The 72,089-nt window shown below is 40.3% G+C and overlaps 2 protein-coding genes across 3 annotated transcripts; both read right to left on the reverse strand.

Annotated features, from left to right (window-relative positions):
• Positions 1–36,239: 36,239 nt before the first annotated feature.
• Positions 36,240–39,737, reverse strand: pou4f1 (POU class 4 homeobox 1). Its single transcript, XM_017479153.3, has 2 exons — positions 39,152–39,737; positions 36,240–38,784 (listed from the first exon to the last, which is right to left on the reverse strand). The coding sequence occupies exons 1-2, from the start codon at positions 39,272–39,274 to the stop codon at positions 37,741–37,743; spliced, it is 1,167 nt and encodes a 388-aa protein (XP_017334642.1). The 5' UTR covers positions 39,275–39,737; the 3' UTR covers positions 36,240–37,740.
• An 8,007-nt stretch (positions 39,738–47,744) lies between these two features.
• obi1 (ORC ubiquitin ligase 1) lies at positions 47,745–59,564 on the reverse strand. Of its 2 annotated transcripts, XM_017479151.3 has the most exons (6): positions 59,383–59,564; positions 57,352–57,487; positions 55,409–55,500; positions 54,195–54,413; positions 52,590–52,678; positions 47,745–49,745 (listed from the first exon to the last, which is right to left on the reverse strand). In XM_017479151.3, the coding sequence occupies exons 1-6, from the start codon at positions 59,452–59,454 to the stop codon at positions 48,839–48,841; spliced, it is 1,515 nt and encodes a 504-aa protein (XP_017334640.1). In that variant the 5' UTR covers positions 59,455–59,564; the 3' UTR covers positions 47,745–48,838. The 2 variants fall into 2 exon arrangements, with proteins under 2 accessions (XP_017334640.1, XP_017334641.1); XM_017479152.3 differs by lacking the exon at positions 55,409–55,500.
• Between the last annotated feature and the right edge of the window lie 12,525 nt (positions 59,565–72,089).

Genomic DNA, 72,089 nt, shown 5'->3' on the forward strand with positions numbered 1-72,089 from the left:
GTTTGGCCTGTGTCGGTTTGGATTAACTGGGTTTGGCCTGTGTTGGTTTGTATTGAGTGGGTTTGGCCTGTGTCGGTTCGATTGAGTGGGTTTGGCCTGTGTTAGTTTAGATTGAGAGGGTTTGGCCTGTGTTGGTTTGGATTGAGTGGGTTTGGCCTGTGTTTCTTTATATTGAGAGGGTTTGGCCTGTGTCGGTTCGGATTGAGTGGGTTTGGCCTGTGTTGGTTTGGATTGAGTGGGTTTGGCCTGTGTTGGTTTGGATTGAGTGGGTTTGGCCTGTGTTAGTTTGGCTTGAGAGAGTTTGGCCTGTGTGGGTTCGGCTGAGAGGGTTTGGCCTGTGTTAGTTTGGCCTGTGTTGGTTTGCACAGAGTTGGGTTGGCTTGAGAGATGTTCGATTGAGAGGGTTTGGCCTGTGTAGGTTTGGATTGAGTGGGTTTGGCCTCTGTCGGTTTGGATTGAGAGGGTTTGGCCTGTTTTGGTTTGGATTAAGTGAGTTGGGCCTGTGTCAGTTTGGATTGAGTGGGTTTGGCCTCTGTCGGTTTGGATTGAGAGGGTTTGGCCTCTGTTGTTTGGATTGAGTGGGTTTGGCCTGTGTCGGGTTTGGATTGAGAGGGTTTGGCCTGTGTTAGTTTGGATTGAGTGGGTTTGGCCTGTGTTAGTTTGGATTGAGTGAGTCTGGGCTGTGTCAGGTTGGATTGAGTGAGTCTGGCCTGTGTCGGTTTGGACTGAGAGAGTTTGGATTGAGTAAATTTGAGCAGATTTGGTTTGAGCTAGATTAGGCACCTTTAGCTTGGTTGTTGTGGATCTGATGGATAGCTTCCCTGTCAATCATCTCTGTTCTCCTGTCACAATCACAATCAGACCTGCCTACTGATCCAAAGCTTCATCTACACCCAGCTCACACTCATACATGCAGTTTCTCTCAACCTACTCACAGACATAGAATATATTTCAGTGTGCATGCACACAAACATAGAAACAGAACAGCATGCACAACAGTGAGAGTTCTGTTTGACTTTTTGCCAGGAGATTTTGCCAGGAGGATGAAACAAAAATCTTTTTTACAGGTTCACAGCCTTCTCCAGCTCAACCAGCAGTAATGTGTGTGTGTGTGTGTGTGTGTGTGTGTGTGTGTGTGTGTGTGTGTGTGTGTGTGTGTGTGTGAGTGAGAGAGAGAGAGAGCTCAATGAGAGCGTCCAACCTGTCAGAATGGAAGGCCTAAAGGATTGACAAGTGCTTGTTATGTTGCCTCTTCTTTCACAGACCCTGGTTTTCTGCTCGATGGAGCTGATTTCCACTGTGTTATGGGGCTCTGAGAGCATCCCAGTCACACTGGATTTCTTTTCTCCTGCCCAAATCAATGCATGGTTTAAACAAGCAAACAAAAACAAAACATTACAGTCTTTCAGTCCCTGTTGTTTCACTATCCCTGATGATGTGTCCGAGTCTGAGCTCACTGTGGAATCGGGGAATCGATTGTGGAATTAGTTCTTGGGAGCAGAAAAATAAAGCAGGCAGCAAATCTAGTCCTTCATAACTATTTCTGTATTTTTTCTATTTATCTATTATTTATCCATATGAGGAGATTTTGTGCAGTGTTCCTGTTCAAAACATTCCCATGCAGCAACAGAGAGAACAAGTATACACAGGAAACGATAGGTGTCAATACTCAACAATGCTTTTGTTTGTGTATGTTTGCTTGATTCTATCTCGTGCGATTTGTCTGTTTACGTTAAATTATCATATCACATCACTTGATATCAAGATACCAATATGTTTTTATGAGGCGTGGCATGTGTCATGATGGTTATACTGCAAAAAAAAAAAAAAAAGACATCTTAGCAAGTGAAAAAATCTTGCGTAAAGGTGAATGTCCATGATTATTTATTACATTATGAAACAAACTCATTTTTAATGATGTTCATGTTAACATGTACATGCTGAAAACGATTCTTAAGCCTAATTTTAGTTATTTTTGCTAATTCTAAGATTGAAATTGTCTTGTTCAGACAGTTGGCAGATAATTTTGGCTAATTTCAAGCATTTATTAATAGCATAATGGAATAATAATAATAATAATAATAATAATAATAATAATAATCATCTACCAATAGAACAATAAAAAAGAAATATTCAAAGCTTGAAATAAAAAAAGTCTACAAACAGACTAAATAATCTTATATTTGTTTTATAAATTCGACTATGTTCAAGATATTTTCATTTGATATCATTTTTGCATCTTAGATACAAGAGCCCCATGTTAAAAAAATAAATTATTTTATTTCTTTTTTTTTAATATTTAATATGTAAGGAATAAAGCATTGGGGGTGGAGTTATATTAAAATAATCAGCAGTGAAGCGGTGGGGTGTGGCTCAACATGAAGGGAGCTACGGTTAGGATTGTCCTAGAACAGCACTTCCTGGTGTGTTTTATTCCTCGTATACCACAGCAATTTCCCAAGTGTTCATTTTTTTTAAAATTTATTAATGGGCAAAATGTTGTATCCTACTTTTTAAATAAACATCACCACTTCAGTGATTACAACGATTACAGGTTGGGCCGAGATTACTCCTAATCCGATTTGTAATTGGCAAGATTGTCCGATAACAGATCCTTTGGAGTGGTTTAAAACATGTATAGTGTGTGTGTGTGTGTGCGTGTGTGTGAGTGAGTGTGAGTTGAGTGTGTGAGGAGCGTAAAGGACTTCTCCTATCGAGAACAAAGTGTGTGTGATGAACAGAAACCCCCTTAAGTCCTCCTCTGCTCTACTTAATCCCTCTATTAGAGACTCTTTCATCACACACACTTCAGGAGTGTCAGGCTGACAGAGGCCTTCTTAAACCACTGCACCACACACACACACACACACACACACTCACCTATTCTCTCTCAGTCACTCAGCCTCCTTCGCAATCTCTCTCCTCACACACACACACACACATTCTAATGTCTCGTTCTGTCCTTCATTCTCTATCCATTTGTTTCCTTCGTTACTATCACACACTCCCGTTCTCTCCCCATTCTCTCTTCCCTCTATCTCTCTCACACACATACACGCCATCTTTTCTTTTTTTCCTCCTAGTTCTCGTTCCATGTCTCTCTCTCTCTCTCTCTCACACACACACACACTGAGATGGCTGTCTCCTTTGCTCTGCAGCAGCAGTGTGTGATGCGTCTGTGCGCTGTAGTGTACATGCTTGAGTTCAGTGTGAGTGTCAGTGCTGTGCTCCACCAGTTCGTAGAGAGAGATAGAGAGATATAGAGCCAAATGAAAATCCCAAAGTGTGTCGGTGTAGAAACAGCTCCCATAAAACACACATCACACATCATGTCATAAGTGGATAAATATGATTTATTTTTATTTTTTTTTACATGTTTTGAATTGACACATGGCTCATCTTTACGTGTTACAGTTCACACATTTACTCGTGATGTGCATTTGGTTTATTTACAGGTGATTATTTTTTTTTTTTTTTTTTGCACACGATTCATTTATTTTCACAGATCCGTTTTGCACATGAAGGCCACGTGGTTTCATTTCTCAGATGTGATTTTCTCTGATGAAAAAGCAAGGAAGGGAGGAAGGAAGGAAAAATAGATAGAAAAATACATAGAACTTTACATAGAAAGGAAGAAAGAAAGAAAGAAAGATTTTTTAAATAAAAGCAAAAGAATGAAAGAAAGGAATAGAACAAGATAAGAAAAGCAATAGACAGATAAAGATCGCGAAACCTAAATAACTAAAACCCGATGAAAGGAAGAATGAAAGAAAGAACAAATCCATAAAAAGCTTCTTTAGAAAGCCAAAAAGATTTCTTCTGTGGCATGTAAAAAGTGTGTGAGTTTAATTAGGATTCTGTAATAAACTGAGATGAGAATTTTGACAGCTGCAAGATGAGGTGACCTTCTGTACACAGGTAACAGTTCCTGAATCCGTAAACATTTCTGAATCTGTAACATTTACTGAATCTGTAACACTTCCTGAAGCTTCAACACTTCCTCAATCTGTATCACTTCCTGAATCCGTAACATTTCCTGAATCTGTAAAACTTACTGAAGCTGTATCACTTCCTGAAGCCGTATCACTTCCTGAATCTGTAACACTTCCTGAATCTGTAACACTTCCTGAAGCCGTATCACTTCCTGAATATCTAACACTTCTCAAATTTGTAACACTTCCTGAATCTGTATCACTTCCTGAATCTGTAACACTTCCTGAAGCTGTATCACTTCCTGAATTTGTAACACTTCCTGAAGCTGTATCACTTCCTGAATCTGTAACATTTTCTGAAGCTGTATCACTTCCTGAATCTGTATCACTTCCTGAATCTGTAAAACTTACTGAATCTGTAACACTTCCTGAATCTGTAAAACTTCCTGAAGCTGTATCACTTCCTAAATCTCTAACACTTCTACAATTTGTAACACTTCCTGAATTTGTAACATTTCCTGAAGCTGTAACACTTCCTGAATGAGTGACATTTCTTGAATCTGTGACACTTCCTGAAGCCGTAACACTTCCTCAATCTGAAACACTTCCTCAATTAGTAACACTTCCTGAAGCCGTATCACTTCCTGAATATCTAACACTTCTCAAATTTGTAACACTTCCTGAATCTGTATCACTTCCTGAATCTGTAACACTTCCTGAAGCTGTATCACTTCCTAAATGTCTAACACTTCCTGAATCTGTAACACTTCCTGAATCAGTGATATTTCTTGAATCTGTGACACTTCCTGAAGCCGTAACACTTCCTCAATCTGTAACACTTCCTCAATCTGTAACACTTCCTCAATTTGTAACACTTCCTGAATTTGTAACACTTCCTAAAGCCGTAACACTTCCTGAATTTGTAACACTTCCTGAATTTGTAACACTTCCTAAAGCTGTAACACTTCCTCAATCTGTAACACTTCCTGAATTTGTAACACTTCCTAAAGCTGTAACACTTCCTCAATCAGTGACACTTTTTTGTTATGAGCATTTTGACTGCTACAAGATGAGGTACCTTTTTGTACACAGCTAACTTTTCCTGAATCTGTAACCTTTCCTGATGCCATAACTCTTCCTCAATCGGTAACACTTCCTGAAGCTGGGGTCACAGGACAAGTACTGACTGGAAAAGTTTTGAGTTTTTTCACTCATACCTAGCCAAAAAATATGACTCTTTTTATGAAGCTGTGAGAGAGACAGCCACGTCCACCCTGGTCCTCCACAACCCTCCAAATTTTCAAACCCTCCAGATTTCTTCTCACTCCATGGCTCAGAGGGCAAGAAAGCCCCATAATCGGGAGGGAGAATTAGCAAAGTGTTAAATACGCCTGGCTGATATGTCATTACCCATAAACTTGACCTGCGCTGACCTTTTCTCTTCTCCCTGTGGGACCGGAGAGCTTGTGCTCGAGTGGTTTCATGAAAAACTCATCATCTGTTCATCACACAGATCAAACAGCGCAGCCGGCTGCAATTATCGGAGCGGCTAGATCGGACGAGCCTCGGACGGACCAGGCGTCCGAAGATAATAATCTGGAGATTAGAAAAGAAAACTTATGAATGACACACCCCCCTCAATTCCAGTTCACCGGTTTGATCTGGAAAGCTGAAGTGATGTTGTAATTTTATTTGTAATTGCTCATGACTTCTTTGGCCGAGGCAGCAAATCCATTTCTAGCTCGGAGCATTCATGGAAGAAAAAGTGTGTGTGTGTGTGTGGGGGGGTGCAAATCAAGAAAAAATAAATCAGTTTCCTGAATGAGTGTTGTGATTAATTTGTTTTTTTTTTTTTTCCTTTTCCTGCCGTTATCAAAAGAACCGGTATTCAATCAGATTTCTTCTGTTCCGCTCCCGGCGATCTAACAGCACTGTTCATAAATCGTAGAAGTACAAAGAGTTTTTCCTCACAGAGATGTATTTGCATTGCTGATATCTTCTCCTTCAGATTCCGATTGAATGGTGCGTCCCGTAATTAAACGGAACGCGATGAAGACACGACGCGGTCCCTCTTATAGAAACAGCGTATTGAAGTCAACAAGTGAACTGTTCTGTGGGTCAAACCAATTTCCTTTGCTTTTCCTCTCTTTACCAATAAAATATCAGTGAGAGAAGTTACAGAGCTCCGGGAAGTTCTCCCTGTGCTCCATTCTAGACGTCCAGGTCTCACTGGGGAGTTTAACTGAAACTGAGGCATTGTGTCCAGGACGCTCTGTACGGCCATAAGTAACGGATGAAACGCTTGGTGTCATGCGGTTATAGGAAAACAATCAATGGCAGGGTGGTGTGATGCGACATGATGCGACGATGCTAAGAGTTACCGTCACCGTACCAAAGTAGATTATTTTCCAATAAGTTTATCCTGAAGTATTTTATTCCTCTTAAACCGCAGCACGTCGTCAACGGTGACTTTTTTTTTCCCATTTATTTATTACATTTTGTGGAACTCGTTATCACTTCCTATACTTATTCTTGTCACTTATTCCTCGTCAGCACTTGCTATATTATTAGCACAATGCTTAAGCAGCTATAACGTCATAACAGTTGTTCCCTCGTCGACTTTCACCGTTTTCTCTCTCTCTCTCTCTTTGGAAATAAACAATAGAATGAATGAATGAATAAATAAATAAATAAATAAATAAATAAAAACTAGCTTGTCATTTTATCAAGAAACTACAAAGCACAAATTACTCCGTCGTGGAGATGTTCCGTGACGGAAAACTTCACCGCGACTGTTACAAAGCGCTCACGCTGGAGACTCCTTCCATCATACACGTTAAAGAAATGTCTCCTTACAGAAAAATTCATATTCAAATTCATGTATATGTCTGACCGAGCAGATTTAATAGTTGTGAGATGACTTTCACTACCCGAGGATGGATCCCAAACTGGCATCAGCTATTAGTTCTGCTGCTGAATGCAAACAGAATGCTGGTTACTGAATAATACACCCCCGGCTATGGCTAACTATCAAGCAGCTGGTAAATGATTAACATGATGATATGCAGTAAGGTTGCGTTTTGCGATTTCGCGCTAGATCGATTTAACCAAGGAATGATTTCTGACAATGTACAAAGAAGAAATGTGTGGTGGCCTGGGGAAAACTCATCGCACTGTAAAAGTTTGAACTTTAATCCTATAAATACTGGACTTTCCTGAACTGGAATCTCTCTCTCTCTGTCTCTCTCTCTCTGTGTCTCTTTTGCATCTACAGCTAGTATTTGAATGTCTAGTTACCTCCGAAAGTGAAAAAGGTCTATTCATTCTAACAAACTGAATTGATTAAGCTTATGTCCGTTTTGGGGCGAGGGAGGGGGTAGGGGGGTTGCATGGTGGCTTTGTGGTTAGGACATTTGCCTGACATCTCTGGGATTGGGGGCTTGATTCCCGCCTCCGCCCTGCTTGCACCGAGCTTGCACGTTCTCCTCGTGCTTTGGGGGTTTCCTCCAGGCACTCCGGTTTCCTCCCGCAGTCCAAAGACATGTGCTGTAGGTTGATTGGCATCTCTAAATTGTGTGTGAATGTGTGTGTGATTGTGCCCTGTGATGGTTTGGGACCCTGTCCACGGTGTCCAATTTCCATGGGATGGGTTCCATGCTCCCCGTGACCCTCAGTAGGTTAATGGATGGATGGATGGATGGATGGATGGATGGATGGATGGATGTACGTTTTGGCTTTGGCACATACTGTAGCTGTCCAACAAATTGATCAAAGAGTGACATTCTCTATAAGAAGAAACCACACTTAGCTAGCAATGTTTTAGACATTTTTATACAGACTGTCTGTTTAACCACCTTGTTTGTTCAATTTTTCATGTCATTTTTGCTGAAATATATTTACGCTTTCTTAAAATTGACGCGTCAAACGATGTTAGAACTAGAAACGCTCCCTCCAGTCCCTCGTTTTTGTTCTAGATGTATCATCTTCTTCAGCTGCCAGAATTCAACCACAGTGGCATCTGACCTTTTTTTTTTATCTCAGACGCCGTACAAGACAAGACACTTTATAAGCAACTACTTGTCCTGCATGATTGTCAGAACTTTCTTTGCTTACCCTGAGAATTATTCATGCCCTACACTTCAGCCAAAACAAAAAGGCCAGCCATCTTTAAACTAGAACGACTTCTATCTTTATCTATCCAGAAAAGAAAAGAAAAAAAAAATGGCTGCCTACCTAGGGAACTGCCTTCCAGTTGGAGCGTAGAGATTGCTTAATGACTCTGTCTACATCATTACAAAAACACTCACACTCAACCAGGTAACACTGACATGGATCCCGCCGAGAGTGGGGATTAAAAAATACAAGAGGAGAAGGGTGGATGATTTATTATCAAGCACAAATGCGACTCTAAAATGATTATAGCCGGCAGGCCGTGCATCACTCAGGTGGACGGAGGCGAAATAAATAGCCGCCGTGAGACGTTTAATACAGCACTGAATAGAATAACAGTTCTGAATGTCCACAAAGTGGACCGGAATGAGATTAGGATGTCCCCGATGGGCCTGAATGAAAAGCGTAATGGATTGTGGAACTGCTCGGACACGATAACACTTCTCAGACCCGCGGACGCCAATCGATGGAGGACAAATATTACATATTACCTCAACTTACAGATAGTTACTTTATAAAGGATCCTATTTTCGCCATTTTTGTGCTTGAAGATGGAAGAAGTGTTCAGTTTCGGTTATAAAAATAAGCGATCGATATTTCTCTGGACGGCTCCTGTAATCCACACCAAACTGCTGGGTGTTATAGCCCAATACGGAGGTTCCCTACCGGCCAGGGCCAGATGGACCATGGGAAATCTCTGGAGGCCCAGACATGTATAATACAGCCGGGCTACAATAGAGGCAATAAAAACGACTCCCGAGGGAGAGTGAGTTAGAGTTTCGACTCCACAGACCTAGCTATGTCTGTACTGACGGACGTCAGAGAGGAAGTTTGCGTCCTAGCGCTGAATGTGACTTAGCAATGCTTTAATAGAGCAGCGCAGTTATTTTTAAAATCTGTATTCTCCTCATCTCAGTGCCATGAACGAGCCCCATAAGGTCTGAATTTCAGATAAATGATTTATGATTTCTGTTAGATACATTTCTAAAAAGTTGGTCCATGTCATAGAGCCAGAAGGTTCACACTTTTTTTATGGCATGATGACAATGAAGAGCAGTATTAAATATTATAAACTATCCTTATGGTTACATAACTATATTATTATAGTTGTAAAAATTTTTATTATGTAGTTATTACAGTTGTGTGACTAATTTACATTTAAATGCCCTTTATTTTACATTGAATTTTTTTTTTAAATCATAATTTATTAATGAATTATATTAATTACATTTATTGATCGGCAGATGTTTTTATTCAACTTGTAATTGATGTTAAAAGACGATAACTGACTGGAATGAAATGGATATGAAATGATGGCTTTCACGGTAAGCTTATCTCTTAATTTCGATGGAAAGTGTTTCAAATGTATTTCAAAATTTGTTGGAGATGCATTTCAAACAGTGTGACTGGTTTGGGTTCAGTGGGATGAGAATTTATTTGTTTGTTTCTTTGTTTGTTTGTTTGTTTGTTTGTTGAATGCATTTTTGAGAACCACCAAATTTAGAAAAAGAAACCAGTTCACAGCAGAATTGTGGTGCTTTGAATCGTCCATTTGATGAACTTGCAAAAGGGTAAGGTGAGTGTGTTTCTTTCTGTCTGTCTTTTGAGACACACACTCGCACACACACACACACACACACACACACACAGAATACACACTTGGCCGGCATCACTATTGTCACCCTGGTTTGATTCCATGGAGGTCGTTAAAGGGTGAGAGGGAGGGATCTGATAATGTGTGAATAATGTTAGGGGCGTGTGTGTGTGTGTGTGTGGGTGTGTGTGTGTGTGTGTGTGTGTGTGTGTGTGAGTGAGAGAGAGAGAAGGACTGGGGCGGTGGAGTGTCTGCTGGCAGCCCTCATCAATATTTTATTTGCCACTCAGACAAATGAAACACGAGCCACCCGGAACAAGGGGACCTTGTGACACTTCAAAGTGAAACCCCCTACAGGCGGCTGCGCTATTGAAGCGCCGGGCCTCATTAACCCTTAAACAGGCCTGGCATGAGGCACCTAATTACCCCAGCACCAGCTAACTGCCCCCTCACACACACCCCGACCCACACCCCTCCCATTCCGCCCTCATCTGGGGCGGTAAGACATTTCCGGGCTCTTCTGAGTGTGAGGCTTAATTGAAAAACCAGATCGCACCTCTTTGCTGTAATTAACCGCCGTGTGACGCCCCTCATTAATATCATTATGAACCTATGGATGGGGGGGCCAATGGGGCAACATGTAAGAGAAGGTAGTGTGTATAAGAATTGCGATGGCGGATTTTAATTACAGAGTCCCGAGTACAATTTGTGCAAACTTGCAATTTGTGCAGACTTGTCCTGTGCTTTGTTAACGGCTCAGCGAGTTAATTATGGAAATGAACTCCGCCCCCCCCCAAGCAGCCTGGCAGCTCATTAATGGGATTAAAAGTGCAGAAGATAGATTTCTGGTTTCAGTGCACCCTCATCTATTTCCCCTTACTTGAATCCTCATTTTTTCCCCCCTCTTTTACCTATCACTGCTTCCTGTTTATTGACCCACCCTCCCTGGTTTTCCCTTTATCTACTTCCTGTTTATTTTCGGAGCCCGTGATTTTATGTGCAAGCATGCAAATACTTTGGAACTTCATCATTTTCTAACAAAAAAAAAAAAACAGCACAACTGACCCAGGAGTTCAGAATCACATCCGACGAAGCATCAAGGTGCGTTCAATGGACTCAACCAGTTGCCGTCAGACGTCACATAATTAGTTGACTGGAGTTGACCTGTGCATAATTAAAGACGTTCATTCAATATACATAAATACACATGTTCGAGGAAGGCCCCGGAGTTTGTTAGAGAACACACCTGAACAAACAGCATCAAGAAGACCAAGGTGCTATCAAAGCGATTCCGGGACAAAGTGCCCGAAAAGTATCATTTTGGTTATAAACAATATCCCAAGCTATGAACATTCCAATGAGCAGCATTAAATCCATGATTAAAAATAGAAAGAATATAGCACAGGTATGACTAGAGGAGGCCTTTCTCAAAATTTCAAAGAGAAGCAAAAATGACATGGTTGTAACTCTTAGCAGCATGATGCTACCGCCACCATGCTTCACTGTACTGATGGTACGGATGGGGGTTATGCAAACATTTAAGAATTGTGCAAGATGATTGTTTCAACCACTTGAATATTATGGGCTATTCTGTGTAGATTAATGACATATAATCCCAATTAAATCCATTTCAGTTTTTATTTTCATTTTTATTTTAAGAGGGTGAATACTTATGCAAGGTGCTGTAGATACACACTGATAGACTGTAGTAACTAATAAAGTGGCAACTCACTAACCAACTTTTGGGCAATAATATCATATTTAATAACAAAATTAGATATATTTTTCACGTTATTATTCACCATTCTGGACTGTCCAGGGAAGTTAAGCTAAATGGACAAGCCTAAAAGATTTTTTTTTGTTTTTTTTCCCTCCATATATTCACAGTCTTGTTGCTGTGTTTGAGTCGATTTGCTGTCCAGTCCTACCTCTGGGAAATTTGTACAACCAAGCTTGCCAGTTTATTAGGTATACCAAACTTGTAATATTTTAATCGGCTAACTAAGGAACGGCTGAACTGACAAGTGTATCAATGGATGACACTCTTCCACTCAAAATGTCTCACAAACAAAGCAAGATCAAAACAAACACGGAGGACGACAGACAAACATGGTCATCTGTATTTCACACATCACATCAAGATAGCCGTTTTCACCCAAGACATTCAGCATGCCGTACCATCCCCTACCCTGGGCAGCCGTGGATCAGGTGGTAGAGCGGGTTGTCCACTAATCGTTGGATTCCCGGCCCATGTGACTCCACATGCCGAAGTGTCCTTGGGCAAGACACTGAACCCCAAGTTGCTCCCGATGGTAAGCTAGCGCCTTGCATGGCAGCTCTGCTACCATTGGTGTGTGAGTGTGTGTGAATGAGACATGAGACACTTTGGAAAAAGCGCTATATAAGTGCAGACCATTTACCCCACACTACAGGATTTTAAGTCGTAAATATTGAGCCTGTTTTAATATTTTAAGAATGGATTTTATAAACCACCATTATAAAATCGGGACACCATTTGCAAACATAAAGGCGGGGGGGGCATAGTGGTGTAGCGGTTAGTATATTGGCCTTGCAACTTTGGAGTTTGGGATTCAAATCCCACCTCTGCCCCTCAGTGGAAGTTTTCTACAGGGCAGTGGTTAAGACCCAAATCCCAACATTACCAAGCTCCATTAAGCAGTCTCTCAATTAACCCTCAACTGCTCAAATGTATAAACGAATATTAGCAAAATCAGTGCCAAAATCAGCCCAGTTATCCTGTAATGATCCAGGCGTTAACAAACTCTAACTATAACCTTCAGTCAATGAGGAAAGAATGTAATAAGGACCGATAGTGCATTTCCAGCATATGTGTGCAATACTCTCCGTACAGTGATGACTGTAAAGGCCGGAGTCCAAAGTGAGCCTCGCAGAGCAAATTAGAAAAACAATCTCCAATGCGGATTCATTTTTTCCCACATTAATATTTGATCGAGCGAGATTACAGCGGCCGCTCGTTTGCATTCAAATAGAGGCGCGATGCTTTGTTCCTTTCCACGAGCTTTATTAACCGAGACACCGCACGGGCTAACAACACGCGACACCGACATCTGCATCGATTTTCAAACCTTCAGTTCGTCCTCTATTAATACGGGGATACCATTTCAGCCCGTCTGAGACCACTGAGAGGAACGAAATGTCGTATTTCTTCATGAGCGTTCCTCATTAATTAGTTCATTAGTATGGGCGTAAAACAATGTTTTTACTGGTTGAAAGCTGTCATGTTTGAAACCTTTTCGTGTGAGGACACTTTTTGCGCTCCAAAGATTTTTGAAATGAAACTATACAAAATTGAAGAGATTTTACATTCATGTAATCATTTTTCACACAGTGAAACTATAGATCTGGCTCAGTGGTGAAACACACACCGTGTTTAAGTGTATCTGATCTGTACAGGATGGGTTTAATCATCTTCTGTTCATGATGTACACACACACACACTCTAATCTCCTGGAATGACTACACTGGCGGTGTGTAATGAGGTTACGAGTCCGAGTGGGTCGCACCTTCATCCCGCTCTGATGATCTGTTTAAACAGAGTTTATTCGAAGAGCCGTGACAAGGACGAACCAATTTCGCACACCATTTTCTGTGCAAATTTGTCCAGTCACGTCCGCGATATTGAGTGTGATCCTTACAGGTCAAGGTTAAACGTTTTCACCTTCAACAATCATCACCAAAATCCTGATAATCTCATCTGATTGAGGTTGAACGGACGGTTCATTAAATTCAACTACAGCACCGTCGAGTCCGGAACGCGGCGCTAACAACCAGCTTCAACAATTATCAAAGCCTCATAGCACAGCGCTGCTGAATGCTCCATTCTGATTGGTCAGTAGGTGTTGATTCATTCACCATAACAGCAGTTCATAACTGCAACGTTTATATCAACGAGCCTGTTTTAATACATTATCAGGTCTATAGTTCCAGCTTACTTATGGACGTGTATGGTGGACGGTCGACTTAAATTATTTATTTATTTATTTTTAAACACGAGAGTAAATGTTGATATGTTGAAGTTTTATCGGAAATTTTTATTTAACTTTTATTTTTGGAAGGAGCCTCCAGTGTCGATGCTTTGGAGGGAAAGATGTCGCTTTGTAAGTTTTTTCGTGAGAAAACAACGTCCAAAGTTTGTAGCTAGTATAGCATAAGTCATAACAGGAACTACCTTGTTTCACTGACGTTCGACGACGTCAGGCTTAACTATAAACGGCTCGAATATACAGTACGACATGTCGTTCTTTCACGAATGAAAGCACTTCATCACATGATGATATTTTTTAAATAAAATAGCCGCTTCGGACGCTTCACACCATCTCGGCGTGGATTAATTTCCTATAACGACACATGCCCAAGTGTTTCGTTCCTGTTTTATTTAATAAACGTAATTGTATAACAGGCTAAAACCCAAGGCTGTGTAGAATTACACAAATAATTATGTATAAGGCTCTGCATTATCATCATTACTTTTAATTTATTCAACAGTTCTGTGTGTTTTGGGTGGTTTTCATGCCAAACCAATAAATCAGATATAATAACCAGTGTTAACCAGTGAAAGAGGTAATTAAGCAATTAATTAGAGTCTATAATCTTGAGGAATTGTCTTAATATTTAATTATGCAATGCCGCATTAATTAGGTCATTACACAAATAGGCAGGATGGTAATTCATTGTTTATAAGGGTTCTCCAGTGCAGCTAATCATTTAAACTCAACAAATCAACCACTGGTTATTCCCATGAATATGACTGGAGCTTAGGTTTGTTTTAGCTTTAGCCTGGCATTCAGTTCCTTGTGTTTTACCTCCCGAAATATATTTGCATAATGATGTTACTTCGCATACAACGAGCTAATTTGTTGCTACACAAAATGGCTTCCTGTTCTTTCTCGCCAAGGACTGGGTGGGGAAAAAAAAAGTTTAGACTGAATCTCTATTAAAATCTGAAACCATTCTTAAGACCTTTTTACTATAGAGTTAAATATTTTGAATGTGTCATTCAAAGGTAAAACAAATAATAATATAATGAAACACCACACAAACATGTTTTCAGTTATTTCTTTATTTCAGTAATTTATTTCAGTTACACTAAAACCCCGAACAGTGAAATTTTGACTTTGTTCCGTTACTTTGGTCAAAACATCCATGTTTGTGCATTTATACTTCAGCAGATAGCAGATACTGACAGCAACAACTTAGAAAACAATAAGCATTGCTGTTGCTATAGCTACCGGTGGCCCACGTGGGTACTGGTATAGACGAGCAGGTAAAGAACCCGTGAAATTAGACAGAACCATACAGGTAGAACATTGCTCGGCCAATCAGGTGGTGTGGGCCGGATACACTGGGATATAATTGTTATTTAAACACATTTAATATCCCATAATGCACCTGGCAGCTGGAGACTTAGTGTAAGTAAGGCGTAGAAAGGCGTGTGTGTGTGTGTGTGTTTGTGTTGGAGTGTGTATTAGTGAAGGAAGGCGTATGCTTATGTGAAGCACATGTGTGTGATCAGAGAAGACCCATATGTTCATTAACCACGATCATGGCCAGACACACACACTCAGGAAATGCGTAGCTGCAGGGTGAATGGGGGCAGGACACTCAGCTTTACCCTATGTATCTTTCTGCTCTCTCTCTCTCTCTGTCTCTCTCTCTCTCTCTCTCTCTCTCTCTCGCTCTCTCTCTCTCTCTCTCTCTCTCTCTCTCTCTCTCTTTCCCCCCTTTCCATAGCCTGCAGCTCTCTCCATCAGCACATTGATTTCCATGTAAGTCTAATTACTGCTCATAATCTATTCATTCTATTCATGCACAGACACACACGCACACACACACACACACACACACACACACACACACACACCTACAAACACACGCATACACACATACACATATACAAGCAGGCATGTATGTCCACACATACACTCACACTCATACTCCTACATAATAAACTCACAGATCATTCGTTTTATATCAGGGTTGAATTTTCACACGAGGGGTTTTAGCTTTAACGTTATGCTTTGGAGGTATTTTGGTTATGAAGTATCAGGAAGTGTGTATGTGTGTGTTTATGATCCACTGCTTTGCGATGCATCAAGAGAGATTTAGATTATGATGTACTGTACTGGGAGGGGTTTGGTTATGATGTACTGTACTGGGAGGGGTTTGGTTATGATGTAATGTACTGGGAGGGGTTTGGTTAGGATGTAATGTACTGGGAGGGGTTTGGTTATGATGTAATGTACTGGGAGGAGTTTTGATTATGATGTAATGTACTGGGAGGGGTTTAGTTATGATGTAATGTACTGGGAGGGGTTTGGTTATGATGTAATATACTGGGAGGGGTTTTGATTATTATGTAATGTACTGGGAGGGGTTTGGTTAGGATGTATTGTACTGGGAGGGGTTTTGATTATGATGTAGGGTACTGGGAGGGGTTTGGTTATGATGTAATGTACTGGGAGGGGTTTGGTTATGATGTAATGTACTGGGAGGGGTTTTGGTTAGGATGTAATGTACTGGGAGGGGTTTGGTTATGATGTAATGTACTGGGAGGGGTTTGGTTAGGATGTAATGTACTGGGAGGGGTTTGGTTAGGATGTAATGTACTGGGAGGGGTTTAGTTATGATGTAATGTACTGGGAGGGGTTTAGTTATGATGTAATGTACTGGGAGGGGTTTAGTTATGATGTAATGTACTGGGAGGGGTTTAGTTATGATGTAATGTACTGGGAGGAGTTTTAATTATGATGTAATGTACTGGGAGGGCTTTGGTTATGATGTAATGTACTGGGTGGGGTTTAGTTATGATGTAATATACTGGGAGGGTTTAGTTATGATGTAATGTACTGGGAGGAGTTTTGATTATGATGTAATGTACTGGGAGGGGTTTAGTTATGATGTAATGTACTGGGAGGGGTTTAGTTATGATGTAATGTACTGTGAGGAGTTTTGATTATGATGTAATGTACTGGGAGGGGTTTGGTTAGGATGTATTGTACTGGGAGGGGTTTTGATTATGATGTAGGGTACTGGGAGGGGTTTGGTTATGATGTAATGTACTGGGAGGAGTTTGGTTATGATGTAATGTACTGGGAGGGTTTTGGTTATGATGTAATGTACTGGGAGGGGTTTGGTTAGGATGTACTGTACTGGGAGGAGTTTGGTTATGATGTAATGTACTGGGAGGGGTTTGGTTATGATGTAATGTACTGGGAGGGGTTTGGTTATGATGTAATGTACTGGGAGGAGTTTGGTTATGATGTAATGTACTGGGAGGAGTTTTGGTTATGATGTAATGTACTGGGAGGAGTTTGGTTATGATGTAATGTACTGGGAGGGGTTTAGTTATGATGTAATGTACTGTGAGGAGTTTTGATTATGATGTAATGTACTGGGAGGGGTTTGGTTAGGATGTAATGTACTGGGAGGAGTTTGGTTATGATGTAATGTACTGGGAGGGGTTTAGTTATGATGTAATGTACTGTGAGGAGTTTTGATTATGATGTAATGTACTGGGAGGGGTTTGGTTAGGATGTAATGTACTGGGAGGAGTTTGGTTATGATGTAATGTACTGGGAGGGGTTTGGTTAGGATGTATTGTACTGGGAGGGGTTTTGATTATTATGTAGGGTACTGGGAGGGGTTTGGTTATGATGTAATGTACTGGGAGGAGTTTGGTTATGATGTAATGTACTGGGAGGGGTTTTGGTTAGGATGTAATGTACTGGGAGGGGTTTGGTTATGATGTAATGTACTGTGAGGAGTTTTGATTATGATGTAATGTACTGGGAGGAGTTTGGTTATGATGTAATGTACTGGGAGGGGTTTGGTTATGATGTACTGTACTGGGAGGAGTTTGGTTATGATGTAATGTACTGGGAGGAGTTTGGTTATGATGTAATGTACTGGTAGGGGTTTGGTTATGATGTAATGTACTGGTAGGGGTTTGGTTATGATGTACTGTACTGGGAGGAGTTTGGTTATGATGTAATGTACTGGGAGGAGTTTGGTTATGACGTAATATTTTGGGAGGGATGTTGAGAGTCAAAGCTTGCGTTGGAGCAATGGATGTATTTCCTCTTTTATAATTTCATACCATCCAGAGTGGTTTGAGTGCTGTTTGGATGTATGTATGTCTTTAGCATTCCCACCCACCCTACCACTTAATCATACACACATACACACACACAGATGTAGATCTGTCATATATGACCTTGTCTTCCTGTCTGTCCTTTATTCAAATCAAACCATTATTCTCATTTCTCTGTTTACTTTTCTCTCTTTGGCTTTCCCTGTGTTTTTATGTCTTCCTCTGTGTGAGTGTGTGAGTGTGTGTGTGTGTGTGTGTGTGTGTGTGTGTGTGTGTGTATGTGCGTATGTGTGCGTGTGCATGTGTATGGCTTATTGAATGGTTGCAGTTGTGGAATCATGTTCCGGGTTGTTGTTGCGTTGAAAATTGGATGATATGGAGTACACACACACACACACTCACTCTCACACACACACACACACACACACACACACACACACCCTGGATCACATAGCCTGGTTAATGTATTATTTAGCAGTCATTCACACTGCTGCTATTGATCACCTGCGTTCAGCACCTGTAGGAGCAAGTGGCTTACAGCTACAACTATTCCATATACTTTATGCTTTTTAAACATGTTCCTTTATGTCTTTTTGGAACTTCAAAGGAATACTATTAGAGATACTACTCATAGTTATTAAATTGTCAGTCTGCGTGTTGTGTACTGAAAGGAAAAGACACTGAAAAGTGATATACCATGTCAGACGATGTCAGTGCTAAATAAGAAAGAAATGTATAGCACTGTATTGTTTACTATAGTGCTTTTAACAATGATTAATACTACTTGGTACGACTGGAATGGGACATATGCAAGCAAAAACATCAAATCTCATGATTTCCTGACACACAATATGTACAGAATATTGATATTTATGCCACAGTGCTGGAACAACTTTCTAACAACATACACGGTGGATGTCCCATCATCTAAAACCAATAATCAATGGATTAAATATTATAAGACCTTTTTAAATGAGGGGACATTTAGGTAACATTTATGGGGAAATAGTGTCAGTCCTTGTGTGACAGTCAGAGGTAGAGCTGAATCTTTAGGTTTTCAGACACAGGAAAGTCTTCAGGACATTGCAGTTGATGGTTTTAAAGCAGTGTTTTGTTTTGTTTTTGTCTTATTAACTTCAAGAGAGAGATAAAAGCCAGGTGGTGAGGGAATTTCCGTTTATAGCGGCGATAATGTAAGTAAGAACAGGAGCAAAAAAGGTCTGTGGACATTTCACAACACTCAATAGTTGGGATGTTGCTATGGCATTAGAGGAATAAAACACTACCGGACACGCTGTTATAGGTAAATAATCAACTTCTGGATGGTAACAGTAACTCTGCATCATATCTATTTAATTACATTTATGCATAAACAACAGAGGAACGAGTTCATAATGTAATAGACATGGTCAAGAAAGAAAGACTATCAAAGCTTTATTTGTCTGTGCTCTAGAATTAAAGCTGACACGACTCGATTTGGTGACACCAAGCAGCGAAAGAAGGATGGATGTATAGAGAGACGGACAGACAGACTGCTGATTGGTCAGCTGAAGTAACGACCAGTTGAACTTCAACATTCCTGTCATTCCATCTGTGTATTTTAATAGAAGAAGGTTTCTCAGCATGGACACACACCACAACTTTTTATTTTTTATTTTATTTTTTTTTTACACTAAAACATCATGTCAAAGAGTGCGTAAATAGAAGAGTACAGAAGTGTGCGATTTGAGAGACAGATTAGGATTCATCGTGCGTCAGACCTCCGATTCCTGGAGTTCACCTTTAATGAGCTTTAATCATCTTCTCTCTCCGTGTCAGCATGACACTCGACACCGGGGGCTCAGAGGCAACGAACTGGGGAGATAGAAAAAGCAAAGAGCAACTCTTATATCCATTTTTTTAATCATCGCACTCACTTCAAAAAAGCTAGTAATAACTTAGTAATAGAGTAGCAGGATTTTATAAATAGATCGAGAGTAGAAAGAGAGCACTGTCTGAATTGGTTCTAATGTATAATTAAAACATTACACTTTGGGTCCTCTCTTCTACTCGAGTACTACTACTTCTACTCGGAAGACAGACATTCCGCTTCAGTACGGACTTACGACTGTTTTTGTCCGTTTTTACAGATAACAGCATGTCATCCGGAGTCGGAAACAACGTGTGCAGTTTATACAATACTAACTCGGTACTATAAGAGTGAGTAATATGAAAAAATATGGAAAACATAATCATAGTCGACGTAATTCACAGTGTGTAGGTAAGGGATAATCCACGTCTAGGTGTGCTTTAGACGATTTTAATGCACGACGTGGAGGAAAAGTACTACCCGGGGTGCATTTGAATCGCGTAACGCAGACCTGACCGTGGATTAGCACGCTTATCCCGTGGTCAGTTGCTAGCACTGACGAGTTAAAACCGTCATTGATGTTTGCAGTGCAAAATTTGACTGAAAGGATAAAAATAACGGTTAACTTTCATTAGTTATTTTATTTACAGGTCGTTAGATCTAGACTTCTATTCATCCATCCATCCATCTTCTATACCGCTTTATCCTTTTCAGGGTCACTGGGAACCTGGAGCCGATCCCAGGGAGCATGGGGCACAAGGTGGGGTACACCCTGGACAGGGTACCAATCCATCGCAGGGCACACAATCATACACATTCATACACTACGAACACTTTGGACACGCCAATCAGCCTACCATGCATGTCTTTGGACTGGGGGAGGAAACCGGAGTACCCGGAGGAAACCCCCGCAGCACGGAGAGAACATGCAAACTCCACACACACAGGGCCACGGTGGGAATCGAACCCCCGACCCTGGAGGTGTGAGGCAAACGTGCTAACCACTAATCTAGACTTCTACTCACCTTAAATTATACACAGAGATAAGTGCGATAAGATTACATTTATTTGAATGGATTAGGATAAATATTTGTGAGAGAGAGAGAGAGAGAGAGAGAGAGAGAGAGAGATTGTGTGGGTGAATTACCTGCGTCTGTGCCGCATCTCTACTAATAATAACACTGTGAGTTTAATCACTGTATGTAACTATGGTTACAGTTGTTTATAGGTAGCGGATTAATTTAGAACGGTGATTAAACTGATTGGAACGACCTGTGCTTTACACAGTTTGAACGCACACCTTCCAGCCAATTAGAATTGAGTATTCAGACAGACCGTGGTGAAATATTTATACAACGGCACTGTATCAAATCTGCTTCTTTTTTTTTTTTTTCTTTGTAAAAGCAGTTCTGAAAGTAGTTCCGGCTGTAATTCAAATCACTTGTTAATTTTAATGCTGTTTGTTATCGTTTCTATAGTAACAACTCATTCACACACAGAGACCTGTATGGCGTATTCTACATAGTAATCCATGATTAATAATAAGCGGAATTTTTTATTATTATTATTTTAAATGTTCTGTTATTTAACAAAGAAAATCTTTGGTGTAGTGAAGCTTTCTCTAATGAGTTATTTTGACATTCATGGACGCGGTCTGTAGGGGAGTTTACACTTCCTGGTCCGTCTGTTTATAGCTGTTGTAGAGTAAGTGATAATAGGAACTTGTCACAACATTAAATATGACTATAAAGAGATAAATAGTATGGTAGGTCTTTGTTTAATGAATTAACAAGGGTAATCATTGAAAATTGCGGTGGTATAAGAGGAACTGAACACTTCAGGGTGTGCTGTTATGGGAAAACACTCAACTTCAGGGTGGTAAGTTAAAACTTTGCTAAGAAAAGTGGCAATAATTCACATTCAGTTAATTGGACAGTGTGGCAGCCTCGTTATTTCAATTATTATTTCAATTAATTATTATAATACCCCATTGTTTCAGTGAGGTAACCATAGCGACAGTAGTAATGACAGCAGATTATACTCACATGCTATCGTAAATAGAAAAAAGACACGTGCCTCGTATTGTCTCATATTTAAAATTATGTGAGGACGGTTGATTGTTGTGTGCCGTGGGAAAGACCTTTCAATCTCTTTGCATGAAACCTGCAATTAATTAATTATCACAAAGTCAATATCATATCATCATATCATCATAACTTCACACGCCTAGCACGTCTTAGGTTTGTGGAAGCGTTCGTTTAAAGTTGGGCACTAGATATCAGAAGGATGTGGGTTCAAATCTCAGGACTGCCAGTGAATTTAGTGCAGAGTGATGTAAGGAGCAGTGCTAGGAGGTCTAAAGGGTCAGACAGACAGAAATCCTATTGCACCTGTTAGTTCACACACACACACACACACACACGCCCGCACGCGCACATACAAACAAGCTGTCAGAGTGTTGGTCTGATGAGAGAGGGAGGAAATGACCAAGAATGAAGTTGAGTGGAGAGTTTCACCCTGTTGCAAAGGTTGCGTGTGTGTGTGTGTGTGAGAGAGAGAGAGAGATAGAGAGAGAGAGGTGGACAGAGAGTGAGCTGTGGAAAGATGTACATAGAGAAAGATCCTGTAATTGAATCTTGTAGATGTTATTACACTCTTGATCCAGGACACACACACACAAAGGAGTCAGAGTAAGTCACATGATCATGTGTTATGAAGTCATCAATGTAATTCCATGCTTTTGCTGATGAGATTTATTTTCACAAATGTCACATCGTCTGTGAGAGCCCTTTGATTATTTCTTCATCTCTCTCAAAAGAAACTCTAGAAAGATCACAAAGGCAGGTGGTCCCTAGACTGTGTGTTCTTATTTCCGTGTGTTCTTATTATGTCTCTAGTTTACAAGTGTTCACTAGTTTACAGGTGTTCATTACTTTGCCAGGGTTCATTAGTTTACAGGTGTTCATTAGTTTACAGGTGTCCATTAGTTTACAGGTGTTCATTAGTTTACAGGTGTCCATTAGTTTACAGGTGTTCATTAGTTTACAGGTGTCCATTAGTTTACAGGTGTTCATTAGTTTACAGGTGTTCATTAGTTTACAGGGGTTCCCCAGTTTACAAGGGTTCGTTAATTTGCCAGGGTTCATTAGTTTACAGGTCTTCCCTAGTTTACAGGTGTTCATAGGTTTACAAGTGTCCATTAGTTTACAGGTGTTCACTAGTTTACAGGTGTTCATTAGTTTACAAGTGTCCATTAGTTTACAGGTGTTCACTAGTTTACAGGTGTTCATAGGTTTACAAGTGTCCATTAGTTTACAAGTGTTCACTAGTTTACAGATGTTCATTAGTTTACAAGTGTCCATTAGTTTACAGGTGTTCATTAGTTTACAAGTGTTCACTAGTTTACAATTGTTCATTAGTTTACAGGGGTTCCCCAGTTTCCGAGTGTTCATTAGTTTGCAAGGGTTCCCTGGTTTCCAAGTGTTCATTAGTTTACAGGTGTTCATAGGTTTCCAAGTGTTCACTAGTTTACAGGTGTTCATAGGTTTACAAGTGTTCACTAGTTTACAGGTGTTCGATAGTTTGCAAGTGTTCATTAGTTTACAGGTGTTCATAGGTTTACAGGTGTTCCCTAGTTTACAAGTGTTCACTAGTTTACAGGTGTTCATAGGTTTAAAAGTGTCCATTAGTTTACAGGTGTTCATTAGTTTACAGGGGTTCCCCAGTTTACAGGTGTTCCTTAGTTTACAGGTGTTCCTTAGTTTACAGGTGTTCAGTAGTTTACAGTGGATTCCTAGTTTACAAGTGTTCACTAATTTACAGATGCTCCCTAGTTTATAGGTGTTCCCTAATTTATAGGTGTTCCTTAGTTTACAAGTGTTCACTAATTTACAGATGATCCCTAGTTTACAGGTGTTCCCTAATTTATAGGTGTTCCTTAGTTTACAAGTGTTCACTAATTTACAGATGCTCCCTAGTTTACAGGTGTTCCCTAATTTATAGGTGTTCCTTAGTTTACAAGTGTTCACTAATTTACAGATGATCCCTAGTTTACAGGTGTTTCTTAGTTTACAAGTGTTCACTAATTTACAGATGATCTTTCGTTTACAGGTGTTCACTAGTTTACAGTGTCCCTATTGTACATGTTCTCGAGTATACAAGTGTCCCCTACTTTACAGGTGTTCCCTGGTTTGCAGGTGTTCTCTAGTTTATTTGAAATGTTCAGTGGTTTAGAGATGTTCCTTAGTTTACAGGTGTTCTCTAGTTTACATAGTTTACAGGTATTCAAAAATATTCGGTGTCTCTATTTTGCAGGTGTTCCCTGGTTGACAACTGTTCACTATTCCTCAGTGTCCATATTTTACAAATGTTCTCTAGTTTACAGGTCGTCCTTAGTTTACAAATATTTACTAGTATTCAGTGTCACTATTTTGCAAGTGTTGACTAGTTTACAAGTATTCCCTCATTTACAGATGTTCATTGATTTACAGTGTCCCTGTTTTACGTGTCCCCTAGTGTTCGTTGTCCATATTTCACAAGTGGGCCCTAGTCTACAGGTGTTCATTGGTTTTCAGTGTTCTTAGTTAACAAGTTTTCACTAGATTCAGTGTCCATAGTATCCTTAGTTTAGGGAACACTAGTAAAATATGGACACTGAATGCTAGGGTTTCCTAGTTACGTTGTTTCCTAGTTACATTGTTTCCTGGTTTTCAATAACCATAATTTACTTGTCCTTCAATTCCAGGTGTTTCCTAGTTGTTGATGTCTTACCTTGCAACATATGTACTTGATCGTCATTAAGATTCTTTGGATAGTTAAAGATTCATTGCCTCCAAAGGGCCTTCTACATGGAGCCTTTTCTGAAAAACCCTGAGTTACAGGGTTCTGTTTGAAACCTCTAATGTTTCCCCCACACGAAGAACATCTGAAGAACCTTTAAGGGCGATGCGAGGTGCGAGATGTGAAGGATGTGAGATGATGTATTTAGCAGGATGTGTTTGGAGCCTGAAGTTGCTTCATTAGTGCAAATGTTATTACCAGGTTTTCACACAGTATCAGGGTTTTACACTCATTGACGCTGGGTAAAGGACGAAGTGACCATAAATGTGTATCCATGACTAAACCCATAAACCCATGTCCTGATATAAAACCCCCTCTCTCTCTCTCTCTCTCTCTCTCTCTCTCTCTCTCTCTCTCTCTCTCTGTACCTGTCTGTCTCTCAGGCAGTAGATGAGTTGAGCTAACCCATCTGACCACACTGTTTCCTGTCTCCGCTGCACCACACGCCTCATGAAATATTTAATGTGCTCCACACTGACCTCTCTTTCTCTCTCCTCTCTCCCTCCCTCACTCTAGTCTTCCTTCTCCCTTTTCCACTCATCCATTCCTGTCAAGTTCACTCCACTTCTTTTCCTCTGTGTTTTGCTTCTCTCTCTCTCTCTCTCTCTCTCTCTCTCTCTCTCTCTCTCTCTCTCTCATTTTTCATTGATTCATGTCCACCCCATTCATTCTCATTTTTCCATTCACATCAAGTCCACTATGATGTCCTTTCTTCATCACTCCTGTTTTCCTGATTCACCCCTCATCTACTCTCTACTTCCATCCATCCATCCGTCCATCCGTCTATCCATCCTGTTTTAATTCCTCCACCTCATAATTTATCTCCTCTGTTTTCCTGTGAAGTTCAGTCCACTCCTCTTTCTTCTATCATTACTGCTTTCCTCTGTTCTCTCTCTCTCTCTCTCTCTCTCTCTCTCTCTCTCTCTCGTTTCATTCCATCATTTTTTTCTCAACATCCTCCACTTCACTTCCACATTTCTCCTTTCTACATTCTTCCTCCTCTATTTTTCTTCTCCTCGCCCATGCCGTTATACCTCCTCTGTCTTTCCTCTCCTCCCCCTCTGTTTTTTTGCGTGAGGCTCTGAATTGGAGCGGATCTGCGCCGCTGTCCTGTTTAATCAACACTGATGAATATTTGATGGTGTGGTGAGAGCAGGCCAGCCTTTCTCATTATCACACACTGAGAGAGAGAGAGAGGCAGATGCAGAAAGATGGGGGTATACACACTTTTGCTAGCTACACTTGCATACGTACACATATGTACACTAGGGGTGAGTGATATGACAAAAATCTATAAAATGATAGACACGAAACACGATTTCACAATATTATATTTATCAGTATAATTAGTTTTGCTTAAAACTGCAGCACTGTTCTATGAAAAGTGCTCTGCTGTTTACAGTGACATCATCATGTGGGAGGAGCTAAGTTTCTTCTGATTACCTAGAAAATCGTTCATGGATGTTGTTTCGATAATGATTACTTTAGCCTTTTAGAGTGAATTGTAGCTATATCCTATTGAAGGACAGACAGTGTATATATACTGTCAACTGCCCAATAGTGGCAGCTTGGTGGTGTTGGAGGTTGAACCCCCAACCCTCTGATCAGTAACCCCAGAGCCTTGAGCCACCATTGCCCAATCATTGGTTGGGATGGATGGATGGATGGATGGATGGATGGATGATGAGTGGATGGATGGCTGTATAGATGGATGAATGATTGTGTGGATGCACAGATAGATATTTGAATGGATGGATGGATGGATGGATGGATGGATGGATGGATGAATAGGTGGGTGGTTGGGCGGTCAGATAAATGCATTAATGGATGGAAGGTAGATAGATGGGTAGATAAATGTATCGTATCAATGAATGGATAGATAGATAGAAGATTATTGTATGGATGTAGCATGTCTGGGTGCATGGATGAGTGGATGGATGGATGGAAGGATGGGTGGGTGAATAAATGCGCTCATGGATGGATGGATGGATGGATGGATGGATGGAAGAGTGAGTTGATAAATACGTCAACAGATGGATGCATGGATGGAAGGTTAATAGATGGATGGAGCATACATTGATAGATGCAAGGATGATGTATGGTTGGGTGAATGAAGCATACATTGATGGATGGATGGATGGATTGATAGACGGATGGATGATTGAACACAAAAATATCTTCATATAGAAAAATATAATTCATACACTATTTCATATATGACTGACGGCTGGATGGATGGACGGATGGATGATTGGATCAGTAGTCATATGGGAATGTGCATCAATAAAATGGATGGATGGATGGAAGGATGGCTGGATGGATGGATGGAAGGACGATGTATGGATGGATGAAACATACATGGATGGAAGGATGGATTGAACCCAAACAAATCTTCATACAGAAACAATATACACACATACTATACTCACAAAATCATATATACAGGAAAAAAAGCCAAACACACATAAAAGTACACACACACACACACACACCTCTTCATGTGTTTGAAGGCTGTGTATAAATCCCCTGAATCTGATCTCTACACTCACTCAGACTCAGCACAAGCTGTGCTGCAGATGAGTTTGTGATGATGTGTGATGTCAGAGATGATGTTTAGGATCTGGCTCATACATTATGTATCACATTATCACCCTCTTCCCCAGTGCGTGTTGACTCTCAGATCGATAAGCTGTTCAGTGGGAGAAATGATCAGCTGACGATGTTTCCCACGGCAACGCTGATGTAATATCATTTACACGCAGCTTGTGTGTTTGCTTTAGGAACAAGTTTATGCTAACATTATGTAAGAATGATGTCATTATGTCACAGCAGTCTGCGTGTACATGAGCCACTGAAGAAATACATATAGGTGTGACGATGAGGTGTCCACATATTTTTGGCAATCTAAACCATAGTATAAACTAAGTGTGTACTTCCAATAGCCAGTGCAAAGCAGCAACTCTAATCCAGGAATACAAGCAAAAATCCCATCTGGAATTTTTATTAATTTTATATATTTTTTTCCAAATTAAAGGTTTTAAATGTATAAGGAATAAAACACTTGTTGCTTAGGAAACCATTTTTTATAACCCTGAAGTAAGGGCACATATAACTTTATTCCTCATATACCATGGCAATTTTCCAACAATTAATTTTTTTATTAAAGAACGACACTTTATATAAATTCATAGGTTTATATAATATTGCTGTGGACCGTCTGAAAAAGAAGCTACTTCCCATTATCACTTATATTACAGCATCTATAAACAGTCGTTCTCTCACCAGCTTCTCTTCTTTTCTCTCTCTTGAAGCTAATAAGACAAAAAAAAATCTAAATGCAGCTTGTCATGTTACAGAGAAACCACAAAGCGTAAACTCCTCTGTCCTGAACGCTTGCTCATATCGGAAAACTTACTGACAGTCAGTGCGTTTACACGGACAACGATGATCCGATATGAACCCGATTAAGACGATACTCTGATTAAGAAACTAGCATGTAAACAGAGATTATTGATGACCTTAATCCGATTAAACTCATACTCGAAGTAAACACAAATGGAATTAAGACGTGTGGGGTATCCGTGTGTTAGTCGCATTATTGACGTGCGTTACAGACGTGTACACACCTTAATCACGCTATTAACGTCGTGTGGGAGTTTTCACCGCATTGTGCGACAGGACACGTACAGTACACACACACGGCAGCGCTCGACCGTTTGACGGCAAACAAGAGAGTACGGCTGCGTCCGAATAGTATATAGTAGGTTAAATACATGTATCTCGGCTACTATATAGACGGTAAGTACGCGGTTTGGGACGCAGCCCACGGCTTCAAGCGGTCGTCTATTTGAACGTACGGCACGACAAATAATTAACCACACTTGAAGCGTTCGTAAAATTAAAAATGAAACACCCGAAACTCTATACGGTTCCATAACGAAGACCAACTGTATGCCGATACGTGAAATTCCGGAGGGACGTCGGACGGCGTGCCGCGGTGACGTAATGACGTGTCCCGTTAATCGCTCTACGTTCTATAACACGTAAAACAGGAACATGACAGGAATATTCTAAAAGCCACTCATGTAAACACCTTAATCAGAATATCGTCTTATTCAGAATAAGCTCAATAATTAGATTACCACTGTCCATGTAAACGCAGTCAATGTTACAAAGCACTGACACTATAGACTTATTCAATAAATGTTGAATAAATATCTCCTTACAGAAAAGCTCACCATATTAACACGCATTGCACGTGTATTTTTAATCTGTTTATATCGACAGTCCTCCGTACAAGTCCTTGTATATGCTGTTACTATAGAAACAATAACATATTACAATAAGCACATTAATATAAACCTGTGATTTGATTCGCAGCCGGAACTACTCTCAGAGATAGAGCATGAATCAACATCTTCTGCTTAATAATAATAATAATAATAATAATAAAAATAATAATAATAATAATAATAATAAAGACTTACAGCAAATGAAACAAAACACAGTGCACTGTCTTTCAAAACAGTTACAATTTATTTTATTTTATTTATTGAGTTGAATGCTGCCATTCATTACCGTTATGTTGACCAGATGTAAATGGTAAACGTGGCTGTCCTGCATTGTCCTCCAGTAATCCTCCCACGACTTCTACCGGAACATTTCTGGGGTTTTTTCATGGTGGTATGAGTGACAGCTAATGAACTCCTGGGGAAAAAAACACAACCAGCTACATTTGCACTGTTAAACGTTAAAATGAACACAAAATGACTTGCGGGTTTGTGGTGTGTGACCACAGGCTGCTGCTCACGTCTTTGAGTCGGGTACTCGTATTAGTTTTATAATAGCCGGCTAACTGTTAGCAATAAAGTTTTATGAATATGACTTAAATCCACTCAGAAATCTTGAACAGGGTAGTTCACACACACACACACACACACACACACACACACACGTGGCAGAGACGTCCATTTTTTTCCATATCTGGGCTCAAACACAACCCCACGTTCCCATATATGGCCACACACACACACACACACACACACACACACACACACACACACACACAAAGTTCATGTTAGAGCCCAGGATGTACAGTAAATTGTCCATGTGCACCGCCTTTGTGATTTCCCTTCAGCTAATATGACTCTGTGACACACATCCACCTGATACACCGCAGTCTCTCGTCTTCATCAGACTCCTCGAGCACAAACAAAATCATTCAGGAGTTTCCACAGAAAACCGTGTGTCCGGTTTTGTTTGGTTATTTCCGCCATGAAGACGAACGCCGCACTGACTGACTCCAATCTCTCTCTTGTTTTACCCCCACTTTGCTCCATGTTTCGTGTGGTTTATAACTGCGTCTGTGTCCCGGAGCTGCTTGGGTAAAGATCTCAGTGCTTTGGGGAGAAGAAGGCACGAGCGATGGAGACCGCAGGCGGAATGAGGATAATGATGAGGGGCGAGCGTGTTCAATAGGGAGGTCAAAGAGACACGACGCCCAGGGCCTTCAGAGAGCTAAAGAGACAGAACAAATGAGAGGAAGGGGTTTGGCATTTATCTAGCCGAATACACACACACACACACACACACACACACACACACTGACGGCTGACGGGCTGCAGGGAGGGGAATGATGCACAGGCACCTGCTGTAACAACACACTGCTTCTACGATTGTCTCTATTCATTTCTTTTAAAATAGTTAATATATTTATGTGGGGGGGGGGGGGGGGGGGGGGTTGCGCTTGATCTCTTTGTATGTTGGATTGTGTTGGTTAAATAACCTGATCTGCGAATGACAAGATCGTTCAATGAACTTTTATCACGGGTTTAAATGAATGCGCTGGTTCGGATATGTTATTGTTTCCATAGCAACAACTCAATCGCAGAGACTTCTATGGCAGACGCTTCATTCTGCATGTTGAGGATCGCTGATATAGTGAAGCTTTCTGTTAAAGAGACCTCTACATAGCATTTATATAAGGAGTCTCCAGTATCAGTGCTTCGTAACAGTCCGTAGGTTTTTCCGATTTTTCTCGGTAACATGCATACTTCAAGAGAGAGAGAAAAGAAAGGTGAAGGAACGGCAAAACGGTAAGCGACAACAGGACCATGAATCAGTTTTGTGGATGTTCCTTAGCATTAAACGTAACTATACGTGGTTAAAAGTTGTCGTTCAGTGAATAATAAATGGAATTGTTGACAAGTTGCTGTGCGATAAGAGGAATGAAACACTCTGGGGTCGTGCCGTGATTAGAAAACAATCAACTCAATTGCATCAGGCCTCATCATGCCAACGTATCTTGGATTCCAATAACAGCGCATCTTTAAGTGTTTTATTCCTTACACACTGACCTTATAACAACAAAAGCATGTCATTCTGCTAAAGTCCCATTTAAGTCATTAATGTCTTGATGAAAAGAGCATTTTTCAGACTAGCATGCTATTTTTAAGGCTTAAGCTCGAACATATAGACTGGGCTTAACACACACATCCCACTAATCCGGCACGTTTTCAGGGTTTTATAGGTCATATTATAAATGCACCCCATGTGCTTGCATCTGCATGGGCCATTTTGAAGGGCACTTTAAAGATCTTAACCTTCATTTCACTCTAGCAGGGGGCCACGTCAGTAAATACATGCTCCTTCCTACAGGGGTCAAACCCGGCTTATCAAATATTTTTCGACCAAAATGATGGATTTATTAAACAAATACGTTTTGCGGCTGACTCCGAAGCCCCTTGTGATTGAAATTTGCTGCTGTGTCAACCGGAGCTTGGGCGGAGATTACTGAGCAAATACGAGCTGGAGATGAACACAGATCCGGAGGAGACACTCGACACGCCCTTATTTAAAACCCCACCCGTCACAGGGTCCTTCAATGAGGAGAGAGCAGAAGGGACAGAGAGGAATAATGATAATAATAATGATAATAATAATATGGTGATGATGATTGTAATGACAGTTGTGATGATGATGAAGATGACTGTGCAGTGATAGTAATGATAATGACAATGACGGTGGTAATGAGGATGATGGTAATGACTGCGATGACGGTGATGACACAGTTGGTGAGGGAAATGATGATGGTGGTCATAGTTGATGTGATAGACATAAGAGAACAGTGCAGTGATGGTGGTGGTGATGATGAGAATGTTCATAATGAGGATAATAATAATGATGGTGATGATGATGGTTGTGAGTGATGTGATGGTGATGAGAATGTTGTTAATAATGAGGATAGCAATGGTAATGAGAAGGACAGTGATGATGATGATGGTGATGGTGGTGGTGGTGGTGATGGTGCTGGTGATGATGATGATGATGATGATGATGATGATGGTGGTGGTGGTGATGATGATGATGATGATGATGGTGATGATGATGATGATGATGGTGGTGGTGGTGGTGGTGATGATGATGATGATGATGATGATGATGATGATGATGGTGATGATGGTGGTGATGGTGATGATGTGATGATGGTGATGTTTGTGGTTGATGAAATGGTGATGAGAATTTTGATAATAATGAGATTAGCAATGGTAATGAGAATGAAAGTGATGATGGTGATGGTGCTGGTGTTAATGATGGTGGTGGTGATGGTGATAGTGATGATGATGGTGGTGGTGGTGATGGTGATGATGGTGGTGGTGGTGATGGTAATGATGGTGGTGGTGGTGGTGATGGTGATGATGATGTGATGATGATGATGATGATGTTTGTGGTTGATGAAATGGTGATGAGAATTTTGATAATAATGAGATTAGCAATGGTAATGAGAATGAAAGTGATGACGATGATGATGGTGGTGGTGGTGATGGTGGTGGTGGTGGTGATGGTGATGATGATGATGATGATGTTGGTGGTGGTGATGGTGATGATGATGATGATGGTGGTGGTGGTGATGGTAATGATGGTGGTGGTGATGGTAATGATGGTGGTGGTGATAGTGATGGTGATGATGATGGTCATGGTTGATGAGATGGTGGTGAGCATTTTGATAATAATGAGATTAGCAACGTTAATGAAGAAGACAGTGATGGTGGTACAAAAGTTGATAACGTTTCTGATAATGTTAATAATAATGATAAAAGCGATGACAATGATATGAATGATGCTGGCAATAAAAGAGATTATGAATGTGGTTGTTGTAGTTGATGTGATGATGATGATGATGATGATGATGATGGTCATGGTTGATGTGATGGTGATGAAAATGACAGTTGATGAGAATATTGGCATTAATAATGAGGATAACAATGGTAATAATGATGACGGTGATGATGATGAGGGAAACATTTCACATTTGTAGCAAATAATCACATGACATATTTGTATGCAATACAAATATAATTATAATTATCTTTGGAATGATTGCACATGGACCCTAGAAAAGCCTGTCTCAAAATGACATGACATGACATGACAATTAAAGTATTAAAGCACTGTCATGTTTTTGCTTGAGAAAGAAAAAAAAACATGGTAGAAATGAGAAAAAATGGATAGAAATTCTTTGACAATTCCCAGTGGGAGTGAAAGATTTGTTCATAAAGCAGCATATATAAGATAATGACGGCACAGCAGTCAAAATCAACCTTTGTTTTGTTTTGTTTTGTTATCCTTTTTTTTTATGAGCTGTTTAAAACGTCACTGGGATGATTTGAGTGCAAAGACTGGTCAAAGTTTAACATCTCAGTGGAAATTAGAAATTAGGATTGAACACGTGGCAGGAGACTGTTATTGCTTTGCATACTGTACAGGCCACCATAGGGTAGCGGTTTACCGGGGGGGAAGTGGGCGGGGCGTCCGTGGTTAAGGCGTTTCCAATTTGCATATTCATAGAATCTGGATTTATCGCTGAGGGTGAAGTGGAAGCGCTTCTGTGCCCTTTTCTGTGATTTTTTTTTTCTTTTTTTTTTCAAGCAGTTTATTATGCAATATGGGAAAATGTCTAGACTAATATGAGTCAAGTTAGGGGGAGATAAACCCATGAAAGAACTATTATTATTATTATTATTATTATTATTATTATTATTATTATTATTATTATTATTAAAGGGTTTGGACTGTCCTGGTTTTGAACTTTATGAAAGGTTATTGCTGCTGAGTCGATGTTGATGTAAATCTGCTGATTAATAGGTCCATGATGAATAGCTCCATATGGCTGGTGGAGCAGCTGGGGTAGCCGAGGGCTCCCCTCCGGCCAGGGGCAAATCGGGGGGCAAATCAGAGAGGTTTTACTGCCATCACACACTCCGAGCACACAGCGAGCAGACAGACAGCAGAGCTAGCAGAGCTGTCTGTGGGATGTAGAGCTCTCCATAATGCACAAAATAAAGAGCTGAAACACTGCACTGCCAGCAAAACTAGGTCTAGAATTAAAAGCAAGAGGGAGAAGATTAAAAGCCAAATTCAGGGGGAAATCCTGGGTTGATCTTCAATTTCCATGCCTGCACAATTTGCTAGAAAAGCTTCAGCTCCACAGAATATAAACAAAGTAAATGCTAATACTGTTTTTTTTGTTGTTGTTGTTGTTGTTTTTTTTAGCTATACAATTAAAATGGCGGTGTTATAATAAAGGTACAATAATAATGTGTCATGTGTAGAGTGGGTTATAAGTGTACCGCGAACTTTCGATCACTTTATACAGTCAACGTTTGTTAGAAGTGTAACCTACAAATCGTCACGTGCATTTATAAACAATAAATGTTAAAAACAAAAATAACAAAAAAAAAAAAAAAAAAAACAACAAAAAAAAAAAAGCCAAATAAATAATTTCTCGTTTAGATTGAAATGATCCGGATTATTTCTTTTGCTAGGGATGAATAAAAATAAATGTGCTTACTCACACTGCAGCTCCTTTTTTCACGTCGCCGAAAGCCAAACGCGAACAATAACCGCGTCTTTATTTTTCCTTTTTCTCTTCTTCTTTCCTGTCGGTTTCTTTGCTCTCCGGCGCTGCTGCTCTGCTCCGAATAAAAGCCCTTCAGCTCCTTGAAATATTGCATTTTATATCAGCGCCCGTGATTAATATTGTATCACTTACATTTAACATTTATTTTCTTTCTTTTTTTTCTTTTTTTTTTTTCTTCTTCTTCTTTTTTTTCCCTTTAAGGCGGCCACAGAGCTATATAAAACCGGATGCTGGAAGTTAAGTGTGATTTTACGCACGTCACCAAAACTCATTTTCACCAGCCAGATGAGAATAAGTACAAAGGTTATAGATTTGTGGGGATTTTTTGTTTGTTTGTTTGTTTGTTTTGTTTTGTTTTGTTTTGTTTTGTTTAAAACCTTTCATTTTAATCTTAGATAGAATTTATTTGCGGAATATTTTCGCCAAAGGTTTACCTTCAAATTACCCGCAGTTAATAATAATGTGAATTAAAATGGTTTCATTGTAATGTAACCTATCCCCGACAATAATTATTATTATAGGCTAAACATCAACCTCAATGAACTAGTCACATATTTTAAACGTCATATATATAACAATGGTAATATATTGTTATTTGTATTTTTATTTATTCTTTTTTTTTTTTTTTTTTTTGGAATGAATTATTATTTTTAAATGTAGTCTTCTCATGTGGAATGAGTCTGGATGAAGTGTGGAGATGTGCATGTACACCGGCAGCACATTAGTGCGGATTGTATTGAGTGAGAGGTCGCGGTGTCTTTTTACGCTCCTCTTTAATGCCACTTTGTCTGACATGCTGTAACATCCCATTAGGCCAAGCGTAATCATAATTATAATAATTACTCAGCTTTTTAATTAGCGCCTCTTTGTGTTCGCTTTATTAATTTCCAAATCTCTGAGCATGAATTATTTATAAAAAGCGGTATATCAGGGGTATTCGCGTTTAATGTTGAAGGTAGAATCAACGGCTTACATAGCTGTTTAACGCTTACCTATTATTATTATTATTAGTAGTAGTAGTAGTAGTAGTAGTAGTAGTAGTAGTAGTAGTAGTAGTAGCAGAATTGCTGCTTCAGTTGTTAGAGTTATTACCAAAAATTCGACATGTTATTGACCCATTTCTCTACTTAGCTGCGACTACATCCCCTCCAAATCAATAATAATCATATTAATAATAATAATAATAATAATAATAATAATAATAATAATGGTTATAATAATAGAATCGATTCGTCCTCTGTAATGTGAACGATATATTTTTCAAATTGCCTTCTAGTTGTTTTTTATCTTTGAAATTTGTGAAATATGAATGTAATTTTTCCTCCTTTTCCCTCCTAATGTGTCTATTTATCAATATTATAATAAATATGTTTGCCTTCATTCAAATGGAGTTAAGGATATAGGCAATAATAATAATAATAATAATAATAATAATAATAATAATAATAATAATAAAGAGCAGCTCTCTGGCAGTGCAGGGATTTGAACTCGTAACCTTCAGTAGTGCATCTTGATAAGCTGGACGAGTTAAACTTGTGCATCCAGGTTTTCATTATTAAAAGTGAACTGTGGACATTATTATTATTTCAAAGTACTCTTTGTCTTTGTTTGATGCACACAAAAAAGTTTTATATATGGATTTGTATATACGTAAGTGGCATTAGGAAGATTGTACCTGGTGGACACACAACAAAATGTATAATAATAATAATAATAATAATAATAATAATAATAATAATAATAATAATCAGTCGTGTTGTTTCTCATTTGTCATTGATTTATTGAGAAGTGAACGGGCTCGCGGAGTGGATTTGGCTTTACAGAACAGAAGGGGCGATTGATGGATGGATTGATAGATGGATGAGTGGATGGATGGGTGGGTGGGTGGGTGGATGGGAAGATGGAGGGACTCAGAGCGCGCGCGCGACTCACCTTGGCCGCCGTCTGTAAACATATGTGCACAAAATAAATCACTACTTACACAACTTTCTCTTCTCTTCTCTTATTTTTTTTTTCTTGACAATTATAACACGACAAAACGAACAGTTTTTGTGTGTGTGTGTGTGTGTGTGTGTGGCATTAAACAGTGACACCATCCACAAGGCTAACAGCAGGTCCTCTAATGCGGTAGTGCTTCAGTCGGTATTACTTTAATAATGCATAGAATGTTTGCACTGCAAACCAAAGTGTACAAATTCAAAAGAAATAAAGAAATAAATTAAAAAAAAAGACAATTATATATAGATAGATTTTTTTTTCTCGCTATTATTATTATTATCCTTCATTTTGCTCCATCGGGATGGAGATGTGATCGTCTGACACATGCGAAGTTGTTATAGAGCCATCATGAAATAATACCAGTGACAGATTAATAAATTAAATATATAAAATAAATTTGGAAAAAAAAAAAGAGGAAAAAATGGAAATCCAAGGTGAGCAGGTGTCATCTGTATGTTTATATATATACAAAAAGCATTTCAGTAGAGCTAATCAATTCGAATAATAATAATAATAATAATAATAATAATAATAATAATAATAATAATAATTTCAGTGCAATATTAAAAAAAAAAAATCGAAGTGGTGGTTGCCAGCTCTATTACAGACTCAACCATTAAACAGGGATTTTGTATCCTTTCTTTCTTCTTTGTTTTCTTTTTCTTTCTTTTTTTCTCTTTTTTTTTCAAAATTTGACTGCTTTTCCATCCGAAATGACTTTTTAAAGCTCCCGATTACAAACACACAAACCAGGAAATAAATTATAACCCGTAAATAGAATTATCTAAACAAATCAACTGATAAGAACTAAAACAGGACCACGAGTTTACAGTATGAGGTAATCCTTCCATGGCTATTTCATCATTGCAAATAAAAGTGTGTTTAATTAAAGGAATAAATAAATAAATAAATAAATAAATAAATAAATAAATAAATAAATAAACCCGAATTTCTGTGTTCTTGCGATGTTTCTGAGGAAGAAGGCATTATTAAGTGTTCTCCGCAAGTCTGGATTACCTGGAGTTTGCATACTTCACCAGCATCATGGGAAAATAAATATATAAATAAATAAATGATAAATATCATCATCTTAAATGAATTCAGGGCGCGAGAAGGGTCACGTAAAGTCTTATCCACAATAATAAAGTAATAAATCTGATTGATCATGAAAAACCCCACCGGGTCGGAACAGACCTACAAATTGTAGATCCCTTGGTCCAAAAAATGTCCTCATCCTCCTCCTCCTCATCATCATCACCATCATCATCACTGTCCTCATCTTCACCATCATCACCATCACCATCATCATCAGTGCGTCGCTGAAAATTTCAACCGTTTCTGTTTTTGTCTTTGGTTGCAAAACCAGACGCGCACCACGTTCTTTTTGAGGTCCAGTTTCTCGGCGATGGCCGCGATTTTCTCGCTGGAAGGTCGCGGCTGAACGGCGAAGTACGCCTCGAGAGAGCGCTTCTCGGGCGCGGCGATGGACGTGCGCTTGCGCTTCTTCTCGGCGCCGTTAAACAGCTCGGGTTTGTTCGTTTTCTCGCGCTGCGCGCCCTCGGCCTCCTCCAGCCAGGCCTGGAGAATGGGTTTGAGCGCGATCATGTTGTTGTGTGACAGTGTTAGAGACTCGAACCTACATATGGTGCTCTGACTGAGCGAGCCCACGCCGGGGATTTTCAGGTTGGCCAGGGCGCCGCCCACGTCCGCCTGGGTGACCCCGAGTTTGATCCGCCGTTGTTTAAAGCGCTCGGCGAACGCCTCCAGCTCGCGCGGGTCCGTATCCGAGTCGGGCAAAGACGGAATTCCGTTGGGAACGAGGCCGGAGGCGCCCTGGGCGCTGCCGGGGTGGCTGGGTAAAAGCCCCGGATGCGGGTGGTGCGGGTGGTGATGGTGTCCGAGCGTGGAGTTGATGTTCATAGCGGCCTGATGCGAGAGATGGCTCAAGCCGTGCATGTGTGAGTGCGGATGCGCCGAGGTCGAGATCAGTCCGCCGCCTCCACCACCTCCTCCGCCGCCTCCACCTCCTCCACCGCCGCCTCCTCCAGCTCCTCCGCCGGCCTCGTGCGCGCTCATCAGGGTGAGTGAAGGTGAGCTGATGTGCTCCATCAGGTCCGGTGGATCCAGGTTCTGATGGTGGTGGTGGTGATGGTGGTGGTGGTGCGGGTGGTGCGGCGGCGCGATGGGCACCGTGGACGTGGACGAGCACGGCACGCTGTTCATCGTGTGGTACGTGGCGTCGGGTTTGAACGGGTGCGCTTTGCCCTGCGACACCGCCATGTCCACGGCCGCCAGGGCCTCGGCGCGCGCCAGCAGGGTCTCGTCCAGGCTCGCGAAGATGTTGCTCTGTAGCTGCAAAACGGACAGCAGAGTGAGGACAGTTCAGTTTAGTCAAATATGACCAGCAGGCTAATATTGTCATCATATTAATACCTGAGAGTACTTGCAAAACCAAAAAGCGTAACAATCATGTTGTGGTTTTAAAATAATAATAATAATAATAATAATAATAATAATAATAATAATAATAATAATAATAATAATAAAAACTTACTTACACTAAAAATAGAAATAATCCACAAAATAACATCATGCATTCAGTTGCATGCACGAAGAACAAATACAGTATGTTCACTGCAACATGGAATTTCTTCAGAAAAAAAGAGAGAGAAGTTGGTAGTGTTTTGTTGTTGTTGTTGATGTTGTTGTTTGTTTTTACCTGTGGAGTTTGCAGACACGCTCTCCGGATCGCTTCCGAGCTCGAGTGTAAAGTGGTGTATTTGTGTTCGGGTAAACTCGGGTGCATGGCGAAATGAGGCTGTTTGCTGTTCATGGACATCATGATGGTGTTTCTGTTTGTGTTTTTCCGCAAAAGCGTCCGGCTTTCGTCGAGAAAAAAATAAAATAAAATAAATAAAGTGCACAGCAGAGGAGGAGAAATAAATAATAAATAAATACGAATTTTAAATTCAAACTAATGCAGGCTAAGAGAACATAAATAAATAAAGATGTAAATAAAGTGGACGATGCTGCTCCGGGTCCAGGGTTGCGGTGTGTGTGTGTGTGTGTGTGTGTTTGTGTATGTGTGTGTGTGTGTGTGTGCGCGCGCGCGCGCGTGTGTGTGTGTGTGTGTGTGTGTGTGTGTAGTCTCAGGTCGCGATGGTGTGAAGTTTAGGAGATCTGAGAGCCCGGTGCAGAGAGGAGATGCCTTGCAGTGTCTCGGTGGCGCTTATCTGTCTCCCTGCACGCGCTGCGCTGCGCTCTTACACCTGAGTCCCCTCTCAAAATCTCGTCCAGTAAGAGCTCGCGTTCTCTCGCGAGATTTCGAGCGGCCACTGCCTGAGGCTATGGCTATGACCAAAGACCGCGCGCGCTGCCGAGCTTAATCTACTGCTGTCGGAATTACCGTAAATACGAGTTACGAGCGCTACAAAGTCGTAAAATACCACAGGAGGAGGAGGAATATCTGGAGATATAGGATACAGTAGCCTATACTATATTTCTGAGTTGTGACGTGTTAAACATAATGTATCCATTTTTTTTAAAGGGGGGGGGGGGGGGGGGGCACTAATTAAAGCTTGTTTGTTGTTGTTAATTTAAAAATTGACAGTATTTATCCAAATAAGTTGATCTAAATGTCTTTTTCTTATTATTATTTCAGCTGCAACAAGGCTTAACTGTGGTCCTACACTGAGTCGTTCTTGGTGTAAAGTGGTTTTACATTTACATTTATATTACATTCAGCTGACGCTTTTATCCAAAGCGACTTACAAATGAGGAAACCTCATACACCAATGTTTTTTCACTAAGACCTGGCATAAAATACAGTCTAAGTCTAATTATAGTCTAATATAGTCCTAAGCAAGAGATTTAAAATCAGATACCTGCTGTAAAGTCCACCGCAGATCCAGACAGGAGAGGAGTGTTCAACTATAAACTATAAAACTTTACTGTAAAACTACAGCCAATCATAGCCTGGTTGTTCTATCCATCCATCCATCTTCTATACCACTTTATCCTTTTCAGGGTCACGGGGAAACCTGGAGCATGGGGCACAAGGCGGGGTACACCCTGGACAGGGTGCCAATCCATCGCAGGGCACAATCACATACACACTCACACACCCATTCATACACTACGGACACTTTGGACATGACAATCAGCCTACCATGCATGTCTTTGGACTGGGGGAGGAAACTGGAGTACCCGGAGGAAACCCCCGCAGCACGGGGAGAACATGCAAACTCCACACACACAGGGCCACGGTGGGAATCGAACCCCCGACCCTGGAGGTGTGAGGCGAACCTAGCCTGGTTGTTTTAGTTTTTAAACAATAGGCCTACATTTGCATCCATAACACCACCACTGAATTACTGAAAGATGTTACTATGAAGGTCATATTTTGGTTTACGTGTTCAAGCTTTAAGCTTAAAACATCCAGTTCGGTTTTATTTGTATTCCACTTTTAACAATGGACATTGTCGCAAAGCAGCTTTATAGAAATCTGGATATAGAGTTTAAATGTATGAACTTATCCCTAATGAGCGAGGCATAGGTGACGGTGGCGAGGAAAAACTCCCTGAGAAGACACGAGGAAGAAACCTTGAGAGGAACCAGACTCAAAAGGGAACCCGTCCTCATCTGGGTGACGGCGGATAGTGCGATTACAAATCGTTTCTCTTCTTATGGAATTCAGTTTGTAGGCTACCAAAAGTATCGAACGTGTCTTTTCAAGAAACGAATAAAAATGTACAGCGAGAAAGAAGAAAAACATTCTGAAACTGAAAAACAGTGAACTCGTTGGCAAAAAAACGTAACATGGTCTTCAAATCATTTTCTATATAAATAAATAAATATAATAATTCTTTGTTAATGGTTTTCTTTGTTATCGGGGTTTATGAATGCGCTGCCGGAGTTTTCATTTACGCTTTTCAAACCTTTCGCTAACATTCCTCAAGTTTACGTCCACCATTTTGGCTCAAATCTCACATGTGGGCGGGGCTTAACAGCATTTTGCTCTTATTGGTTAGTGAGATTTGGATCGACAGCTCCCTGGCCAGGAAGTAGAAATTCCATTGGCGTGAATTTTGGAGAACGTTCTGGATGCGGTTCTCTGTATAGTTATAGGCCTAGTGTTTGTACTTTGTGGTGAAAAATACTTACTTACTTAGTCAGTATATTAGCATCATCATCATCATCATCATCATCTCCTCACCTGGTCACTAGAGCTGTTGATCCCAATCTCACTAACCAATGAGAGTAAATTGCTGTTAAGCCCCGCCCACACCTGTAACTGTGTAAACAAGAACTTGAGCATGAGCATCAGAGTCAGTTCTGAATTCATTAGAGTTTTAACGTTAAGTCCGTCATCTCAAACTAAATTGATTAACCGACGGAGACTTGAGCGCAAGCCGTTCTTCGCAATTGCAGTCTCAAATCTATCCAAGGAAGAACATCTACAGCCATCTTTATGGTTCGCCTGTAGTACCATCCACAGTCATCTCATGATGATCACATGGCTGTGCATGTGAAGCCATCCTCAGCAGCGAGGTATTTATCATACAATTGTCCTAACAGGTTGTAAACCAAATTTTCACTAAGACCAGGCATGAAAAAAGGCCTATATATTATTTATTTTAAATCAGATAACTGTAAAGCTGATAAGTTTATCTACACTGACAAAAATGACATACATTTACATGCAATTTTATGCAACATTATAGAAATAAATAAATAAGCTTATCAGCTTAGCCTATCATTCTTATACACCTTGTAAAATGTTGCCGGTAGCTATAACATCACTGTTTATTATAACATAAATATGATTTTTAAAATGATGGCGGTTCAGCTAGCTGTGTATTTTTTATTGTTGCAGTGACTGGCGATGTGATCAAAGGAAATCTAGTCTCGATGTGAAATTTGCACACAGTATAATTAATAATGGTTCATCATCACAATTAATGTAAACCCATGCATATTGTGTGCAATTTATCACTTTGTTTTGAACACGCGGTCGTTATTCAGCTAAGTATTCAGTAAGAGAGGTAAGACGGAATCGTCTGATGTTTTTTACTCGCGCCATTCAGTTTAATGAAAAGTAAACGTGTATGGTTATAAAGCGTGAAAGGTCAGATGTAACACAACACGGCTGTTTTAAAAGGCACTCTGTAGAAGGGTTTAATCTTTAGCGCAGCATTTCGTCGAGCATTTTTCCATTAATACCATTCGTTTATCTTTGCAGAACTACATAGAACTGTACTTCAGTTAATTCGCTCGATCGAGCCGTTTGTATTATTGTCGTTATGATACCTCATCTGTTTTAGCTTCATAAATGTCGGTACAACGATAGAAACTGTGAGTATTTTACAGTTACGGTGTGTAAATGTTCAAGCACAGATCTCGGCTTGTGTCTTGAGATTGTAAACGATTGCAAGATGTCGCAGCTTTGTGCGGGAGGAAAATCAGTACGCAGAATTATTCATACTGTTACTTATTATCATATATAATTATTCTTTTTTTTTTTTTTTTGTAGAATTTACAATTCAACGACCTTCCGAAAGCATTCATTATTTATTTTACTGTCTTTCTGTACAGCTTTTCCATCAGCGGAAACATTGTGCTAGCATCAAACTAACACTTATTTTGTTTAATTTTATTAAGTTCGAGCAAAATCTGGTGGAGTTATTTGCAAGTTTGGGCATGTATTAAGAAAATTCATATTTATGTGTATTGTTTATTTATTAAATGCTGATGTTTTGGCCACTTAAGATTAGCTAACTAACGATCCGTGGCCTAGTTCTGCTACAGCTAAAGCCTTATTATCGCATAAAAAACCTGTAAGTGTTGACAGCATATTTGTCATATGATTTAATCGCCTTCAAAATGTTATCTAAATCTCCAAACCCTCATTTTTCTCATTGCCAAATGTTTCTAAAACAGGTCTTTTTCATATGACAAATAATCCCAGATTCATAAACTGACAAGTTCATTATGATGAGCTTTTATTCAGGAGTCCCAGCTCCAGGACTTCAGTAGTAATGGCTACTGAAATGAATAACATTGACATTACTGGTCATGGTACACTAGTTTCGCTGCTTTTAAGAGCTTCTGCCAAAAGCCTGCATGGTCGCTGTCATTTATCAGCGTGATTTATTATGCAAATGTAACCATATCATGTATATTTCACCAACCTTCAATCACTGCATGAAATTTTAATAGACTGACCGTGGCGTGTTTGTGAAATGAAGTGTCAATTCATTTGCTTAAGAGCAGGGATTTTCAATCCTCAGGAACTACAGCTAGTCCATAATTTTATTTTATCCTGTTTTTACTTCATCCATCTCATGAAAATATAAACGTTCTAGTCCAGGCCTCTTAATGACCCTCTACCTAGGGGTCCTGAGTACTCAGTTCTGCTATTCCCCTTGTTCATTACTGTATAGGTCTTTAGAGAAGAATCAGTTAAAGAACCCAGAAATGGTTCTTCACAGCAGTGCCACAAGGAACCATGTTCTCTAAGAAAGAAAAAAAACCTCTTAGTGCTTTAAGTAACCAAAGTAAGGTTCTTAAGAGTGATGCCAGGAGAACCTTTTCTAGTCCCACAAGGAACCTGTTAAGTGATCACCGAGATCACATTGTTTCCTCATTCTCATGTTTGATGCTAGATTAACTGAAGCTCTCGACTTGTATCTGCATGATGTCATTTATTGTGCTGCTGCCACATGATTGGCTCGCTGGATAATCGCATGATTGTGCAGGTGCTCCTTATAAAGTGGCTGGTGTGTGTATTATCCCAATTTCAGTTCCAGGTTGTAACACTACAAAATGTAGCAAAAGTTCAAGGGGGGGAATACTTATGCAAGGCACTGCACCTTTAACGTGGTCATGAATATTTTATTGCTGAGTAAGGGTCTGTATCACCCTGAAGAATCATACGATAAGAGACACACTCCGTCCCACTCATGCTAAGAAATACAGTGGATGTTTTATTTAAAATAAATAAATAAATAAATAAATAAATAAATAAATAAATAAATAAAGTCTACACACCCCTGTTAAAATGGCCGGTTTTTTGTGATGTAAAATTACAGAAAAAAGAAAGAAAAAGAAACTGTGATAAATTATGTCCGAACTTTTTCCTACCCTCAATGTGAAATAACAATTAAGTGAATAACAATTAGAAGCATTTTAGGGGAAAATACAGGAAATAAAGAAGTTACAATAACCTGCGTGCATAAGTGTGCGCACCCTTTTACAGCCGGGGATGTGGCCGTGTTCAGGATTCAATTCAACATCATGTTCAAAAGTAATTATCATACAGCTGTCATCAATGAAATTATTCTGATTCACCCCAAATAAAGACCAGCTGTTTCGGTAGGACTTCCTTCACATCTTCTTGGTTTCATCTGACTCCCGAAGCCATGGTCTGCAAAAAGCTTACCAAGCATGCATGGTATTGAAAATCACTTACTGAAAGGTATCGATCAGGAGAGTGGTATAAAAGAATTTCCAAAACATTAAATTTACCATGGAACACCGTGAAGGCCATCATCAACAAGTGGAGAAAACGGAGCATCGCAGTGACATCACCGAGAACGGGACGTCCCTCCAACATTTACAAAAGGACAAGACAAAATCTTACCAGGGAGGCTGCCAGGAGACCTACAGCAACAATAAAGGAGCTGCAGGAATATCTGACAAGTACTGATTACTCCCTGCATGTCACAACAATCTCTCATATTCTTCACATGTCTGGGATATCTAGGGTAGACCGGCTAGAGGTCTCACAAAAACCATCCAAGCTCAATTAAATAACCCCAAACCATGTGGCAAAATGTCGCAAAAGGTTTGTTTGGTGCAAAAAAAAACAACAACCAAAAAAAAAGCATATCACCAAAAGAACACCATACCCACAGTGAAGCGTGGTAGTGGCAGCAACATCTTTTCTTCAACCAGCACCGGGGCTTTTATCAAGGTGGAGCGAATCATGAATAGCTACAAATCCCAGTCGAATTTAGCGCAAAACCTTAAGGAGTCTGCTAGTAAGCGAAAATTGAAAACCAATTTCAGCTTTCAGCGTGACCATGACCCAAAGCGTACATCCAATTCAACAACAAAACGGCTTAACCCAAAGAATATCAGTGTTGTTGAATGGTCTAGCCAGAACCCAGACCTGAATCCAAATACACATCTGTGGGGTGATCTGAAGCAGGCTGTGCACAGGAGATGCCCTTACAATCTCATGGCGCTGGAATGAATGTGTTTAGCAAGAAACACTGGGAAAATATTACCAGGTCACGATGTGCCACGCTGATAGACTCTTACCCAAAAAGACTGAGACAAAAACCTGACATTTTAACAGGGGTGTGTAGACTTTTTAACACCCACGGTACATGTCCAAATGTCACATCGATATATCACAATTACACAAAACCGTCTTGGTTGAGCGTTTGCTGTTCTACTAAAGAATATAAACCAGACACCGAAATGTATTTTATATACCAACCGAAATGGAATTTCCATTATTAAGACCATGCATCCTAAAATTTAAGTCAGAAATGTATACAGTGTACTGCGCGCGTGTTCCTCCCCAAAAACACTCAAGTTCTAATATTGTATGATTTACTTTGTTTTCTACTCATTCCACTGTCAGGCTTCTTATCAAATACAAAAGTTCCTCACAAAATAAACAGGGCTATGTACAATCCGCCGCAGCGCCGGATATTAGATCACTTTGTTTAGCGGACGTCTGACGGCGCCGTGCGAAGCGTTTTCAGAACGCAGCGCTCAGCTGAAAACCTTTTATCGTCTCTCATTGTAAAAAAAAATGTCAATTCAGAATAAAAAGCCATGTAGATTCTGGTTCAGGTCCTGTTAGCGACCAGACGGTTGTTGGTTTCAATCCCATGAACGCCACTGCCTACGTTTACATGCAAATCCTCACCCCGATCCGAAGGAATCCCTGGATGAATGTATGGATTAGCAGGTCGTAGGTAACTGAGCAGTCAGTCAGTAAACCGGTGGGTCGCAAAGATTTCAGCCTTTAATCCGCGCAACGCTGTGCATCGTTCATTTCTTAGAACTGGAAAACTTTTCAAAAGCATCAGGTTGACAACGTGGCAGCCACTTTTTCCATTTCTGAAGTAATTCATTACATGTAATGAATTCAATTAAATTAAGTAATTATGGTATTATGTTCTTACATGCTGTAGTTTAATAATCAAAGTGAAAGATGGAACCGAGCCGATACCCCGGATCAGTATTGATCCCGATACAAACAAAAAATGGTGGATCAGATCAAAAGAAGGGGGAAATTGGAGAAGATTTGAACTGGATTTGGGATCATTGTAAACGTCTCTATCTAAAGAGTTTTGATCGTATTTGTTTGCCGAGATTTACACCATAGGGGTGTACGGTGGCTTAGTGGTTAGCACCATCCATCCATCATACCGCTTACTCCTTTTCAGGGTCACGGGAAACCTGGAGCCGATCCCAGGGAGCATGGGGCACAAGGCGGGGTACACGCTGGACAGGGTGCCAATCCATCACACACTCACATACACACTCGCACACCCATTCATACACTACGGACACTTTGAACACGACAATCAGCCTACCATGCATGTGTTTGGACTGGGGGAGGAAACCGGAGTACCCGGAGGAAACCCCCGCAGCACGGGGAGAACATGCAAGCTCCGCACACACAGGGCCACGGTGGGAATCGACCACCCGACCCTGGAGGTGTGAGGCGAATTTTTATGCGAAAGCTGTTATTTTGTGCCATTTTTCTCGAGTCGTGTTTTTAGCTATGAATTTCTGCCTGTATTATTTTATAAGTGCTTCAGTTAAAAATTCATTTTAAAGCTTATTAGTTTTTAAAAAGAAGAAATAAGCGAATAACCCGGCTAATCCTCGGTATCGGTCTCGGAAAAGGAAATAGCGGTATTGCGCAATCTGTAAATAAAAGATTGACATAAAGGAATATTTAAAGTTTTTCCCTCGGGAGAGATTTTGTCGTCGTCGGAGGTGTCACTTCTGAGAAATTTCTGTGGTTTTGATTTCACCGTGAAATTGCGTCACCGTTTGTCATCCAGAGACAGCATGTACTGCCTGGTTTAGACTATACTACATACTTTTACAACATATATTTGATTGAAAACATATCAGGTTTTGTATTCAAATTATGCGCACTATAAACCTGGTTGTCAGGGGCAACTTGGAAACCGATTAAAATTGAACCTGTCCATGTCGGAAAGCTGATTTGAACAAGAGTCATAAAAATCACTGATATTGATGTGATATTACTCACACTGTTTCATCAAACATTTTATTTAGTACAAGTTTTGACTGTGGATGATTTACAAAAATTTAATCTTGAGGTGTAATAACAACTTCCACAGTTGGCTAAAAAGATATAGCAGTAAAATCATTGACAACATGGTGGCCTGGACTACTGTAGGATTAACATGAGAGACTAGGAACTCTCATTATTTAACATGAACGGAGCTGCCTTTAGGGGAGGATAATACAGCGCAAAAAATATACCAATATACTAGAAAAAAATATATAATAATAATAACAAAAGAACAGGAGGAAATAAATAGATTTAAACAGATACTTGTTACCTGAGAGAGTAGAGTCGGTCACTGGCGTAAAAGAATCTTGAGGTAACTTGAGAAAAACATTACACGGTGTTTAAAAGCAAATAAAATAACCTAAAAATGAAAATAACTGCACTATAAACCTAAACTGGCACTAATCTCATCCATGGAGGCTCCGCCCATTTTATACAGAGCTCACGTCCTTCCTTTGTACACTTTTCTGGCCACATGCTTCAGAACACTGAACGCTGCGATCTGATTGGCTCTCTGCTTTCCCACGTATAAGACACTCCCAGGAGAACACAATGAGCATTTCCGAGTCACCGGACTGAAAAGGGGGTCCCGGAAAAACCTCCCGCCGTTAAAAATGATTAGTGGTGAGAAGACTAGAGGAGATCGTGCGTGTTTGATGATGAGCTAGCGGGAGAAGGTCCGCGATTGGTCGTCTGCTAATCAATGACAAATGACCTGATTCTGTAAAAGTAGGACGTATTTATAAAGAATCAGTCTGACTAAACGATCCCAGATCGGAGAGCCTCGTGTCTCATGTTAGCTGGCTAACTAGCGTTGGCGTTGATGATTATGAATATTAAATCCTCTAAGAAATCCTGGCAGGTTAGCAAACTGAAGATTATGAACAGTTCTTATAAATCGTTAAGAGTTCAGATTATGAACGTGACAGAAATCCTGTCGTGTTAGCTCATCTGACTAAATATTCGACATGCATACATGAATGCAGAGTGAGTCATGCTGTACAGATTGGAGGGAACTTGTTTTGGGGGGTTTTTTCCCCCCCAGGTGTGAAACTATTTAATCCTGGACAGTTTGGAGGGACTGGACGTCGCTAAGCTAATGGGACGTTTCCGCTTCACAGATTCACAGGAGGTCTCCGGTACATCTGCGGCGCCATGCTGCTGCTCTCCGGCTGATTCGGGATCAACGTGGACGACCAGATCTGATAACGACACGGCATCAAAGTCAGGCGGTGACCGAGGCGTGTGAACGCGAGAGCCTTCACCTTCGGCCATCATGGAGTCCAGCTCGGAGACGATGTCGAGGAACGCCGCGTCCATACGAGCTTCGTCTGCTAAGGAGACGCCCTCGCTGACGTTCTGCTCGTGGAAAGTACTGGAACAAGGCTCCTCCCACCTGCTCCACACACTCGGACTGGCCGAATTTACTGAGGTTTTCGGCTCTAATAGACTGTTGCTGACTTTAGGAGAAGTGTGTTCCACTGAGGGAAATCCTGTGAAGCTGCTCGAGCTGCCACAGTCATCAAAGTTGAGCCTCCTCAGATAGGGGAGGCGGTTACAGCCGGGCTCTTTCTCACGCCGCACCACAGGGCTTTTCAGACTTAAACGGCCAAGTGCTGAGGAGGGAGTTGGCGGAGTTGAGGGCATGGCAAAGTTCACCATAGGGTCCTTGTGAGAACCTGAAGCTTCATCAGAGGGAGGAATATGCAGGAAACCATGATCGTGTGAAGGATCTACAGACGTATCGTCCCGGCTTGAGCTCCTACCGTCTACAGCTCCGTCCTGCCTCTGCTCAGAGGACGTGCTCTGTGATGGAGCCCCACTCTGGAGGTTCGACACTTGGGACTCCAGCTCCTCGATATAAGCATCGCTTCGCTCCAGAGCCTTCTTCAGCTGCGTCATCTCTCGCTCGTACTGTGAGATCTTCGCCTCCAACGCTGCTACGGTGTACCTGCCAAACCTGAGACAGGAGAAAAATTATTAAAAATTAAGAAAGAAAAATATAAAGGGAATGTGAAAGTAAGAAAAAGCAAGAAAGAAATCATTGACAAGGAATTAAGGAAGGAATTTAAGAAATTTAAGGAAGGAAGGAGGGGAAAAATAGCAAGAAAGCAAACAAATGTATAGGTAAGAAAAGAATTAAGAGAGAATCGATTTAAGAAAGAAAGAAAGAAAGAAAGAAAGAAAGAAAGAAAGAAAGAAGGTGAGTGAGAATGTGTGTGAGAGACAGAGTGAGTGAGAATGTGTGTGAGAGAGAGCGAGTGAGTCAGAGGGAGAGTGTGAGAATGATAGTGAGAGAGTGAGAATGAGAGAGTGAGACAGTGAGAATGACAGAGTGAGAATGAGAGAGCGAGAGAGTGAGAATGACAGAGTGAGAATGAGAGAGTGAGAATGAGAGAGCGAGAGAGTGAGAATGAGAGAGCGAGACAGTGAGAATGAGAGTGAGAATGAGACAGTGAGAATGAGAGAGCGAGAGTGAGAGACTGAGAGAGTGAGAATGAGAGAGTGAGACAGAATGAGAGAGTGAGACAGTGTGAATGAGACAGCGAGACAGTGAGAATGAGACAGTGAGAATGAGACAGTGAGAATGAGAGAGCGAGACAGTGAGAATGAGAGAGCGAGACAGAGAGTGAGAATGAGAGAGCGAGAATGAGACAGTGAGACAGTGAGAATGAGAGAGTGAGACAGTGAGAATGAGAGCGAGACAGTGAGAATGAGAGCGTGAAAATGAGACAGTGAGAATGAGAGAGTGAGAATGAGAGAGCGAGACAGTGAGAATGAGAGAGCGAGACAGTGAGAATGAGAGAGCGAGACAGTGAGAATGAGACAGTGAGAATGAGAGAGCGAGACAGAGAGTGAGAATGAGAGAGCGAGAATGAGACAGTGAGACAGTGAGAATGAGAGCGAGACAGTGAGAATGAGAGCGAGACAGTGAGAATGAGAGAGTGAAAATGAGACAGTGAGAATGAGACAGTGAGAATGAGAGAGTGAGACAGTGAGAGTGAGAGAGTGAGACACTGAGAATGAGAGAGCGAGACAGTGAGAATGAGACAGTGAGAATGAGAGAGCGAGACAGTGAGAATGAGAGAGCGAGACAGTGAGAATGAGAGAGCGAGACAGAGAGTGAGAATGAGAGAGCGAGAATGAGACAGTGAGACAGTGAGAATGAGAGCGAGACAGTGAGAATGAGAGCGTGAAAATGAGACAGTGAGAATGAGAGAGTGAGAATGAGAGAGCGAGACAGTGAGAATGAGAGAGCGAGACAGTGAGAATGAGAGAGCGAGACAGTGAGAATGAGAGAGCGAGACAGTGAGAATGAGAGAGCGAGACAGTGAGAATGAGAGAGCGAGACAGTGAGAATGAGAGAGCGAGACAGTGAGAATGAGACAGTGAGAATGAGAGAGCGAGACAGAGAGTGAGAATGAGAGAGCGAGAATGAGACAGTGAGACAGTGAGAATGAGAGCGAGACAGTGAGAATGAGAGCGAGACAGTGAGAATGAGAGCGTGAAAATGAGACAGTGAGAATGAGAGAGTGAGAATGAGAGAGCGAGACAGTGAGAATGAGAGAGTGAGAATGAGAGAGCGAGACAGTGAGAATGAGAGTGAGAATGAGAGAGCGAGACAGTGAGAATGAGAGAGTGAGACAGTGAGAATGAGAGAGTGAGACAGTGAGAATGAGAGTGAAAGAATGGGGAGAGAGTGAGAGAGAGTGAGACAGAGAGTGAGAGAGAGTGAGACACAGAATGAGACAGTGAGAATGAGAGAGCGAGACAGTGAGAATGAGAGAGCGAGACAGTGAGAATGAGAGAGCGAGACAGTGAGAATGAGAGAGTGAAAATGAGAGTGAGAATGAGACAGTGAGAATGAGAGTGAAAATGAGAGTGAGAATGAGACAGTGAGACAGTGAGAATGAGACAGTGAGAATGAGAGAGTGAGACAGTGAGAGTGAGAGAGTGAGACACTGAGAATGAGAGAGCGAGACAGTGAGAATGAGAGAGCGAGACAGTGAGAATGAGAGAGTGAGAATGAGAGAGTGAGACAGTGAGAATGAGAGAGTGAGAGAGAGAGCGAGACAGTGAGAATGAGAGTGAAAGAATGGGGAGAGAGTGAGAGAGAGTGAGAATGAGAGAGTGAAAGAATGGGAGAGAGAGAGTGAGAGAGAGTGAGAGAGAGTGAGAGAGTGAGAATGAGAGAGTGACAGTGAGAATGAGAGAGTGAAAGAATGGGGAGAGAGAGAGAGAGTGAGAGAGAGTGAGAATGAGAGTGACAGTGAGAATGAGTGAATGAGAGTGAAAGAATGGGAGAGAGAGAGAGAGTGAGAGAGAGTGAGAGAGAGTGAGAGAGTGAGAATGAGAGAGTGACAGTGAGAATGAGAGAGTGAAAGAATGGGAGAGAGAGAGAGAGTGAGAGAGAGTGAGAATGAGAGTGACAGTGAGAATGAGAGAGTGAGAGTGAAGGAATGGGGGAGAGTGAGAGAGAGTGAGAGAGAGTGAGAGAGAGTGAGAGAGAGTGAGAGTGTATCTGCACTCAGGTGAGTGATCATTACTGATGTGTAGCTTGAATGGAATCTCAGATTTAAAACACAATATTGCGTCAGATCACTGTACAGAGACAGAAGCTGAGAGTTTCAGTGATACAATAATAAACATCAGCATGTGCTGGGATTAAACACACCGAACACGAGCAGGCTGCTGGGGGGTGTGTGTGTGTGTGTGTGTGTGTGTGTGTGTGTGTGTGTGTGTGTGTGTGTGTGTGTGTGTAACAGACGTCAGTGTGTTACACTGCGAGTGAACTAGAGCTTACTTCTGAGGAGATCTGCTCTCCACCTCGGCTCTCAGGCGCAGGTTTTCCTGGACGAGGTCGACGTTCTGGGAGCGCAGAGTCTTGTTAGCCTGAGGGGGAAAAACCATGAGAGTTTGCCTTCAAACCAGTGGCCTTTTGATTAAGCAGCTCAGGAGCCGAGAGAACGCGCAAGCCTCAGAGACGCGGGTAAGAGCGGCCATTTTCCACAGAGACAGGGTCAGGCCCGGTTCACACACCGCAAACACACACGGCTAACTACAGTGCACCTCCCGAAGGCGATGCTGCACTCACACACCGCGGACAAGCACACAGGGTAACAGTTTTAAACTAGAACAAAAAGAAAGAAGGAAGAAACTGAGAAGGAGAAAGAAAAAAAAAATGACTACAAATAAAAAAGAAAGAGAATGAGGGAAAATGAAGAAAAGAAAAAGAACAAACAATGAAAAACTAAATAAATGAGTGTTTTAGCCCTCGAATGATGTGGTGAAGGTGTAAATGTTCACACATGAAAGAAAGAAAGAAAGAACGAAAGAAAGAAAGAAAGAAAGAAAGAACGAACAATTCAGAGTTTTTAAATAAGAAACAAAAGAAAGAATTAGGAAATAAAAGAAAAATATTTCTTTAAATGAGAGGGGAAAAACAAAAATAGAAAAAGAGAATAAGAAAAAAAAAAAAAAGATAAAATGAACAAAAAACTAACAAAACAAAAGGATAAGTTAGCCCTGAAAAGCTTTGGTGAAGGTGTACATGTTGATAATTGAAGAGATATTGAAGGAGAGAGAGAGAGAGAGAGAGAGAGAGATCCATGACAGCTAGCAGTTTCCAAACACTGTCAAAATAAAAAACAAAAACTTTTTTTTTTTAATGAAAATTACAAGTGAAAAAGAAAGAAAGGGAAAGAGAAAAAAACTCCTTAAAGAAAAAAAAAAAACACAAAAAAAAAATCAGAGATGTTAGGCCTCAAAAGCTGTGGTAGATGGGAGGGATGGGAGAGAGAGAGAGAGAGAGAGAGAGAGAGAGAGAGAGAGAGAGAGAGAGAGAGAGAGAGAGAGAGAGAACAGAAAGAACAGAGAGAGAGACAAAAGAGAGAAAAAACAGAGAGAGAGAACAGGAGAGAGAGAAAACAGATAGAGAAAACAGAGAGAGAGATAGAGAGAGAGAAAAAACAGACAGAAAGAGAGAGAGAGAGAAAGAGAGAAAGAACAGGAGAGAGAGAAAACAGATAGAGAGAGAGAGAACAGATATATATATATATATATATATATATATATATATATATATATATATATATATATATATATATAGAGAGAGAGAGAGAGAGAGAGAGAGAGAGAGAGAGAGAGAGAGAGAGAGAGAGAAAGAACAGGAGAGAGAGAACAGGAGAGAAAACAGATAGAGAGAGAGAAAGACTGAGCGAGAGAGACAGCGAGAGAACAGAAAGAACAGAGAGAGAGAGAGAGAGAGAGAGAGAACAGGGAGAGAAAGAGAAAGAGAGAGAGAAAGAAAGAAAGTCAGTCATAAAAGTATACATTTTCACAGTCAGATAAAGAACGAAAGAACAAAAGCAGTGGTCATGAACGGATGGACAGTGGACGGAAATCGTACGTCTCTCAGCTTGTCCACGTCCTCCTGCACTCTCTGATAGAGCTCAGTGGCAGCTCGCAGCTTATTGGCCGTTTCCTCCAGGAGGGCGGAGCCAGGCGGGGTGTCGCTAGGAGAGCTCAGGGTGGCAGCGGGCTTCAGTGAGGCCTTCAGCTGTGACTCCAGACTCACGCTTCTGCTCTTCAGCTCTTCATTCTCCTTCAGCAGAGTCTCCAGTTCATCCTGTAACGAACGTGATGAAACCCACACACACACACACACACACACACACACACACACACCACATCGTAAATAAATAAACATGACGCTGGCGCTTTATTCTGCACGGCCTCGTCCATCTGCTAGTGACCGGAGCGAAACATTTCTACAAACGCATGCGCACGTAGAGACGAAAGGAGCTCACACCACAGCCCCGCGGACTTCTCGAATCTGATTGGTCAGGGGGCGTCGATTAACATTCTGTAACAGCAGCTCTGTTACAAATCAAACACGGCTACAAATCACAGGCTTAAGTTGCGTTATCGTTGCCATAGTAACAGCTCATTCACAGGGACCAGTATACTGGATGCTCCACATAACCTAAACCTAACAATAAATGGAGATGTTTTGTTTGTTCGCTTTCAGAATAATTCATATTGTGAAGTGTTTTGTAATTTCTTTACGGAAGTGGAGTCTCCAGTTTTCTACGATGGGAAAGTCCGAGGCGTTTCTTCGTCTTGTCTTTTTTTCAGTAACATAAACTGCATTGTTTTTGGGTTTATTAAGGCTGTTATCATGTAACTGTGATATCGGGAATTTGCCTTGCGGACATAACAATAAATATGACCATGAGCTGTGCTTGTAGAATGATGATCATGAGAATGAGTCTTTATTAATCACGTAGACATTACAGCACAGTGGAATTCTTTTCTTCGCATACCCCAGGATGCCATTAAGTTGGGGGTCAGAGCGCAGGGTCAGCCATGATGCAGCGCCCCCTGGAGCAGAGAGAGTTAAGGGCCTTGCTCAAGGGCCCAACAGTGGCAGATTGGCAGTGCTGGGGCTCGAACCCCCGACCTTCCGATCAGTAACCCCGAGCCTTAACCGCCAAGCCATCACTTGATCATTGGAAAACTGCTGCGGTGTAAGAGGAACAGGATAGCGTCGCTTCGTGTCACCCTGGCGTTGATTATTTTCCTGGAAAAAGCAGTGTTTTATTCCTAACACACGGCTCTGACCTCGTATTCTCGCAGCAGTAATTCCCCTCGCGTCTTCCTCAGATGCTTCCTGACCGGAAGGCTTTCCCTGGACTCGCTCTCGTTCGTAGCTCCTGTTATCAAGAACAGCACGGGTCCGAGAGTTAAAGAGGCGAAAGAAAAAGAAAAAAAAGTACACGTGCACAGCTTCAGATATCTAATCAGTTTAAATGATACAAAGTGTAAGCAAAATGACCCAGCTGTGTCTGGCACAGTGCGGGGATTTCATTGTAACCCCAGTGACCCTCTTTGTTTTGAAGGGAAATATTATTAGATTTAATTATTGGTGATGACGTATTGATATGATGACAATCTAGGATAAGGAACTGTTACACGGATGACAGTATACAGCAGGGATACAGACCCATGGTTCTCAATGTGGCTGTAGTGGAACCGCAGGGACGTAGCGTCCGAGTGTCTGAACTTCTATCATAATTATTTTTAGTGTTAGATGGTGATCACTATCAGCTACTATCATTGATGTCGTTTCCGCTGTCATAGTTATTATATCATTGTTATTATAGTACTGTATAATACTACTGCAGGTCTGGAATTTTCAGAAAAACTAGGAAACGTTCTGTTCACAAGATTTTGAATCTATTTTGAATCTATATTCGAACACCGTGCAACTAGTTTAAGTTCTCATCGTTCTCTTAAATAAATAGGATGGTGTATATAGGTGCATCTCAAAAAAAATTTGAATATTGTGGGAAAGTTCATTTGTTTCCGCAATTTAATTCGAAAAGTGGAACTTTCATAGATTCTAGATTCCTTACGCAAAGTGAAATATTTCAAGCCTTTTTAGCTTTGTTGTAATCTCGATGATTACGGCTTACAGCTCACGGAATTCAAAAATCCAGTATCTCAAAATATTAGAATGAAGAATTTATAATACAGAATTGTCGACCTTGTGAAAAGTATGTTCATTTATGCACTGATTCTCGGTCAGGGCTTTAATCCTTCTGCATGAATTACTGCATCGATGCGGCGTGGCGTGGAGGCGATCAGCCTGTGGCACTGCTGAGGTGTTCTGGAAGCCCAGGTTGCTTTGATAGCGGCCTTCAGCTCGTCTGTATTGTCGGGTCTGGTGTCTCTCGTAGATTCTCTATGGGGTTCGGGTCAGGCGAGTCGGCTGGACAATCAAGCACAGTAACACCATGGTCAGTAAACCAGTTACTAGTAGTTTTGGCACTGTGGGCAGGTGCCGAGTCCTGCTGGAAAAGGAAATCAGCATCTCCATAAAGATCGTCAGCAGATGGAAGCATGAAGCTCTCTAAAATCTCCTGGTAGACGCTGCATCGACTCTCGACTTGAGAAAACACAGTGGACCGACACCAGCAGATGACACGGCACCTCAAATCATCACTGACTGTGGAAACGTCACACTGGACTTCAAGCAACGTGGATTCTGCTCCTCTCCACTCGTCCTCCAGACTCTGGAACCTTGATTTCCAAATGAAATGCAACATTTACTTTCATCTGAAAAGAGGACTTTAGACCACTGAGCGACGGTGTTTTGAGTTAATTCGCTGATTAGAGTCTTCTCAGGTCGACATTTCTGTATTATAAATTCTTTATTCTAATATTTTGAGATACTGGATTTGTGATTTTCATGAGCCGTAAGCCGTATTCATTAAGATTAAGACAAAAAAGGCTTGAAATATTTCACTTTATGTGTAACGGATCTAGAATATACGAAAGTTCCACTTTTTGAATTAAATTACAGAAAAAAAATGAACTTTTCCCACAACGTAACATTTTTTGAGATGCACCTGTATTTGCGTAAATAGATGGCTTATATTTCTTATTCTTCATAACAGGTTTACGTTCAGTCCCTGAACGTGTCTAGAGGTTGTCAAATCTCCTCAACGCTCAAATAAACACTGAGTATCTGAGCAGCAGTCGAGGCTCCTCCTGACTCTTACCGATGATTTCTCGGCACGGGTTTTCAGGTGTGATGGGAACTCTGCAGGTGGGACACTGACTGCACTTCTGAAGCCAAAGCTCGATGCAGGCTGCGCAGAACACATGGTGGTTACAGCAGATCATCGGCTTACGGACCTGCGCGTACACAAGACAAAAGGTCAGTGCGATGAGGGCTTACAGAATAGAGAGGATTTGGTCAGGGACATAATGCAAATATGGATGACGTTAAGACGGTCCTGGCACATTATCAGAATCTGGTAACTTTCTGAGCAGAGGAAGAAGAAAAAAAAAAAAAAAGTCTTCATATATTTTTAAGGACACTGTAACTGTAATGAAATCCTTTTTTGAACGAATAACCAGTATTCTTGATCTTTAACGGGGTGCTATTACTTTAAGTCACTGAAGTTATCGTGACACATTGAACAGGACGTTACACCAGTGACACATTTCCATCGAAGACGTAGTTTCCAAGACGGCATCAACAGGACTCAACACACAAAGCATTTATCACACCAGCGTCAATAAATTATTCTATTAAATCCTTTTTTTATTTCTTTAAAAATTCTTTTACAGGGAGATTGATAAGCGTAATTCTAATGGTACATCTAAAAAACAAGCCAACTGAATAACTTGTAGACTGTAGAGGGAAACTAGACTACTAGAGTGTAAGAGGTGCTGGTTGAAATAGCCACTTGTTCCTCTGAGCTGTGACCCTGGAAGCACTTATAAACAACTTTTTGACATTTCAAAATACAAGTTTTAAAAATTAAAAGGTGCATTAGGTAAGATTCGTCTCTATTTGTTTGTTTTTTTCAAGATTAGGTCTCTAGGCTAGAGGGGTTCGATATCTGAGTGATTCCCTTCCATGTTCACGAAGCTCTGCCTGCAGGATCTTAGGTGGCCTGTATAGTGTCTATAAAAATGATTGACAGGAAGCACTTCCCAACACAAACCAGCATGGTTTGTGGACTGGACGTCAGTTTTCCCAGTGGTTAAACTTTTTCTAAGGCCACAGCTTTATTCACTGTTTTTTTCTGTGTATTTTATTTATTTTTTTTAATCACGTTCTACTTCTAATCTTCCAGGTTATTTGTACAAGTAAGGAATTTTAAAAAATAATATTGTACCTTTAAATGACTTATATTATTAAAAACTTATTTGACAGACCTCATACTGTTCTTCAGCATATGACATTTAAATTCTTTTTCTATTAAAGCATTTTTATTGCTTTATGAACGGCTTTTTTTTCTTTTTTCTTTTTTTTTTTAAAACTATGTCATGACCAATAAGTTAAGAGACAGGTTTTTCACCATAGTTTTAGAATGACTCTTCTACCCAAGCATTTTCAGGTCAGTACTCTGTCTTACTTTGTGCTGTGTTAGTAGGAATAATATATTGGAGTGGGAAAGTGAAGTGCGCATGCGCAGAAAGCATTGGGCCGTCGGGACAATTAGAGTAAATTTGTCCGAACAGGACATTAATCCAGAATTAGAAAACAATGTGAGAAATATATGTTCACACTGAAATTTAATACTAGATATGGAAATATACATAAATATAAAATTACAGGCGCAAAATTCAGTGTAGATTTGTGCCGTGAATTAACATATGTAACAGTAAGCATGATTAAAGAGTAACAAACTAACAAAACAAACAAATTCATAAATAAACAAGGGAAAAAATTAATCAATTATCAGAATATCAGTGCAGACATGCAAATTATTTTCGTTACATCTGGGATATTGCAAACAATATTCAAATCTTTTAGCGTTAAATCAGATCTTTAAAAAAAATATATATTTTTTTATAATTTTATTTATTTATTTATTTATTTATTTTTACATTTTAACAGAAATAGTTTGCGTTAACCAAAACAAATTCAGCCTGTGAAATATATTTACTGAAATATAGAAATATAAAGTAAATGATAGTTTTCTGCAAAAGTAAACACAATAAACAGGAAATAAGCCGGCTGGCTAACTAACGTGTTTTTAGTCCTATTTAATAAGTTCTTCTTTAATAAACCTTACCTTTCCGAGGCAAATCTGACAAGATATGGGTAATGTCAGAGACAGGGTCACGTTCTGGACGTTTTGAGCCATTTCTGAATGTAAGACAAAGCATTAACGTTCCTCTGGTCCAAACAAAACAAAAACAAAACTCCCTCCTCTACAGAGCAGCGGCTACAACTACGGCGAGTCAGAAGGACCAAACCACGTGAGAGCGGATTCGCGAATCAGCGTCTTGAGAGAAAATGAGAGCGATGCGCATGCGCACTGAGATAGCATTCGTTGCGATTTTAATTTGGGTTTGTTTGATGGTTCTGCCATGTTTTCTGCCCGGACTCTTTGTGTTTTCTGGTGTATTTTGGTTTAGTTTGGACAGATAAATACTATATGGTATGTTGAGGGATCTTCAAACATGTAGAACTTTATAAGGATAAGCGTTTTACGGTTGCAGAAGCACAACATTCAGAGAAATTAGTCTAATTATTGCAAACTTTCAAATGTTGAATGGATTAATACAGAAACACTACCTCGTCTTGCCGTATGTGTATCTAATTTTAGAATTTGCACGTGGTTTGCCTGCTTATTTGAATATGTGAATATGTGGTTTGCCTGCTTATGTGAATATGTGAAACTCCACACAAGCAATCACCCTATCTCAGGATAAACCTGGGGGCACTGTGCCTTGACTCACAAAGCTCGTGTGGAATTCACAAAATCAACGATTACACAACTAGTGGAAAAGTTGCCTTTTTGCAATGGTGATACGTGAGTGCAGAAAAGTACACTCCCCATCAAAAGTTTAGACGAACTCATTCTTTGTTTTTATTTCCCCCATATTTTGAATAATAATAAAGTCATCAAAACTGTGGAATAACACAAATGGAACTATGGGAATTATGTTGTGATAAAAAAAAAATCCCAAATAAATTAAAATAATTTAATATTTTATCATCTTCAAAGTAGACACACTTTTTGCCTAGAATTTCCAGAAATGTATTCTTGGCATTTTCTCGACCGATTTCTTGAGGAATTTCCCTGAGAAAGGAGTTCCCACCTACGCTGGACTCTTATCGGCAGCTTTTCTGAATATTTCGCTCCAAGTCATCGTTTAAAAAAAAAGTAAATAAAATGAATACGTTGGCACGGTTATATTTTTGTCTACAACACTGATTTCAAACATTTAATCACACACCTTCAGATCAAAAGGTTTTTAACGATCATGGGAAACATTTCAGTCAAGTGTCTCCAAACTTATGACCGGTACATACACACACACATATATATATATATATATATATATATATATATATATATATATATATATATATATATATATATATATACATACTTTACATTGTAATAAAGTGTAATTTCTTCAGTGTTGTCACATTAAAATATATAATCAAATATTTACAAAAATGTGAAGGGTGTACTCACTTTTGTGAGATACTGTATATTACTTATAACATTTTTAAGTCATTAGCCACAAAACTAGCAGGAGAAGGAATACTGAACTTAGTTAACAAAAGTAACAAAGCTTGGAAGCTGATAATGTGCTCCTACCTACCGTCCAATGCAATTAAACCATAACTCCTAAAGAACATGGCATGTGATTGTAACTTACCTGTTACAGCTTGCGTGGCATTCCCATTCTGTAGCTTTGTATAGCTAGCTAACTTTTTGAACAAACCTTTACAGCTTGCTAGCTACATACTTTAACACAGTAATAGAATGTTAATGATTTCTTGGCTATTTAAGCTAATGTTATGTGTTTCAAAATAACGTTTAGGTTTGGGTTCCCCCCGTCTGAAAAAGCCATTAGCAGTTTTAAGAGGAAATTTGGATGGTGAATTCACATTCAAATTGTAACAAAGTGCCAAACATTTTATCACGGATTCTAGCCAAACATTTTGAAATACACCTATAAAATAATCAATTTCAGTACATATTAGCATATCATCTAGCTAGCAAATATATTTAAATTTGGCTAATGTTAGCTAGCTAGGTAGTACCCTGTAGGCCTTTGTTTTTAGTATATTATTAATTCTGTAAGTGAAGGACAGAGAACGTTCTCCACAGGATGCTTTTGGATATGCTCGGTTGGCGATGCCTCATAACTCATTGTCAAATATCAGGGCAGAATATGCGTGTTGCTTTATTGTCTTATAGTTTAATGGCAGACAGTCTCTCAGGCCTCGTGAGCTAACTCAATTAGCATTGAACCGTTGGGAAAACAGTGTTGTACATTGATTGCAGCAATGCTGGAACTACATTAGTGTCATTTAATGCAAGTGTTTCGTTTCAACACACCGTCCATCGCTGGCTCACTATTAAAAATATTGTGTGTAGATATGCATTATGTAGAGACAAAGCTTCAGGTCATTGCTGTCTTAAAACCATGACCTTTGTCTTTCTTACTATTTTACCTGGCCTGTTTGTATATATATAAAATTACATTTGTACTTTCGTCAAGAAGATACAATGACTTTATTCTAGGAAATCTGATTGTTTTTAGTTTATTTATTTATTTATTAAATATTGTTTCTCAATTCTTAGTGGTTAGCACTTTTGCCTCACATCTCTGGGGATGGGAGTTCGATTCCCGCCTCCACCTTGGATGCACGAAGTTTGCATGCTCTCACCGTGCTTTGGGTAGTCTGGTTTCCTCCCATTCCAAAGACATGCATTGTACACTGATTGGTATTTCCAAATTGTCTGTAGTGTGTGAATGGGTGTCTGAGCGTGTGTGTTTGTGAGATTGTGTCCTGTGATGGGTTGGCACCCCGTCCAAGGTGTCCCCCGCCTTGTGCCCCGAGTCCCCTGGGATAGGCTCCAGGCTCCTTGCAACCCTGTGCAGGATAAGCGGTACAGAAAATGGATGGATGGATGGATTCTTTCTCAATTCATCAATAAAATTACTTGAACAGCCTTGAACAGGAAACTGTCTTCTTCTTTATTCTACAGATGTGGTTCTTATTAAATCAACATTTTGCCTCTCAAAAAAATCTGAAAAAACACATTAACAGAAATTATATCCAGTGAATAGAAAAAGGCATTGCACATTTATTTCTGTTTGTTTGTTTGTTTTCTTGTTTGTTTGTTGTAAATTTCATTGTCAATATATTGGCTGGCAATTAAAAAGTCTGTTCTAAATGATAGTTTTTGGTACAAAAAAAAAAAAAAAGACAAAATATCACTTATTTGTTAAAACAAAGAAAACTAAATGTCATTGTATAATGAAAGACCGGGCGCCTGAATTTCGTCTAAATCGAAAATAATCTAAATATCAACAATTTCTTATTATTTATGTGCTGCTAACGACAGTGACACACACACACACACACACACACACACACACACACACACACGTGGTTTTAAAGTGCAGAATTTAATAAAAATGACAACGATTATTATTCTCTTTTTTTAATCACACAGAATTATAACCCTGTTATATAAATCACAACATGTTCTGAAAACTGAAAACAAAGTGAAACGTCTTTACAGGAGTTAGTGGGATGTTAAGTTTTCAGCCAGACTGCAACTTTTAAATAGTCTCTCCATTTTAAAGACACAGTAAGTAAATCTCTACAAGCCGGTTAACAAATTAACATTGACCAAAGAGAGCCAAGGGAGACCAAACCTGCAGACCAGAACAACATCCGTCCACGTGTCAGTGTAATCCAGGCCTGACTCAGGCCTAATTCAGGTCTGTGGTTAGTTGCTACTCACTGGCTATGAATTACGATTCTGTCTCTACGTTTCTCTCGAACACTGATCATCACATGAGTATGCTTGTGTTTTAAAAATCAGGTCAGACCGCACCAGGAGAAACGAGAGGAAGAGGATCTGTTGAGTCATTGCTCCTACGTAGTCTATAATAAATGAGACAGCTCAAGTCCAGGTCACACAGCATTACAGTTGACTGTTATCTGTTCTAACCAATCAGATGTAATGTATGATCGGTGTGAGAGACAGATCAACGCACATGCTCTCACTGCCACTTTAACCAGCCCGGAGGTTATTACCCCAGCTGTACAGGTGACGCCGGAGGCCGCAGTGTGGTGAAGGGACCCCTGGTGTTTATCTTTATTGCTATTCTCACCACGTTGCTCAGAGGCGCAAGTGGGAAAATGTTCCGAGGCGGATTAAAGTCTATGGTCTGCACTGTAATACTAGCAACCCCTGATCAGGTCAACTCCGGCACGTAAGTGTAACACGATAAATGGTTATCATTGTTTTTTTTTCTTTCAATGAAAGCATTTTGTCTTTTAAGTGACTAATACAGACGAATCATACAGACAAGTGAGTGTTTGTAAAACCTTTGTTGTAAGTACAGACGGCGTGATAACATGTTTTCTTTTCCGATACCGAAACCTTGAGTATCAGCTACGGTTGCACCGGCGTATCGGCCGATAAAGGCTATTTTTCACGCTATAAGCCATCGGCCGATAGTTTAAAAACATCCGATGATCAGAGCCGATTATATCCTGTCAATCAAAAGAGGGCGGGAAAACACATGGATTTCGTGCTGTGTATAAAGAGGATGTCTCTTGTGTGGAATGACGGCAAAACTGCAGTTTGTAATCTCTGTAATCTCTGCACTGATCGAATTTTACACCGGAAGTGAGCAGCAGTGAAGCGGGAGTTTCGGCATCGAGCTGCTCGAGCCGAATTAAAGCACCGGTACGCTGTTTAAAGCTTTAAATGAAGATGAGTTGATAAAAATGTAGATATAGCACAGAACAATATTTTTGTAGACTGGTGTATTTCATATCCAGTTAATGTTAATATATAAAAAAAAGTTGATATTATATATGACCAGTTTGATGATCAGTGATGAAGTAGAAATGCTTGTGTCTGTGGAGAGTGAATGTGAGACTCACAGGAGGATTTTTACAGTTCAGTCGATGTTAATATGAATTAATAACATTCAATAATTTAATAATCTCACTTTAATCTTCAGAATTTAGTGAATGTGTTAATGTTAATGAGAGTCATGTGTTTTCTGTTTATGAAACCAGTTACTGTGAAATAACTTGTTGAAATAAATTTTATTTGCATTTCTTTCAGAATTGTGGAATTAATTGTTATTCATTTAAAAGAAGTCGTCAAGGGCAGAACTGTCGGTAAGGGTTATCGGCGTCGGACGATATCACTCTGAATAATCGGTATCGGCTGAGAAATGTAGCATCGGCGCATCTCTAGTATCAGCCGATATTAATACTCATATATTCTTTAAATAAATAAATAAATAATTATTAAGCTCTTTTTTTTTTTTTTTTTTTTAACTGAAGCATTTCACAGCTAAACTTTTTCACATAAAAATCACTTGGCATGTAAATCTCATAAATCTCATAAAATCAACCGTGTAACAAAAGAAAAAAACAGTCAAGTCTCTTTATATGTAAACATTTCCAGTTCCAAAAATATACTTCTTTTCCAAATCTAATTCCAGTCTTTGGCGTTTGTTACAGGATCTGATATCCGATACGTTTTCTCCGATATCCGAGCCGCCATTTTGTGCAGATCTTGGCCCGATATGGATCCTCGGTGCCATCTCTAATCATAAGTTGAGCAAAAAAAAAAAAGAACGGTTATTGATGTTTTCACATAGGTTTGTGATTGGCTAAACAGAGTTTACTTAAGCTCCGCCCCTTACTGACCCAGAGAACATGTTATTTTTGCTGAAGACCACAGCATTATGGGTAACCGCTCTCTATGACCTCATTCCCCTCAATGCAAATGTTTTACGCTTTAATATAGCGTGCAGTTTTTAAATTATGTGTCTTTATTTGTACAGAAATAAAGCATGGTGTTGGAATATTCAGTGCTCTTTCTGAAGATCATATTTCACCCCCCCATGCCTCACACGCTGCTTTGTAATCGTTCACTCATTAATTGGTGACAGTCAATTAATCACAGCCGGTTGGGACGCCGTCGCCTATCGATCTCACCCGCCGCTATTATTTTTCATCCCCTAAATGACACGGATCGGCAGAGCCGCCTCAGCCGCGTAATGGAGGGTGGTGGGGCGCGTGACCCGCGTGTCGGAATGGCGTCTTTACCATTTAGGCTGGAAAGGTTTAGATTGCCTTAGAGCAGGGGATTGGGACGGAGCCGAGCTCTGCTGCTCGCCTGACCTTTTCGGCTCGGAGCTTAATCACTGACAAATGCTTACATTAATTAGCCATGCCCCCTTCCTTCCCTCCCACCGTCCTCTACACACACACACACACACACACACACACACTAGTGTGTTTTAGCTGAGCCTTAGCATGCCGAGGCTGAACTCTCAGGGCGACTGAGACATTTCACTCCCCTTCCTGCAGGTGGGAGTTATTGATTAGGGATGCACCCAACAGGGATCGCCATGGAGACGGGATCTTAGGATGCTCACCTTAGACCTCTGTCCCATTTATCTCAAAGTGTTCACTATGCACTAACCCTATACACTATATATTTGACTATATAAGACTTACTGGAGATGTTTGTAGGGCAGTAGCGTTCCCATGTCCCATAATTCCTTGTTCCGTTTTGCCCTAATTTCATGTGTCTCTGGCTTCTTTGTATTCTCGCGTCTATAGTTTTCTCATTTGCGGTGTTCTACCTCATGATGTCTTCATTCCCTAGTTCCTAGGGTTCTTCATTTTCCAGTTTTCAGGTGTCCCGAGTTTCCCTGTTTCTTATTTGATAAAAGTTTCCACTGTCCCTATATTCCGTGTTCCCTAAATGTCCTTCCTCCTAGATTCTTCATTCCTACTTTATACATGCCCCTAGATCCCAGTGTATTAGTTTCCTTGTTCCGGATTCATTCTTTCTGCTTGTGCCCTTGTTCCCTAGTTTACAGATCTCTGTAGGTTATGAATGTCTCCCTAGGAGCCCGTGTCCTTAGTTTCCTTTGTCCCAGTAAACAAACCAGTGTCAGTGTTAAATACTGGACTGCTGAATAACGGGGATGAGCTGAGGGAAAGGGTGCATTTTAAACTGGGATGGAATAACAGCACTTCACTGTAGTGCACTCAGTCTTTGGGTGCTGAAGAGGGTGTATTTGGAACAGGGCCGGTATCAGTGTGGTGCAGATCTCTCGGGCTGAACGCAGTTACACACACACACACACACACACACACACACACACACACACACACACACACACACACTCCTCTTATTTCTGTAGGAGAAAAACACAAGAAACACCATTAGTACTGATCTCTATCTCTCTCTCATTCTCCCTCTCTCTCTCTCTCTCTCTCTCGTTTTCTTTCTATCTCCATCTCTCTATTTTCCACTCTCATTCTTTCTCTCCGTCTTTCCTTGTGTATGTCTTTCTCAGTTTCTCTTTCTCTTTCTAATACCACCTGTCTCACTTTCATAGGTTCTCTCTGTCTCTAATTTTCTCACCGCCTCTGTCTCTCTTGTCTCTCTCTTCCCATTTCCATCTCTCTCTCACTTTCTCTGTCATTCTATCTCTCTCGTCCTGTGTCTACCGTTCTCTTTCCCTCTCCCTCGTTCTGTTTGTGCATTTCTGTTTTCTCTTTCTTTTTCAGCCTTGCTCTCTCGCTCTCTCTATTCCTTTCCACCACCACCCCCCCCCCCCCTCTCTCTCTGTATAATGTGTATTCTTTATTGTGTGGCCTGCAGCGGTGTCCTGTTCTCTCCATGCTCCTTTACAGAGCAGCTGCGTCCCCTCTCAACCTCTGAGTGTCTACACACACATACATGCACACACACACACACACACACACACACACACACACACACACACACATACACACACACACAGCAAGAGAGAGTCAGGGGGCCCCTGGGAGCACGCAGGGTGGATTATTATGGAAATGCTGTGCTTCTTCCTCTCTCTCCCTCCTGTAGCACAGCTGGGTGGAGCTCCATTACAGCACCACGCCAATCTGTTACACACACACACACACACACACACACACACACACACACACACACACATCCTCTCCTTCTCTCCTCCGCCTGCTGCTACACCTGTATCTAACACTCTAACACCATCCTCCATCACTTTTCATACACTCACTTCAGTCAATAAAGATCAGACTCCTCTTACAGGCTTGATCTTCAGCTCATTGTGAACTAATGATAAAAACAGATTTAAAAAAAAAAATCACTAAAATCAGTATTCTTAAGCGATAATTTTCTACAAAACTCAGAAATAAACTTGCTTTTATATGCTTCAAACTTCCAGCCAATCAGCATCCGGGATATGCTCAACACTGGCACCCTTAACCTCGAAACAGTGAAATTTCAAAGTAAAAACTTAGGAACAGCGTCAGACTTGAAGTGAAATATCTAATATTATATCATTTCCAAATGAATTCATTTATTAAATCACATATATTTCCATAATGTGATCTTAATAGTTTTTTTTTTTGTTGTTTTTTTGTTTTTTAAAGTCTTTCCCTGGTGAGTTTATTACCATTTATTACTTATTTAATGAGATTATAAGATTTCATAATAAAATAGAACCTTTTAAAAACCTTATTTAAAAAAACTGACCTATATTTGATTGTATACACAGATAGAAAAATATAAGCTACTGTTTAAAAAAAAAAAACACTTTCTGATTGTCTTAGAATTTCAGTAATGTCTATTTAATTCTATATAAAGTAAGATCAAAGTTTAGTTTTGTTTCAGTACTTTAGAGTATTACTATTTGTAAGGTAAAAAAAAAAAAAAAAAAAAAGAAGAAAAAAAAAAAGGGATGTTCCATATCTCAAAATGGCTCTTGACTCAGGTAGAACCCTATAATATCATGACAGAAGTAGAAGTAGAAGAACCTTGGTGTTATTTTAGATTCTGAACTGAGTTTTAAGTCCATCATAAATTGTTCCTAAGACCTGTTACTCTCAGCTTAGAAACACAGCATGAATTCCACCCTTTGTGTCATTGGATGGATGATGCGAGGAAACTGATTCACGCTTTTATTTTATTTATATCTCACCCTGATTACCGTAATGCACTTTAGACTGGCTCCACTAAGAATTGTTGGGATAAACTGCAAAATGCTCCAGCTAGAGTGCTTCCAAGATCCTGTTGTAGCTCATTTGCATTGCTTAAGTACAGGAATGATTTTAAGGTTATTTTACTCAAAGTACTGAATGATTTAGCACCTTCATAGCTTTTTACCAAAATGTGTTCCAGTGTGCAGCTTGAGGTCTTCCAACGCTTTTCTGAAACAGTCAAGGGCGTAACCATGGTGTGGACTTTGGGTGGGGGGGCAACGAACTCGGCGGAAGGATATGCAAGTGAATGTAACGTTAATGGTCAAAAACTGGAAGTTTATAGGGCCAGTTAGCCTAGCCTACTTCGTGGGTGTGCAAATATCAAAAGTTAATTGACGTTCTTAAGAACAAACCAAGCCATGGTATGATGCCTTCTATACTAAGCTAAGGTCACCTACCCTAACCCTAACCCTAACCCTATTCAGGTATCTAGTTACTTCCTGTCGGAATAAAAGCTCGTATGTTCTGCTGCACTTTTCTACGCTTGGCTGCTGTCTCTATTTCTTATAGACTGTGCGGCTAAAATATATCAACGAACTTGCGTTGAGTATGGGCGCAACCAAGTGTACAATTGGAGGGGGGGCACACACCGATTTTACTTAACAAACGGAAATATATTAAAAAGGAATAGATATAAATAAATAGAATAGATGAAGAAAAGACAGATCCGTTGGCAGGGTTCATTAAAGGGGGACATATAGAGAATATTTTGTTTATACTGTATATTGGGGGGGACAGATTGGTGTTTCCTCAACATTTAAAGAATGCAGGATTACGCCCATGGAAATTAAAAAGTAGAAATTAAAAGTAGACAATTGCCAAATTTTAAAAACCATTTGAAGAATGTTTTTTTTAAGTTAGTTATTAATTCATATAAATTGTCATTTGGTTATTATTTCCAGTTTGGTATTTTATTATTTATATTATTATTATTATTATTATTATTAATACCAAGGTCATGAATTGATCCTAACTTCAGCAGGAACCCACAGACATGTCTCTAGCTCTTCATCAGGATTTGACTGAATGTTAAAACTCCAAAAATGAAGTCCAATATCGTTCTACTCCTAATCATGTGGCTGCTCGCTAGTCGCTAATATCGTGAGCGGAGCACGACCTGACTCAGCATTTCCTGTTTAAGGATAGCTGAATGGCGGGGCTCAAGCTGAATTTTATACCGAATTCTTTAAATAATGGTTTAAATCTGCTGTTCTATGAGACTGGTCATGTACAACTAGTGTAAATTGATGTGTTTTGATGAGTGTATGTAAAACCGGAGACCGTAAGACACCGATACTCATTATCAGCATTAACCTCGTCGCTCCAGAGCAAAACGAATCGCGCAAAACTCAGACGCCAAACGATGTCTTGACGAGATTCGACGCAAGAGGCAACACCACATTGAATTTTTCACAAAACGATCGCTTTCATGTGTGAATGGTATCGATGACGACACTACAGAACGTTTCGAGGGGCGCTGTGTCACATGACTACTACATTTCGAAAGTCAAAAGGAGAGAAAGTGCTGTTGTTATGATAGGTCTTTTATGTTTTCCACACCTTTGCAGGAATAACTGATAATTATATTGCAGCATCTAAAAAGCAGGATTTGAGAGAGAGAGAGAGAGAGAGAGAGAGAGAGAGAGAGAGAGAGAGCAGTACTTAGTGAGATATTTCATCCAATCTTGTTATCAGATTAGCTCTCCCACTGAGGATTATCAGTCACTGACCAATAAAGCAGCTCAGGCTCATCCATCACATTACTGTACTCAATACTTCCTCCAGACTTCCTCGTTCACTTCCTGTGTGTAAATGTCATTCTGTTATTATGTCAATACGTTACATGGTGAAATACTTTTGCAGAGTTTGGTAGTAGGGATGTAATCAAATATAAGTACATTATTTAGATGAAATAGTATAATAGATCATCTGTCCAAAAGCAAATATGAATACAGACATGAACAGTAGGTAGAGTATTACATTTTTTTTTTTTTTCCTTTCTAAATAAAAAGCTTAGCAGAAAGCTTCAGACTAGGTGTGTGCATCGCGATTCCACGGCACAAAAACAAACCAGAAAAAAACAGAGTGTGATGTTTGTACTGTAACATGGAGCTTTAAAGGACCGCGCACTGAAGCTCGTAGTGGACAGGGACGCCCAGTTTCAGCAAAACTATACCAAAACAGCCTTGAACCTTGATCAGCTAAACACGTGTTTCTTCATTTCCTGATTTGCACTATACGTATATCTACTGCACAATACACAGAAATATTACACAACAGAACATCTCCATTAACGTGAATCGAAATAGAAGAAGCACTATTCATTTATCTCGACATCTCGAGATCTGCTGCTAACGCCGTGGTACCAGACACCACAGTGCACCTTCAGAGGTCTTGCGGAGTCCATGCCTCGACGGGTCAGAGCTGTTCTGGTGGCACGAGGGAAATTACACCATATTAACCAGGTGGATTTAATGCTATGGCTGATCGGGGTATATTTTGAGCACTAAACACATACAGATAGCAATACTGATAATGGAATTGTAGTACGTCCCTATGTACTGCTGCTCTCCACCCTGTTTATAACACACGTTCATTTTAAAGCTCGCGAAAGGACATACTGAGTAATGTCAGTGTGTGAGGACGGAATGTATTGTGGAAGTTTAGTCATTACATATAGATCAGGAGTGTCCGATCTAATCCGGGAAGGGTCGGTGTTGGGGCAGGTTTTCATTCCAACCGAGCCACACCTGAGTCTAATGAAAGCAGGACCGACTGATTAAACAGGTGGAATCAGGTGTGGTTCCTGCTCGGTTGGATTGAAAACCTGCACGCACACCGGCCCTTTCCGGATTAGATCGGACACCCCTGATCTAGACGCACCCCGTTAACATTTAATCTCTTTGTTGTTGTTGTTGTTGTTGTTTGCTTTTTTTCTTCTTTGTTCCCTTTCACACAGACTCATATTTAAATTGTGACATAATAATAATAATAATACTAATAATAATAATAATAATAATAATAATAATAATAATACTGTGCACTCTATAGGCAGCGGAAGTGAGTACATTAACGATGTTTACTGTGTGGAGTGAAGCGTGCTTCACTTACAGCACTCCCACAAACTGCCTCAATACTTTTGAATTTTTTATTATGCCACCGTTGTTCAGTTTCAAAACACGTGCAGGACATCCCTCTCTCTTTCTCACACACACACACACACACACACACACACACACACACACGTGACATAAGGCCTTATTAATTATTTGTAGCCACTTGACTTCATATGGTGCTGTCGGTGTCCTGGTCAAAGATTATAATTACCACATTTCTGTTTGTATCGTGTTCATCTCCCGTTGCTCTTAGTAGCGTATTACTACCCTCATCCTCTCTCCTTTCCCTCTCTCCCTTCCTCTCCGTCTCCCGTACACAAGACCAAAAGTGCAGGCACATCATTTATTGATAAGGCAAAAAAAAAAAAAGAAAGAAAAAAAAGAATGTAATGAAATTATCAATGTTCTTGAATTAATTATGACCATGATTAAGAAAGCTAAAATCTCAGGAGCCGGGATCCCATTACCCTTTCAGTCTCGGGGACGGCTTTCACTGAGGGAGAGGCAGAGCGAGCATCGCTGCCTCCTCGCCTCCGTCTCTCTCCTCTCGTCCTCGCCGTGCAGCACCTCGTTCCACCCGTCTCTCCAT

This window comes from Ictalurus punctatus, chromosome 11 (genome assembly GCF_001660625.3).
Source record: "Ictalurus punctatus breed USDA103 chromosome 11, Coco_2.0, whole genome shotgun sequence".
In the NCBI taxonomy this organism is placed as follows: domain Eukaryota; kingdom Metazoa; phylum Chordata; class Actinopteri; order Siluriformes; family Ictaluridae; genus Ictalurus; species Ictalurus punctatus.

Coding starts and splice junctions, on each gene's coding strand:
- pou4f1 (XM_017479153.3), bottom strand. CDS start 39,274: ATGATGTCCATGAACAGCAAACAGCCTCATTTCGCCATGCACCCGAGT. Junction 38,785..39,151: donor CGTGTCTGCAAACTCCACAG/GTAAAAACAAAC, acceptor TCCGTTTTGCAG/CTACAGAGCAACATCTTCGC.
- obi1 (XM_017479151.3), bottom strand. CDS start 59,454: ATGGCTCAAAACGTCCAGAACGTGACCCTGTCTCTGACATTACCCATA. Junction 54,414..55,408: donor TACTGCTGCGAGAATACGAG/GTCAGAGCCGTG, acceptor CGTTCGTTACAG/GATGAACTGGAGACTCTGCT. Junction 49,746..52,589: donor GAGAGCAGATCTCCTCAGAA/GTAAGCTCTAGT, acceptor CTCCTGTCTCAG/GTTTGGCAGGTACACCGTAG.